Below are 64322 nucleotides of genomic sequence, written 5' to 3' on the forward strand. Positions count from 1 at the left end.
GGCTGGGCTGGGCTTAGAGTGGGCTGGGCTGGACTGGGCAGGCTTGGCTGGACTTGGTTAGGCTGAACTGGGCTGAGCTGGGCTGGGCAGGGCTAGGATGAACTGGGCTGAATTGAGCAGACTGGGAAGGTTGAGCTGGGCTGTGACTCAGCTGGGCAGGGCTGGGGAGGGCAGCATGGAATCAGAAAGCACGAGTGAGCAGAGTTTGGAAGCACCTTGAAAACTCGTATTTACCTAGTCAGCCGTGGCAGTAATTTGTGTAAAGACTGAATTCAAACCAGACAGCGTACACTGTGGGACCAGGACTGTGGCTTCTAGCCCACAACCATCCCCTAAGCAAGGAGCTACACTGGCAGGACAGGGGTCACCTGTCCAGGACCCAAGCTGTCATGATACCCTAATACCCTTGAGAAATCACCTAACTTCTCCAGGAGTGGGGGTATCATCCCCAGAGCCTCCCTGCACTAGAGCCGCGTCAGGCTAGTCCCTGGGGAGCATCCCAGTGCCTCCATCAGACTCAGCCCTCCCCGACCCTCCACATCTCACATGCCTGGAGAATGGTGGTATTAACAAGGGCCACACAGGTGAAGGAAGGAGGGACGACAGGTGGAGCCCTCAACCGGCCTCCCCGGCTGCTGGCTTCCCTCCCATGTACCTGCACGTTCTCGGCTGGGAAGCTTTGCTCTGACCGTTGGCGGAAGAGATATCCGCAGACCCCCTCTCAGTGGCCTGGGTCCAGGGCACCGCTGCATTCCTGTTGTGAGGGGTTCCCCTGTGGCCACTGTGAACCAAGGCTGTGGGGGAGGCTGCATGCCCCCGGGGCTGTATTTTTAGATGATCTCATTTCTTCACCACCTCTGGCTCTCACAGGGAAGGAGGAGGCCAGGGCTGCTCCAGGGCTGAAGCCACGCCATGACCTGGGGCCTCGGGTTCCAGCATCCCCGTCGCCAGCCCAGGGGAGCCCTCAGGGAGTCCTCCTTACCGCTCTGGGCACCGCTTTAACCACCAAAGGCTTCCCAACCACCACCGCAGATCCTGAAAGCCTTTGCTCACCAACCGGCATGTCTTTGTGATAGTCACTTTTCCCCGGTTGACAGATGAACACAAGGCCACTTGGGGACCTGTCAATGACCATTAGAGAAGTGAATACCATCAGGTCCTGCTCACACCCAGGCCCTGAGCTGGGGCCTCTATGCGCCCCCTGTGTCTCCAGCCCAGCCTCCACTGTCCCCCTGCAGTGCTTTCTGCTGTCTGTCCTGGTCCCTGGGGTCTGGGAGACCTCAGCCCTCCTGACGTGGCCAGTGTGGGCCTCCAGATCTGAAGCCTGGGAGGGGCATCACCTCTCTCCCTCCCCCACCAGGCCCTCCCTCCCCCACTCCCTTCCAAAGCAGACAGCGCTAAAAATACCCTTCTGTCCGTCCCCACGTGGTGCCCAGCCCAGCCCAGCCCAGCAGGCCATCCGTACCCCTGGCTGGCTGGGAAGTCCTATTCTCCGGCCTGAGTTCTCGGAGAACCAAGGGCCAACTGAGAGGTAGGGTCCCCGGGACTCTGGAGTGTGGACATCGGGGAATGGGAGGTGGGATTTGGGGCAGAGAGCAGCAGGGGAGGGTGGGATAGCCTGTCGGGGCATAGAGATCACAGGGCTGGGTGTTTGGACACAGACCCCTAATCCCAGTCAAGCTGGGCCCCTTGGGGTATGGTGAGGGCTCAGCCGGCACACTCCCCTCAGTGTCTTGGCTGGAGAGGTGGGCAACGGGGAGGCTGGGCCACCTCCTCCAGCGGCAGCCAGGACCCCAGGGTCTAGTCCCTAGGGGCAGCTGGCTTTAGGCCCTTTGTGTCCCGCCTGCTGAAGCCCTCCTCACTCCTGGCCTGGACAGGCACCAGGCTGAGGCTCTGAGGCTCTCCAGAAGCCCCCACCCCTTTCGTTCGGGACCACAGGGTGGCAGGTGTCAGTAAACGCAGCTGAGGCCCTGGGAGGAGGGGGGTGGAAACTCTGCCCACTGCCCCCGAGGCCATAGCGGCTGGCCACAGGGAACGCAGGAATGACGGGAATGTGAGGCCTGGGGGGCAGTGGCCAAGGGCTCGTCTTCTGGCCTCACTCAGCCAGAGGGCCTCCCTGGGAGGCAGAACGGATGCTGGCCAGGCCCCCGACCTGTCCCGTCCTCGCTGGGCTCCCTGGGTACTGCTGTGCTCTGTAGGCGCGCTGGGAGAGGGGGTGTAGGGAAGGGCCTCAGTTCCTGCCACCGACCCTGGCACCGGCACCGAAGTCAGCAGGGCCCTCCTTGCCCCTTGGCATCCACAGGTCACGGTTCTCTTTACAGACCTTAGTTATTCTGATCTTACTTATTTCACCAAGGGTTTTGGTCCCTGCGTGGGGCCGGTGTCCGTTTTCCTTCGCTTTGCTGGCTCTGCAAGGCGCCCCCTGGTGGACAGATGATGTCCCGGGGGCAGCTTTTTGAACCATTTAGGTAGGTAGCTCCAGGTGAAATCTGGGGCAACTTTCTTGGGGTAAAATGTCAGGAGTACATACAAGAATACGCACATAATTAAATAAGCCAGAAGTACCCTTGCTGAATCCGATGATATGCACATGGATTCGAAATCACTGCCCAGAGAGGTCTCCTTAGTCGTATTTGTCTTTACCAACATACACCCAGGGTCCTGTAACCTGGGACTCAGCACGTGGGACCTGAGCCTGGCTCACCCACTTCTAGCTGTGTGATCTTGGACAGGGGATGTGAGTCTCTCATGCTTGTGTTTCCCCACGTTTACGCAGACCCTGGGTGTCATGCAGCCCACGTGAGGAAGGCACGCCACCCTTGAGAAGCGGCCTAGACCCTGGGGAGCACTGTGACCACAGAGTCCTTTCCCCGCCAGCCTCTGGATCTGCAGTTGAGAAAACTGGCACCAAGGTCACCCAGCAAGGTCATGGCAGCCCGAGGCTCCATGTAACTGTGGACAGTGAGGACCGGTGGGGCAGGAAAACTTCCAAAGACCCTCATCACCCTCCCCAGCAAGGTCAGATTTGGAAACAGAGAAAGCCACTTGGAGTTGGGGGGGCCCCAGGGATAGGGGTCTGCTCTGCATAGCCCGGAACTGTGGAGGACGCTGGGTATGGTTTCTGTGCCGGTGTGGCCCTGCTCTGCTTACTTGGCTGGGGGTAGGTCTCTGGCCCTCTCTGAGCCTCAACCTTCTGACCATAAAATGGGTCTAATGCTAAGCCAACTGTGCAGGGCGACGGGGCTGAACAAGGCACTTGGCACATCTGTGATGCTTAGCCAGTGCTGGTGGAAGATGGAAAGGGCGGCCGGCTGGGATGGGTGACTCGGGCAAAAGAGCCATGCCCTGCCCTGGCTGACCCTGCCCTCTTCTGTCCCCAGGATCGCAGGCGGGGCCCAGCTCTTCTCTCCGTGGTGCGGGTGGCCATGGTGCGGAACGTGGACGATCTGGATTTCCACGTGCCGTCGCACGCACAGGACATGCTGGATGGCCTGCGGCGGCTGCGCTCACAGCCCAAGCTGGCCGATGTCACGCTTCTGGTGGGCGGCCGGGAGCTGCCCTGCCACCGAGGCCTCCTGGCACTCAGCAGCCCCTACTTCCATGCCATGTTCGCGGGCGACTTTGCTGAGAGTTTCTCGGCGCGTGTGGAGCTGCGGGACGTGGAGCCCAGTGTAGTGGGGCAGCTGGTGGACTTTGTGTACACAGGCCGGCTGACGGTCACGCAGGGCAATGTGGAGGCGCTGACCCGCACGGCCGCCCGCCTGCACTTCCCCGCCGTACAGAAGGTGTGCGGCCGCTACCTGCAGCAGCAGCTGGACGCCACCAACTGCCTGGGCATCTGTGAGTTTGGGGAGCAGCAGGGGCTATTGGGCGTGGCCGCCAAGGCCTGGGCCTTCCTGCGGGAGAACTTCGAGGCCGTGGCCCAGGAGGACGAGTTCCTGCAGCTGCCCCAGGACCGGCTGGTTGCCTGTCTGACCGGGGAGCTGCTGCAGGTACAGCCAGAGCAGAGCCGGTTGGAGGCCCTGCTGCGCTGGGTACGCCATGACCCGCAAGCCCGGGCTGTCCACCTCCCCGAGCTCCTCGGCTTGGTGCGCCTGGACGCCGTGCCCAGACCCTGTGTGCAGCAGCTGCTGGCCACCGAGCCGCTGATCCGGGAGTCGGAGGTGTGCCGCGTGGCCCTGTCGCAGGGCCACGATGAGGTGAGCAAGGGGCAAGGAGGGGAGCCCCGGAGACCCCAACCTGCATGGGGCTGGGGAGTACAGGGCACCTATTCCCCCGTGCCCCAAATCTCACAGCTCTCCCTGCCTTGGGCTGGTTACCTGTGAGGGCGTTCCTGTTCATCCCCAGGGCGCCGGTTATATCTCACACCCCAGATGTGAGGGGGAGGGGAACCCAGAAGTGACTGAATTCTCCCTGGTCAAAGCCCACAGCTTGGTGCAGACAAACCTGGAAACAGGCTTAAGGCCGTGTGAGAAAGGCCAAAGCTGGGCTGGGGGGATCCGGGGCAAGCTGGCCAGTCAGGGAGAACTCTCTGGAGGAGGTGGCACCTTGGCTGGGCCTTAGAGCAGGGCTAGGAGCTTGGCAGGAAGAGGGCCTGAGCCGAGAGTGCAGCAGGCCCCTTCCTGCCCCTTGGGGACAGGGTCGAGCGTTCACGGGCTGCGGTTTTCGGTTGGTGCCGCGATGAGAGGGACAGCTCCAGACACAGCGACAAACAGCCGAGGAGTCTGTCTGTGGCTAGACAGCCGGCTCGGGGCCCTGCTCTGGAGGAGCCCCCAGGAGCCAGGCCTGGGGACACAGCTGTAGCTCCGGCCAGGGTCATGCTGCAAGGGGACCAAGTGCGACCCACACTGTTGTCCGGCGCCACTGGGCACAGCAGGCCGTCCTGGTGCTGGCAGCTGCCTGCGGCCCTGTCCTGCCAGGCAATCACCTTGGAACTGGAGGTGCAGGCCTGCTGCAGGAGGGGCCAGAGACGTGGGGGAGCCCCAGGGGCCTGGGAGCTTGGAGCAGTTGGCCACTCACCAGCCAGGGTGGAACCCTGCTGGGATTTCCCGCCCAGCCAGGGTCATCCAAGTTTAGCACCCGCATGCTGGCGCAGGGGAGGAACTGGGGACAGAGTCAGGGTTGGCACCCAAAGATGGGTGCGGGGACGCCTCTGGAAGGCATGTGGGGACTGCATGCGGGGACTGCGGGGAGGGAGCAGCGCTCAGGTTTGGGTCACAAATGCACCTGCTGTCCCTTCTCTCCCTGTCCTGAGAATCTACCACCATGTCTGGCCCCACGCAACCATGGTGCACACACACACATGCTTACACACATGCTCACATTCCCCATGCGTGTGCACCAACACAGCTGCCCCACCAAAGTCCAGCCCCAGAAAACGCCTGCTAGCCCCCGGGGCCCCTTGCATGGGGAATAGAGGCACCGGCCCCTCTAACCCAGCCTTCCTCCCCCACAGGCACAGCTGGCCCTCCCTCAGAAGCTGGAGGAAGTTCTGGTGGTGGTGGGCGGGCGGGCCTTGGAGGAGGAGGAGGAGGGCGCCCAGGAGCCCACCCCTCACCCCAGGAACTTCGCCTTCTACAACAGCAAGGCCCGTGAGTAGCCCTGGCGCCGGCCCTGCAGCCCACGAGGCCCTCGTGTCCGCCGTGCAGGTGGAGGGACTGAGGGGCTCCAGGGAGAGGGCTGCAGGAGAGCCCCGAGACCAGCACAGGCAGCGGGGAGGCTGACAGCGGGGGCACGGTGGCCTCCTCACCCTCTAGCCACAGCCCCCAACTTTGGCCTTTTGGGGGTCCAGAGTCCAGGGTAAAGGGTGTTGCTGCCCAACCCACCCTGTGTCGGGGGACAGTCACTGGCTTGCATGCCCCGTGGAACCTTGGCCCCAGGGGGAGAATGAGGAGCTTGGAGCAGTGGCCCAGAGGGTAGGAACCCAAGGACTAGGTCAACTCAAACAGGGTTCTTTTTTTTTTTTTTTAAAGATTTTATTTTATTCATTTGACAGAGAGAGATCACAAGTAGGCAGAAAGGCAGAGAGAGAGGAGGAGGAAGCAGGCTCCCCGCTGAGCAGAGAGCCCGATGCGGGACTCGATCCCAGGACCCTGAGATCATGACCTGAGCCGAAGGCAGCGGCTTAACCCACTGAGCCACCCAGGCGCCCCTCAAACAGGGTTCTAATTCCAGCCTTTTAGCAGCTCACTTCACTGCCCTAAGCCGGTCCTCATCTGTGGAAAGGACTCCTCACGTAGTGAGGGCACGGACCTGACGGGCAGGGACGGGGCCTCTCCTGCCCAGGGCCCCATTACAGGGTTGCCCAGAAAATGGGGAGGAGTAGGAGGACAGCAGGATCTCTGGAGGGCTACACTGGCCCTGGAAAGCTCTTCTGAAGGCTCTAAGGAGCGTTGGCCGGTGTCCCAGGCCCACTGGGCCAGTCACCAGCCACCCCCATGACGTCATTGGCTGGCGGGCTCTAGGAAGCATGAGACCGGCTGTCCCAGGTCAGGGGCTGACGAGGGGATTTGGGGGCTGACGTCAGGAAATGAGCTCTGCTGGCTCCACCCGGGAACAGCTGTCCCTCCAGCCCCAAGGGGAGGACAGCGGGGGGCACAGTAGCAGGCCAAGACCTGGTGACCGCTTGGCCGTCCCCACCCTGGGGTGACACAGACATGAGTCAGGGGGACACGCAGTCCCTGCCCAGAGGGCAGGTGCCCAGCAAGACCGGAGTTCTGCGTGTCCTAAAGCCGGTTGTCAACAGTACACAGAATCTTCCCAGGGGACCTCCCAGAGGCCTGGGTCTTCCTCACAGCTTTCCACGAGCATCCAAAATGTGTCCGTTTGCTCACACACTCCCACGTTGACTCTCTCATTTTGAATTTTTCAAGCATTTTCTCATCACTTGTCTCAGTTTACCCTCATGTAGCTCCTTGAAGGTGGGCCCGAAGTGGGTGTACGCCTCTGTCCCTCCCCACTGTGGCAACAATCCCCAGGTCCGCTAACAGAGTAGCAGCCCCCTGACAAATACGGGTCATCCATGCTTCCCCCCGCCTCCGAGTGAGGTGGGAACTAGCCCCCTCGACAGAGGACAAGCTGAGGCTATGCGTCCCCAGGGCCCACAGTGGTGCATGAGAGCGGGGGTCTGGACTCGCCCCAGCTGCTGCAAGGCCCACATCTCCCCATGTCCCCTGCACACCCGTGGCGGCTCATGGCCCACTGGGTGCTCAGGGAGAAGAAAGGAATGATGGTTGAGGAACGAGTGAATGAATGATGTTCATGTTCTAACCCACCAGGGACCAGAGGTCAGGCCCGTTCACATACTACCCCGTGTCAGAGGTGGGACCCAACCCAGGGGCCCAGAGCCCGGGCCACCTCCCTGTACACCCCGGGTGCAGTCCTGTGTCCTGTTTGCATGCTGGGCTTCGGGGGGCCGTGTGGGGAGGTGGGAGCCCTGGGGAACCAGACCCGGCAGGGGCACGTGGAGCAACTGAGGTGTCCCCAAACCCCACCTCACCCCACGGCAGCCAGCCGAATCCCGCCCCGTGCTCCTCCCCAGGTGAGGGAATACCCCTGCTCGTGGGAAGAGGTGCTGGGGAGAGGGGAGGCAGCAGCAGCGAGCTCAGCCACGCTGACCCTCTGCCCCTCTCTCTCCTGGCCAGAGAGGTGGATGGCGCTCCCGGACTTCCCCGACTATCACAAATGGGGCTTCTCCCTCGCCGCGCTCAACAACACAGTCTATGTCACAGGTGGGTTCCCAGCAAGGCCTTCCAGGGAGCTGATGACTGTGAAGCCGTGAAGCCACCGAGAATCGGCTGTCCCCTCTAGCTCAGGCGGGACTCTTCTAGATGTTTCCATGAGTTGGAAACTAGGACATTTAAAATCCATAGGTCCACGTGTGGGTACAGGGAACCGGCCCGTGTTCTGTCCAACATGGAAAGCCAGGGGGGACTTGTTAGGCTCCCGCAGCCGGGGTCTCCCCCAAAGGAACTGTGTGGCAGGTGGGAGGGTCACCTGCTCATTTATATCCGGGAACTTGGAGGCTCGTACCCAATTTGGTTGAGGAAAACAGCTGTACCACGGGTAAAGATCTAAAACCATAGATCTTGTTCTCCTTGTTTACGGGGTAGGGAGGGACCTGTCCAAGTCACACAGCTAGGCTGTGCCACCTGCAGTCTCCCCCACCACCCAGCCCAGCATCTGGCACCATGGGGGCCTGGCATGGGGAGAAGAAGGAGAGAGGACCCTCGGTACCCAGCCCCCACTAGTCTGGAGACCCCAGGCTGAGGGGACAGGTCCTCTCCTACAGGTGGCTCCCGGGGCACGAAGACAGACACCTGGTCAACCACCCAGGCCTGGAGCTTCCCTCTGAAGGAGGCCACCTGGAAGCCAGTGGCCCCCATGCTGAAGGCCCGCACCAACCACGCCAGCGCGGCACTCAATGGGGAGATCTATGCCATCGGCGGTAAGGCCTCCCCCTCCCTCTGCCCCAAGCGGCCTCCTACTCATGGCAGCCCCTCACCACCTCTGGGCAGCCTGGGAGCCTCTCATTCGCGCAACAGTGTCTCCCCACCCCCATGTCCTCATCAGGGACCAGAGAGCCCCCCGGCCTCAGGGACCGCAGAGACATGCTCCCCCGTTCCTGCCCTCAGGAGCTCGCCATCTGGAGTAAACCAGCCCCACACCAGGGTGCCTGGATGTCCAGGGGTGAGGCTCAGGCATGAGCCTTTATAGCAAGCTCCAGCAAGGATTCTGAAAACAGAATGATGGTGGGGCGTGCTGGAGCCTTGAGCTTCCAGCAGAGATGAACACTCCCATCCCCAAAACAGGGAGCTCAGTCCTCTGCTCAGGGTCACCCCCTCTGTGGAGCCCCTGGGTTGAGGGGACCCACAATGGTTTCTCCTTTGCTGTCCCCTTTACTCCCGCCATGCCCCCAGCCAGAGCACAGAGGCCCACCTAATCCCCATTATGCCCCAGAGCTGTGGCAAGGGGTCACCCCCGGGACCCCTACGGTCAGTCAGATACTGAAAAACAAAATGACCGTGGCTGACCAAGAGTTCCCCAAAACCTCTGTGGGTGACAGATGGGCCTTGAGGCCACTGTTGAGTAACCCAGCTGTCCCAGCCAGCCCCTGCGCCCCCAGTGGCTACCAAGCCCAAGGCCAAGAGCAGAGAGCACACACAGGTCCTGAGCCCCAGGCAGGTGGGGGCCCCCGGCAAGCAGCCTGGACTCGAGTGTTCCCGGGTCCTGGTGCCCACACCCACACCACCTGACGTGGTGGCCTTGGGCAAGCAGCCTTGCCTCCGCTCCCCGGCTGTGGAAGGGGCTAAGTCACAAGCCTCGCAAGGCCATGCCTTCCTTCCCTCACCTTCCTCTCCCCTCCGGGGAAGCCCTCGGCTGCCCCTGCAAAGCCCCCAGTCCTGCGCTTCCGGGGCCCTTCCCTCGTCCCTGGCCCCCGGCAGCCCTGACCTCCCCCACTCCGACAGGCACCACCCTGGACATGGTGGAGGTGGAGAGCTATGACCCCTACACGGACGCCTGGACCCCCGTCCGCCCTGCCCTCAAGTATGTCAGCAACTTCTCCGCGGCTGGCTGCGGGGGCCGGCTGTACCTGGTGGGCTCCAGCGCCTGCAAGTACAATGCCCTGGCTCTCCAGTGTTACAACCCTGTCACAGGTGGGCGGCGCAGGGCCTGGGGGGTGGGGTGTCGGGACAGGGAGCAGGCAGCCACAGGTCTCTTCCAAAGGGCCCTGTCACAGGTGGATGAGGCAGTCCCCAGGGGAATGGGGACTAGGGGCTGTGTGGCAGGTGACAGGGAGCCCACCTCCGGGTCCCGAAGCTGCCGGCTGCGGCATCTGCCTAGAACCTGCCCCACGGGCCAGGAGCAGGGCCCGGACCTGCAAGCCTTGGTGGGCGCTGGCTTAGGCTCCAGTCCCCAGGCCAGAGTTGGGCTCCAGGGGGTCTCCCGTGTCGCCCCCTCTCTCCCCTCTCATCCTCCGGACAGTGCAGGTGATCACAGAACCCATTTTTGCAGGGTGGGTGTGAGAGTCCCATGGGAGACTGACAGTACCCAGGGTCAGATGGGGCCCCTAGTCACCTGACCCGGCCAGTGGGCGCGGAAGAGGCAGAGGCCCCCAGGTGAAGGTGGGCCCGGCGTGTTGTCCCCCCGCAGATGTGTGGAGCGTGATCGCCTCGCCCTTCCTCCCCAAGTACCTGTCCTCTCCGCGCTGTGCCGCACTGCAGGGAGCCCTCTACCTGGTCGGTGACAACACCAAGAAGGTCTACGTGTACGACCCTGGGGCCAACCTGTGGCAGAAGGTGAGCCTCGGGCTCTGCCAACCCAGGACCCCTGACACTGCGGAGAGCCAGCCTGGGGACGGCGGGGCCTGGGGCTGTTACCGCAATGGAAGGACGGATGAGGCCCGGAGCCCCTGTGGAGACAGGAGAGCCAAGGCCCGGGGGCTCCTAGTCACCATGGGTGCTCTGTCCCTGGCCCGGGGTGGTCTGTTCTTCTCTGGGGCAAAACCAGGCTCAGCCTAGGGAGCGTTCAGGGGCAGCCTGATGTGGGCCAAGCCCCGGAGGGAGGGCACCTCCTACCCGAGGGGGTGACCAAGCAAGGGAGAGGAGCCCTTGGCTGTGGGTGGGGTGGGAGCGGCCCACATCTTGGTGCTCCATTTCTCTCCTTGCTACGGAGAGAGCAGATGCTGGGCATCTCAGGCCCGAGCCTTTCTGTGTGTTCCTTCTGGAGAGAGGAGGGATGGTGCCCAGTGCCCATGGCAGTGGCCTCAGCACTAGCCAGACACCCTGGGTCTGCCTCACCTGCCCTAAGATTCTCAATTCCTGGAGGCCCGAGAGGGCAGCCTGCTTCCTGCACTCACCCGGCCCGGGGCGGCTGGCCCACAGTGGGACCTCGCCATCCTGCCGCCTGCAGCTGTCCCCCGGTGTCAGTGCCCAGCTGACGGGAGGCCCCATTACCCTGCAGTGAGACAGGTGCTGCGTGGGTCCTGCCAGGATGCCACTTTCTCTCGGGGCCTCCCAGCTGGGCCAGAGCCAGGCCTCTGCCGGGACCATGCCGCTGCTCGGGGGCCTCCCGGCCACAAAGGGCTCCACTTGGGCCTCCAGGCCTCCTCGGGGCTGGTTGCCCCTGACTGTCTGCACATGCAGGCCACAGACAGGCCTCTTCCTTCCCACACACTCTGGGCTCTTCCAGAAGGGTCCACCTCTCTTCTGGCCTCTGGCTCCCACCTCACAGCCCCAGCCCAGGCCATGGGCGGAGGCAGGAGGTACAGGGGCAAAGTGAGGTTCCCCATGGCACGAGCGGCTTCTGGTGTGTGTGTGTCTGTGTGTCTGTGTGTGTGTCTGTCTGTCAGAGCTGAGGTCACATCTGTCCCCTCCAAGAGAACAACCAAGAATCAGAGGCCCAGCCCAGAACTTGCCCCGGGGAGCAGCTCCAGGCTTGGGCTTCCATGTCCCCAGCCCCATCTGACACCCCAACTCCACATATGGCCAAATTGGGGCCCAGGAGAGCAAGGAGCCTGGACACATCATCCTGGGAGATGTGAGCTGGAGAGGAGAGCACTAAAGGGACAGTCTGAAGGGCCCCGGGGGAGAGGGTCACAGGGAGCCAGGGTGAGGTCCCAGGGAGCAGGACCAGGTGCTGGCTGTCCTCTCTGCATGTCCCCTGTGCCCTGCCCCATGAGGTTCCCTTGGCCATTGCCACTACCCCCCCCATGGGCCCCTGACCACTGCCCCCCCCAACAGGTGCAGTCCCTGCACAGTCTGCATGAGAACGGCGCGCTGGTGCCACTAGGTGACGCACTGTATGTGACCGGCGGTCGCTGGCAGGGCATGGATGGCGACTACCTCGTGGAGATGGAGGCCTACGACCGGGGGCGTGATGCTTGGACCCGCCATGGCTCCCTGCCCCGCCTCTGGCTCTACCACGGGGCCTCGACCGTCTTTCTGGACGTGTCCAAGTGGACCCAGCCCTTCAGCCCGGCCCAGGAGCACTGAGCAGCTCCTCGTCCCATGGGGCCGGGCCCGGCTGCACCCTGACCCTGAGGGACAGCCCCCTCTGGGGTTGGGCTTCCTTGTCCACTAAGTGCTGGTCTCGGGCCACCGGGGACATCAGAGGACATAGCCTCAGTCCCCGCAGCCACCGCACTAACTGCACAAAGTGGCAGCAAGGGCTTGGACTCCCACCACCTGCACGGCAGGGAGAAGCTGCTCTCCTGCCCTTGGCGGGTCTGAGGCCTGAGACTCAGGAGCCGAGGGGTCCAGGAGATGCAGTGTGGCCGCCCCCAGCCGTGTGTCCTACCTGTGGCTTTGGGAGGTGTTGTACAAGGGAGGAGTGGTCCAGGAAACTGCAACCCAGAGCAAAGGTCCTGGGGTGGGTTGGCCCCGGGCTACTGTGAGCCCGCTTCTGCCTGGCCCACAGCTGTGTGTCCACATCTGGCAGTTGCCCCTCTCTGGCCCCATGTCCATCACACACCGGGAAGGGAGGAGCAGGGCGTGGGGTCAGGAGAGAGGGTCCGCTGCCCATGTGGGGGTTGAGGGGAGAGAGGGTGAGTGAAGTCTTCCCAGGGAGGTGAGCAGGAAGGTGTGTTCTCTGGCCAGGATCACCCCTGTTTCTCGGGGTCATTTGATCCAATGCAAGAATGAGAGTCCCAGCAGCAGGCCCATGAAGGGAGAGGTGGGGGTCCTACAGGGATTTCTGACAACACCTCTTGGGCAGGTTGATGTCTTGCTCTCAGGTGGCCTCCTAAGCGAGGGTAGCAATGCCCCCATGGGCTCCCCCACGAGCACACAGTATGACTCAGGGTGCTTCAGGGCTGCCTTTGCGCCCCCAGATTCTGCCTGGGGTCCCATGGAAAACTGGTGCCAACACTCCCCACCCTGGTCCTTCTCACTGGTCCTTGATGAGGTATCCCACTGAAGGACTCACACTGGTGCTAAGGGGTCCTCCCCTTTTTCTGTGAGCTTCATGGAGGCACACAGGGCTGTAAGTTGCGGAGGTCCTAGGTCCAACCTGATTCCGGCTCTGGCACTGACCGTCTGACACCTCAGGAGCTCCCACCTCCCTCTGGACTGAGTTTCCTCTCCTCGAAGCCTCTTCCTTGAAACCCCCAGGGGACCAGAGAGGCCTCTGGCATCCCTGGGCTCCAAGGAGGGAATCCTGGAGTCCCTCCACATCCACCTTGCTCCCAGATCTGAAGCCTCATGCCCATTTCCCGTGGAAGAATAGAATTTGCACCTCAAGGGTTAGACAGAGTAGGGCGTCCTGGGGGTCTGCTTCCAAAGAAGCACGAGCCCCAGATCTGAGGCCGTCTAGTCAGCTGGGGGAGTGGACGGACGTGAAGATGACGGTTTCTGGGATCCCTGAATCTTTCCATACGGAAATCTCCTGCAATGTTTTCCAGTTATTGAAGCTACTCAGCCAAACACTTTTAAAACAAAGACTCAACGTGTCCATGGACTTCTTTTTATCACAAATGGGTTGGAAGGGGGGTATTCTAGAATAAGACCGGCTTCTGTTCCTGCACAGCATGGGGGGCAATGGTGGGGAGCTCGTGTTTGGGGTGGGGGAAGCTCAGCCCACTCCAGGGCCTGGTCCTCAATATTTGGGTGCCAGATCCCCTCATCTGATCTGCTGAGCCACCCCCATTCATTGGCTCAGGCCAGTTGTGTCCTTCAGGGTCCTGGGAGGAAACAGATGACCCCTGAAATAGAGTAACAGAAGGCAGTGTAACAAAGGGCTACTTCCGAGGTGTGGGCAGGTAGGGGGAGTCCAGGGAGGGAGGGCTGAAGAGGCCTCCAGGGGGGGCACCTAGCAACAGTGGGGGAGCTGTCACCAGCCCTCCACCCCTCTGCATGGGAAGGAGAGGACGCAGCCTCCAGACAGAGAGCCGGAGGGAGAGGGTGCCAAGGATCTGGGGCCTTTGCTGAAGGAACACAGCCTGGGCCACTATCACCAAAATCTACCCTCTTACATTAAAACGGAGAGGTGAGCTAGTCTGGTTTTTTAAGTGAATTAATTGAAAGCATGGAAACAATGAGCAGAGCATAAGGCAAGAGATGCTATGGGTAGACGTGAGAAAGGACCCTTCCCCCCCCTGAAAGCTGAGCTTGCCCACAGACCTGTCCAGGATGCTCGTGGCTTATTTTCGGCTCCTGCCCCATGCCTGGTACGCAGCAGGAATGAGTCACTCTTCACTGCATGAGCTACTGACCCCAAGCTTCGAAGGCCTGACCAGTGACCTTGGGCAAGTCCCAAGATCTCAGGCTCAGTTTCCTCATCTGTGCAATGGGAATGATCACAGGATTTGAGATTTAGATGATGTCATGTGTTTGGAAGGTTCCAGTAAGCAGCAAAGATCGCCTGCCTGGTCATGGAGAGGCCACACAAAGACTGACGCCAGGCTCCCACTGTTTTCGGGGGCAAAGGGAGCTTTTATTCCCATGACTTCATCAGCAGAGGTTCTTCCTCTGGAGGAAAAGAGAAGAGTGGGAACAGCTCGAGTACAGCAGGCTGATGGGAAGCCAGGGCTAGGCCATGACATGAGGGCCCAAGAATGAGGATTAAGTTTCATCCGGGCATGAGGGCGCATGGGGGAGGACACCTCGGGCTTCGTCAGGTCCCCTTCTGCGGCCACTCATTCAGTACTTCCACCCTGGGATCCAGGACCTCAGCCCCAGATGCGGACCTCGCTCTGACCCCGGGGCAGCTGCTGCAGGGGGACAAGCCGTTGGGTGCCATCGGAACCTGGTTTCTGCTGGTCCTTGACCTGTGTGATTCTTGCCTAAGCCCCGCCCTCCTCTGAGTGGTTTTCATTTTTGAAATGGGACCCCAGAAACACGCAAGGTCCTGGCCCTCTGTGCTCTCTGGCCCCGGAGCCAGGCTGTGTAATCACCTCGGGACCGTGTGACGGGAGCCTGTACCAGCACCAGAACCGATTTGATTTGGGTCTGCCAGCAGGGCCCATGACATCACTAGGATTGTCCGCTGTTTGGGAAAATAGCCGTTTTTCACATGGCAACAGCTCCTGTCCTCAAAGCTGGTGTCTTGCGGGCTGGGGCCCCCCACTGTGAGATGGAAATGAAGTCACACGAACATCTGAGGATCACATGCCCCAAACTGGATCCTTCCGTTCCCAGAAGGCCGAAAGGTGACAGCATGGCCAAAGGGGACAAAGCCCGAGCTTCACCTCTCCACAGCATAAGTTGGGCTGAATGGTATCGGAACCTGAGAGCTGTACGCACTACGTCCCTGCAGACAGAGTCCAGGCCAGCCGCCCAGAAGCAGGGCATCCAAGCAGCCCGGCCTCCATGCTGAGGCTCTTGGCTTTGCCTGCTCACACCTCATTTATGAATGGGATCCCAGACCGAGCCTCAGAGCCGACAGCCATCATGCCCACTCTATAGACCAGGAAACTGAGTCTTGGAGAAATGAACACCTCCTCCAAAGCCAGATGTGACCTTTGCTCCAAATGGCCAAGCCAGAGCCAGGTTTGCTAAGCAGACCCATGGCTGGGTCAGTCTGTCCTGTGATCCAGTCATGCTCTGCCTGGAGCCTCTGTCTTCACATCAGTCTGAGGGCAGCCCTCCATGACATGGGGCTGATAGCCTAGGTCAGGGACCTTCGCCACTTAGGCAGCCTAGAAGGCAAGCCGGCCTCACTCATGGCCCTACCCAATGCCCATCGTGACCTCAGCTCGCCCTAGAGCAGGCCTGGAGCCACGTGTGCATTGATCTCAGTTCTCAGGCAAGGAAACCAGAAGAAAACTCTGTGGAGCTCTGACACAAACTGACCACCATCAGCTGGGAAGCAGAGTCAGGGCTTGCAAGTGGCCCCCAAGAGAAGTCTGTCCTTCCCGCTGCAGGGCTGCCCCTGGGACGGTCCACCTACCAACCAAGGTTGGACTGCTCTGTGGGTGAGCCTGCTGGGTTCAAGAGTGGCCAGTCACATGCATTTTCTTGGCCCTCCCTCCCAGCAAGGCCCCCACAGAAAATCCCATGCCTATGGGATACCGGCTTGTCTAAGGGAAAGGACAGGGCCACATTTCCAAGAACCTTCAAGATCATCATGTAGCTCATATTTCTCATCATCTAGAACAGGAAGGACCATAATGGGCAAGACATGTGGTTGGGAAGATGGGATCATGCCCAGTGGGCAAGAAGGCCTGGCCCTGGCCCCAAACCCGGGCTGGGTGTCCCTGTGTAAGCCACCTGCCTTGTGGGACTAGTCCATGTGGTCTCAGTGTGGTCGGTGGAAAGAAGATGAGGGGCTGGGTGTGGACGTGCGTTTTCAGAAACATGAAATGACCAATCTCAAGTTGCCTCTCCCTGGGCCAGGAGCTTCTCTCTACCAGCAGATTGGGAGACAGAACACGCCCCACACTTGGCCTCCTATGGTCCCAGATAAAGTCTTCCTGAAAAAAGGAAACTGAACAAAACTGTAGTAGTTCACACCGAGGCCCATGTCCCAGCACAAACATGTCACTACAAAGTTCCACACACCCAGCTTCCTAACAGACTTTCCTTGAGGGACAAGAAATGAGAATCCACCCAAGAAATCCTTAATTCTTTGATGGCTTTAAAACAGCCTCAACCAATTTGATTCCCTATTAGTGACAAAACGGTTGAATGTTTGCAGATAGAAGAAGTTCATGTATTTTGTTGAGTGCATCTCACATAAGCCAGCATTTACCAAATATCTTCTTGGGGATCTGCAGTTTCTCTAGAAATTTCAAAGTTTTCATTCTACTGATAATTAAAAAAATTTTTTTTTCAAAATACAGACAGAACTTCTTTGTTCCAGTCTTAATCTGTCTCTGAAGGATACCCCACAGAACACACAGACCCCTTGGGGGACAGACTCTCAAAGTAGGCCCGGTATTTTGTTTGTTTAAACACCCCCCCAAAAAAACCCCAATTCGATCACCATATTCACCTCCTACAGGAAAAGAGGCAGAGTCACAGAACAAGGAACACCTAATACGAGGTTTTTTCTAAAGCATGAAATATTTCCTCTGAACCCCCCCCATCGGGTACAGGAAGCCAGACCCTGAAACAGGGCAGGAGTTGGGGGTGCTCCTGGCTAGGGATTACCCCCCCCACACACACACACACATACACACACCCCGGCTAGGGAGGGCACCACTTACTTTCAGTTCCCTACATCGCGAAATAGGCCTGGGTGAGGCCTCCCCTCTTCTGAAGAGGAGGAAGTCATCTTCTGATGTGGGTGGCGGGCCTCGGAAGGTGCGTCCCTGAGCTGCGCCTTCTCCCACTCTTGAACAAAGTACACAGTGTGCCCACCAGGTGTGGGCACTTTGATGCTACCCTCACACCTTCTGCCAGAGTCAGAGAGGCCGTGGACAGGGAATAGAACAAAGCAGCCCAGAGTCGAGGGGTAGTCTGGCTCTTTTCAGAGAGGAGCCTGGGTGCATGCCTGCAGGGTCTTTTCCCTCTACTCTAGCTGGACAGTGGGCTGGACCTTAGGTTCTAGTCCCCCACCTGGCCAGGTCACCACAGGGCTCAGTCCTCCAAGCCTGGGCTGTAGTTCAACCACTTCGGTGCAGGGTGACTGTCCCAGAGTGTGGATTCTTCCGGTGCACAGGGATGGGGAAGGACAGCCCACTCTGAGTTGTGGGCACCCCAACCATGGAGAGAAAGCAGCCCTGGAAGGGAGGGGGCCCCCACATGGGAAAGAGGCACTGGGGAGGGGCTTTGAGTGTCTTCCTGCTCCCACATACTAAACCTGTGTTGGCAAGGCCTGGACCTCACAGGGTGCCACCAGGATAAACCTCCTAGTTCCTACAGGCCTCAGAGCGGAACAGATGGAGGAAGGGCTGCCCCCAGGTTCAGAGGAGGGAGGAGACCCGGCTCCCTGGAGAGAAAAGGGTGTCAGGAGGGCAGAGGGTCCAGGACCAGGTGAATGGGCACCCTGGCTCTCCTGAGAACCTGACAACGCAAAGGGAGGGGATCTGGGGCCTGGAGATGGAGCCCAGACCTGCTGAACAGGACTGGGTGCTCTAGCCAATGTGACAGAGTACCGGCCCCGGCCTGGTAGTCCCCTGTACCCCCACTCTACCGCATGTCCCTCTTTCCTACTCTGCGCCCCATCCTGTAGGCCTCACTCGCTCCACGCCCAATCCTCTGCAGCGCCCCCTCCCTCCCCACTTTCTGCCTCTGCGCACCTCCCACAGCCAGACACACACACACATGCACGCATATATACACGTACACACACAGGAAGACATATGCATGAGCGTGTGATCACACAACCAGGCAGATGCGCGCATACCTATACGTACACAGGCAGACATATGCACATGTGCGAGCACACACACAGACACACGCACATATGTACACGTACACACAGGCAAAATACATGCACACACACGGAGGCAGACACACATGCGTGCATGTGTACACATACACACAGGCAGATGCATAAGTGTGCACACACACAGGCAGACACGCGCACATATGTACATGTACACACACAGGCAGACATATGCGTGCACACACACAGAGAGGCAGACACATGCACTTGTGTACACGTACACAGGCAGACATATGCATAAGCGTGTGATCACACACACAGGCAGACACGCGCGCATACGTGTACGTACACAGGCAGACTTACGCACACGTGCGTGCACACACACAGACACACGCACACATGTACACGTACACACATAGAGGAAGACACGCGTGCATAATACACGTACACCCACAGGCAGGCATACGCGCGCGCGCGCATGAGCACGTGCCCCGGCAGCCGCTGCAGTTCGCGCCGACGCCGGCAGAGGGCGGACAGTCGTGACGCGCGGCCGGCGAGGCGGGGGATTCAAGCGCGTTATAAGGCGCCGAGCGGGAGAGAGATCCCCAGACGCCGCGTTCCGAGCCCAGAGGGACCCGCCGCCCGCATGGCCCCCGCCCGCCGCCCCGCCGGGACGCGCCTGCTGCTCGTCTGTGCCGGCCTGCTGGCCGCCGCCGCCGGCCTCCGCTCCTCGGAGCCCGGCGAGCCCGTGGACGGCCGCAACCGCCCGGAGCCGGGCCTCGGAAACGAGCTGCCCGCGGGCCCCGGGGAGAGCCGCACAGGGCCGCCCGCCCGCACGCTGGTAAGAGCGCCCTGGACGCCCCGGGCCTCAGTTTCCCCAGCCCAAGCCCGCGCCTCCCTGGGGTCCGGATGCTCTAAGGGCGGAGGGAGGCGCGGCATCGCGGGCAGGGACCTGGGCTGACCTGGGGGCCTTCCCTTCCGAAGCGGGGACAGAAGCACTTGTCTTGCGGGGCAGGGGAAGACTCAGGGCGCTGCCCCTCTGCGCAGCCAGTTGGCCTTGCCCTGGCGCTCTGGGGATGGCTCCGGGGCATCGGAGCACCTGTGGCCAGGCCAGGGGCGGGGGCGGGAGAGGGGGGCGGCGCAGAGGGAAGTTGGGAAGTGAGTAAAATGTGAATAACTTGATTCTCATGAAATTGGAAGGAACTTGTTTGTGAGGCCACCCTCCCTCCAGACTATTAGGCAAAGTTCTGTCCCAGAAACAAACCCCCAAAAGTGCCTCTCTTTGGGTATGGGGAGCAAGGGGTCCTGTGACGTGTGACCATGAAAGGGTAATTTTTCGTTCTGCTCCGTACCCCCCCCCCCCGTGAGGGTGGTGCAGAGTGGTCAGGCTGGGGGAAGAGGGGGTCCAGGGGCTTCCAAGGAGGCTCAGTGCCGGTGGGACCTCTCAGAAAGGGAGGGGAGAGAGCTGTCAGAGGAGATGCTCAGGGGCCCTGCGGGCACAGCTGGGCTTCAGCGGACACTTGGAGCCACGAAGACCAAGGACACCTCCTTTGAAGAGGGGGAAGGTAGCAGCCAGCCCTGTGGGCTCCCTGGGAGGAGCCCCTCCCAAGTCCTCCTCCCCACCCCAGGAGTCGGGGAAGGCAAACCCCACCCAGGCAACTGGCCACACCTTCTGGAGGAGGGAGATGTTAGGAGAGTCCCCAGGAGGCAAGGGGCCTTCTGTGCTTCTAGAAAGGATTCTGGCCTTGGACTGTCTTTGGAGGACGGTGTGGTAGCAGAGGTTCCCCACCTCCCGAGAGCCCCTCAAGACTGGGGATTTCGGTGGGGCCAGGACTGCTGCCCAGCACCCACCCACACTGTCACAGGCTTGTCTGGCTGGGGTCCCCGGCTGACATGGCTCCAGCCTGTTTCCGCTCCCCCCAGACCAAACTGGGGTCCAAGTCCAGCTGGGGGGGGCTGGTCAGCTTGGCACGCCCATCCAGACCATGTGGAATACTGCCGGCATATGGCCCTGCCGAAGGCTGAGTGAGGCCGTCAAGTGGACTCCAGTCCTGTGTCCACAGTGAGCAACCAGCAAGACAGCACATGGTAGGGCCCAGCAGCCAGCAGGTTGTGGGGTGGCCCTGGGCACTCTGAGGCTTTTCTCTGTCCAACCCCAGGCTCCTCTGATGTGGAGGGCTCTGTCCTCCTCCAATTCTCCCGTAGCACACTGGCTCCCGAGGGCAGGCACCTGGCCCTGCAGAGCAGCCAGGAGACCCCTGGCTCTGTCTCCTAAGGAAGGTTCCAGCCAGCTCGAAAACCCTGGGTCCTTCTATCAGCTGCCTGCGAGGTGCTTGTGACCTCATCTAAGCCCTCCAGCTGATTTCCTTCCCAGCTGGAGGCCTTTTTTGGGGCCCAGACTGCTGGAGGCCCACTAAGTAATGGGCCAAAGGCCTCTCTGCTTGGAAGGGACCTCCTGGAATTCTCCGTGTCAGGACTGGTTAGAATGCAGCGTGGGGGAGAATGGATTCGGAAACCTTCGCCACCCTTGTCTAAGAGGTCCCAAGGAAGCTGACTGACTCAATGCAAACGTAGCAGAGGTAGTCCACCAGCCCCCCAACTGTCTCGTAGGGTAAGCTGTGGGTACCCCGAGGGCCGAAGTGGGCATCCCCCGAACGTCAGAGGGGGCCACCCAGAGGGTCCCAATGATCACAGTTGTCTCTTCCCTGGCACTTGTGAGTCTGGTGGTCCCTTCCTGCTGCTGAGTCTCCCAAGGAGGCTTGTTCACTGCAGCTCCTACAGACAGAGACCGCCAGAGGCCTGGTGGCCCATGTGCCAGGGTTCTGGCTTCTCAGGGGCTCCAGAGCTCTGCACTCCATCTTCCTGCACTCACAAAGTCGTCTACTCACACAACGCCCAGGCAGTGGTGTAGCCTGGTCATCCTCCATGTGTCACAAGGGAGGGAAGCATGGAGGGAGAGCTGTGCTGACTTGGAGGGCACCACTGTTGACAAGGACAGGGCCCTGAGCGACACTGTTGACAAGGACAGGGGCTCGGTGACGTCTGGACAAATTCCATGTATTTGGCGGGCAGCCACTGGGGAAGGCGAACCAACCTGGGGGCTGTGTTCCAGGAGCCCACCGCTGAGGGGGCACGTAGCTTTGACCCCAGGGATGCCTGGATGCTCTTTATCAGGCAGAGCGAAAAAGGCGTCAATGGCAAGAGGGGAAGCAGAGGCAAGGCCAGGAAGCTGAAGGTGAGTACAAGAGCCCCAGCTCTGTGTGTGTGTGTATGGGTGGGTGGGTGGGTGGGTGTGTATTTCCAGGGCAGGGGATGGTGAGCAAGGGGCCTTCCCCTGCAGGGCTTCCCTGTACCCCCAGCCCACCACCATCACCCCCTTGCACCCCTCACCAGCCCCACTGGTGCACCCTGGGCCTTGCCAGTGAGGACAGACCTTCTTCCCCTTTGGCCTGGGGTCAGAGAGTGTAGGAAGTGCCAAGCTGGGGGGCCCAGGCAACCCTGAGTTTGAGGTCTGTTCTGATCATTTTTCTAGGCAGGCCCATCCGTTACCATCCCCACCCCAGCCCCCGCTTCTCCTCCCTCTGCATCCTAGCAAGGGAGGCCTGGGCTGGCCTGGCAGGGCAGTAAGGGACCGAACTGAAGGGACTGCAGTCAGGCTGGAGTGACAGACATACCAGCTGGTTTCCAGGAGATGGGGAGCCCAGGGACCCTGGCTGTTGTAGGGTTCCCACTGTCATTCAACCTAGCCAGAAGCCTGATACCTGGTCCTCATGGCTACCTGTTCCCTGGGGTGGGGAGCTCTGGGCCACGGCTGTGTTGCTCACAAACTGGGTTCGGGCTTTCTGCCCCTCCCCCCTTAACAAGGGCTGGCATCACCCTATTCCAGCTCGGCCCCAACACTGGAGCACAAGGCTCTGAGCCTGACACAGGCAGGTCGCTGGGCTGTCACCATGACCTCGCCTCACTGCCACCCCTTGGAGCCACCTGGCCCCACCCCCGGCTAAGCTGGGGCTCCCTTGTGCCCTTCCTTGCAGGGGACTGACTTGCTCCTGTGTTGGGATCCCATCCCAGCAGAGGGTAGACTCCCTGAGGGTCCCAGGTCCCGACATGGGGCCAGGCACAGAGAACCCACGGACGTTGGCTAACCTCCCTCCTCTATCCAGGGACCCCTCTGTGTCCCCATGTGGTGCTCTTGCTTGCTGGGAGCCCCACCTCCCAGGGGCCCCACCGACCCAGTCAGTCCTGGGCCTCCAGCACAATGCAGTCCTCACACTCAGGGCCAGTGGCTTTTAAAGTGGAGCCTTGCTGCCTTCTCGGGGAGTCTGAGGCCCAGGAGCTGACCTCAATCCCACAGGTCAAAGCAGGATCCCTGTTTGCCTGCTTCTTAGTTGCAAGAGCTTGCAGACGGTGCCCACTGTCCCCCACCTCTCTGCTAGCCTCACTGATGAAGTTCCTTATTCCTTTTCAGCTTGGTCTGCCGGGACCCCCAGGTCCCCCTGGTCCCCAGGGCCCCCCTGGCCCCATCATCCCACCTGAGGTACTGCTGAAGGAGTTCCAGCTGCTGCTGAGAGGTAGGGGCAGTGCCCCTGTGCAGGTGGCTGGAGGAGGGGTTCCTGGAGGAGCCAAGATAGTTAGATGTCCCCATGTTGGCCAGGATTCAAGGAGGCCCCTCCTCCGTGCTGGGCTCAAGAGCCCACAGTGGATGCGGGTGAGGCCAAGGGGCAGGGGCAGGTGTTGGCAGGAGTGTGGTAAGGTGGGGGCTTCGCAGAGAAGGTGGACTGGCCATTGGGTGTTCAGTGGGTGCTTGGGGACCAGGACTCACTGCTCCTCTGGGAGTCCGGTGAGCCCAGCCAAGGCCAGGACACGTGTACCCAACCTCCACCAAGTGAGGATCGTCAGGGAGGGATCAGAGGTCCTTAACTTTGCGAAGTGCTTCTCAGATCACAAAGAGACCATGGGGATTTCAGACGCACCCCAGGTGACATGGACCCCCACAACGGAGACCCCAGCTTCTTCCCCTGGATCCCCTGTGTCCCTGCCTGTGTCTGTGGCAGTCTCAGTGGTCTCAAGAGCCCCCACGGGTTTGGGGGGTGGTGGAGGCAGGAAGGATTGTGTAGTGGGCAGCACAGGTGCAGCCCAGGCTGTGGCCGCTGAGCTGGAGGCAGCAGAGGGAGGGCAAGCACAGCTGAAGTGTCCTGTCCAGGAGATGACACTGTGCGAGGCCAGCTGCCCAGCCATGGCTCATTATATTTACTAGAGTTTGCTTTATCATGGGAACTCTTAGAGCCTTTCCCCCCTTCCACGAACTGTTTATTTAAATACACGAGCTTTGGAGACTGAAGGATCTCCATGTTATTTCCAGCAACGCGGCCATACTTACTAACTTACACCCAGCTTCCTTGCAAAAGTGAGCGGGCTGCTTATTGTACCACATTCTGGGTACAGTAATACTGTAAGCAGAGAAAACAGCAGCATGAGGGGGACAAGCGGGTGGAGTGGCAAGAGGAGGCAGGAGAACCAGGGCACTGGGCCCCAAGCTCCCTGGTAGCCAAAGCTTGAAGGGAAGCAGGAGCCGCAGCGGGCTCAGGAAGCCCCAGTTGGTCGGGTGCCTGGCAGCAGGATCCCAGGGTTCCAGAAGGCGGGTTCCCATCAAGAGGCAGGGGAGGGCAGGGGCGCAGCCACTGCTCGCTCTGTGCCAGGTGCAGTGCGGCAGCGTGAGCGCATGGAGCCCGAGCCCTGCACGCATGGCCCCCCCGAGGGCACAGCCACCATCGGGGAGGACGAGGAGGCGGCGGGGGACGCAAGCGTGCTGGCGCTGGTGGCCGCACCGCTGGCCCCGGGTCCATGGGCGCCGCGCGTTGAGGCTGCCTTCCACGGCCGCCTGCGCCGGGACGCATCGGTGGAGCGGCGCGCACTGCACGAGCTCGGCGGCTACTACCTGGTGAGTCTGGGCCGGAGGGCGGGGGGCGGGGCGCGGGCAGGGGGCGGCGGGTGGGCCCTGGCTGACCTCTGTGCGTCCCGCAGCCCGACGCCCAGGGCGCCTTCCGCCGCGGCCCTGGCCTGAACCTGACCAGCGGCCAGTACACGGCGCCGGTCGCTGGCTTTTACGCGCTCGCCGCCACGCTGCACGCCGGTGAGGTCTGGGGCGGTGGGGGGTCCGCCCCAGAGTGTGTGGGCCCCCGCGGGCCGTGACCACCTGCCTTCCTCCCCCTGCAGCGCTCACAGAGCAGCCCAGGCGGGGGCCGCCGCGCCCCCGGGACCGCCTGCGCCTCCTCATCTGCATCCAGTCCCGGTGCCAGCGCAACGCGTGAGTGGGCGCTGGGGCAGAGTGGGGACCCCGGCGCCAGACCCGCCCCCACGTGGCCCCCTCCTGCGCTGCGTCAGGACACGCCCCGTCCTCCATCACCTCCTCCCTAGTTTCCCAGTCAGTGCTTGGGTATCCAACGGACCTTCCCTTTCCAGTAAGGCGGGGAGTGGGGGGTTTGTGTGTGTTCCTGTTCTTAACCCAAACTTTCCTAGCCTCCTGGCTCCCCTCACCCCTGCAGGGGGCTGACTCTCTGTCGCTGGGAGGCCCACAGGCTCCTCCTCGGAGAGGCCTTTCCTGACCACTGCAGCCACGACCCCCCTCCTGGTGGTGGGCTCCCTGAAAATCTCCAGTACCCCCAGCAGAGCCCAGGCACAGAGCAGGCACCCCACAACAGCTGTAGAAGGGAATGAAGTTCAAACTTTGTACTCTGCATTCGGAAGGAAGCCTTCAGGGATTGGCCTGAACCCACCTTTGAATGTCAGCTGCTGCCCACCTGGCCCTGCTCCAGCTCCTGGCCTGGGCCCCAGTTTGCCTTTCCTGACACCCATAGACCCCCTTTGGCCCTGTGGACACTCTCCTGACTCCTCTGGAGGACCCCGTTCAGATACTACCCTCCACCAGAAGACCTGGCCAAGACAGCTGTAGCACTGCCCTCAGCTGGGCCCATGTTGGTTGCCGGGGTGATCAGTGGGTGAGGTTGGTGGGGCCTGGGGGATGAGGGCTGATCCTCTTTCTGTTTCACCACAGCTCCCTGGAGGCCGTCATGGGTCTGGAGGGCAGCAGTGAGCTCTTCACCATCTCGGTCAATGGCGTTCTGTACCTGCAGGTGCGTGGGGCAGGCTTGGGCACGACTTGGGGGGGTGACCAGGAAGAAAGGGGGTGTTAGTGGGGGCTCCAGGTCTCTGGGAGCAGTGCCAGCAAACTCCAGGCCTGGGAGAGGGTGCCTCCCCCGGGTTCAGGTGAAGTGGGGCCACCTCCAGGTCCCTTTCCCCAGGGGCCACGTGGTCCACCTGGGGTCCTTAGAGGCACAGCCCATGCTCGGCTGCTCAGGCTGTAGTCCTCAGACCTGCCCATCATCCCGCACTGAGGGTGGGCAAGCGCTCCGTGTAAGCAGGAGGGAGCGGATGTGGGCTCCACGCCCTCAGGCTGCCATCCCAACACCCTGGGTCTGTGGAGACTGTGAGAGGCAGGAGGTCTACTTTCTGCACAGAACCATACCTGACCATCTCTTTCTGGCATTGGGGGGCCTTTGGCAAGTGGTTGAGGAACTGATGTAAAGGAGGGATTTATTAAACAAGAAAACACCTAAGTGCAGACCTATGGAATCTCACCTGGCCCTTCCCTGGCACTGTGCCAGGCCCCATTCTAAGCTCTTTGCAGAAATTATCTAATTATCAGTGCTTTGAGGTCTGTAGTCCTATTTTTTGTCTATTCACTTTTTAAAGAAAACGTTACTGAAGTGTAGCTGACATGCAGTGATTCCACTGTTTCAAAAGAAGGGAACTAAGGCACAGAGAGGTTAAGTCACGTGCTCAAGCGGAATCGGAGGCCAGGCTGCCTGAGCCAGCCGGCTGTGGTTACTAGAAGGCATTCGAGGGTCTGGTCCCCAGTACTGCTGGGGCCACGTGGCCCACCTGGGGTCCTAAGAGGCAGAAGGTGGGCGGGCCCCCCAATTCTGCCCTTCTAGGGAAGTGTGCCCGGGGCTGTGCGGGCCACCCCCGGATAAGGCAGGCTGGAGTACCGGGCCCAGGTAGGCTCTGTTAAGCAGCTTTAGGCCAGGCTGAGGGGAAGGGCCCCCCTCACCCCAGTCTAGAGAAGCACGTGCCACAGAGAAACCTGTTTTGCGTCTGGAACATCTTGCTGACCCTGAGAGCCCTGCGGGGCCAAGTGGCATGGGCGGTGGCGTGCTCACCTGGGGGGCGCACCCGCAGGCTGGCAGAGCCCAGGCTGACCCTGCTCTTCCCTGCAGACGGGGCAGTATGCCTCGGTCTTCCTGGACAATGCCAGCGGCTCCTCCCTCACCGTGCGCAGCGGCTCCCACTTCAGCGCTGTCCTCCTTGGCGTGTGAGCGGACACACCAGGCCCTTCCTCTTGCCCAGTGAGCGGAAGCAGGGTCCAGTCTCTGGGCGGTGTTCGGTGGCAAGGCCACACGCAAGACGAGGCTCCCTGGAGCCGCCCGCACTGCCCCTGTAGGTCAACCCAAAAGTGGCCAACTACCGGCAGCCTAGGGAGGGGACATGCAGACGGGGAGCCACAGAACCAGAAGCGATCTCAGGATGCGGTCTTTCAAAAGGAGAAGAGCCCTATTGGGCTGTTGCTTAGCCAATGTTTCTAGTGGGGCTCAGTGCCCAGGAGGACTTGCTCTGTTCCTCGCTACAGACTGGTTCCCCTTCTGGCCTATGAGGCAGCTTGCCCAGACAGCCTCAGCCTCTTCGCCTTGGCCCGGCCCCCACCTTTTCCATCTTTCCAGTGTTCTTGTGGACTGCTGGATGCCAGCAGGGAGGGGAAAGGCTGGTCACCTGCCTGGGTGCCCTGCACAGGATCTGAGGGCTTTCCAGGGACAGCATGCTGGCCAGCGCAGCAGCCTCCACACTGCTCCCCTCGTCTCCACCTGGGGCTTCCTGGTCCCCACCTGCCCTTCCCCAATGGTGCCTTTGGCCTGAATTTCCTGCAGTGACCACAGGACTCAAGAGTCTCACAGCCCCTTGGCCCAGAAGCCCCGGGCGCCAGAGCAACACTGGAAAGGGGCTAATGGGGGACAGTGAGAGTCTGCCATGCTTAAGTTCACCTTGCAGATGGCCTTTGTAGAGCGCCCTGCACTGCTCCTATTAGACAGGTGCCTCTTCCCAGCCCCTATGAGGTTCTGACCGCTGGGATCCACCCACCAAATGAAAGACCTAGAATATCTCTGCAGATTAGAGATGAGCAGGCCCTGCCCATTCATCTGAACAGACAAAGCAGAGGCCTCCCATGAGCCAACAGCTCCCGCTGCCCACCTGTGGTCCCATGAGCACCAGCCAGCTCTGCAGTTCTTCCAAGCATCTTCCCCACCTGGGGACACATGTGGCCCTGAGCTCAGGCGGAGAACAAACAGACCGAGAGAGGATGCCCAGAAAGCTGGTCTTGGCTCCCTAAGACCTGGGTCCCAAGTCCACCGTGATGCTAAAGCAGTGATGGGACCTGTGGGGGAACATGGGCATCTGTGTGCAGGTTTCTTCCAAGGTGTAGGGACCCCTACCCAACCTCCACGTGGCTGCAGGGATCTGGTACCACAGGATGTGATCAGGCCTGAAGAGAAGAGGGCAGTGGCCGCAGTCACCTGGACTATCCAGATGGCCTCAGAAGCGGGTGACCACACCCAGGTCTGATGGACCCCCAGGGTCCTCAGTTTCCATCTCCACTAAGAACCCACTCCCCCCTCCTTCCTGGCTGTGGGGGAGCCCAGACACCCTACACGCAGAGCAGCCCCACATGGTGCCCTTGGCAGGCCCAGCAGGATTCTCAGTAGGGACGGTACCCGCCCTACCAGGAAGCGCTGGCCCACGTCCTGCCTCCCCTCGCAGTCTGATAAGAGCTGGGGGCCACGCCCTTCCCTGGATTTCCTTCTGCACCTAGCGGGCACAGATCCTTCAGACATTTTTTCCTTAAAAAAGCCACAGATCTTTCCTTTTCTTAACCTAAGTGTATTATACCACAATTTGTTGAAATATTTATTGTGTAATATTGCCAGATGGAATGTATTTATATATATAACTGACTGGATGAGATGTTCTTCAGAATTCTCGTGCTATGTGACTATCCAGAGTTATAAAGACAAAGGGCAGACCTTAAAATAAGACCTTCATCACTTCGCCCAGGTCCACTGGGAATGGCGAGCAGTGGACTCGGGGAGGGGAGGTGGAAGGTGACCCCCCCATCCCAGCACAGGGGGCTGGGGCTGGACCACATGAAGACAGTGGTGGAGTGGGGGTTTGTCAGGGAAGCCTCCGCTGAACCTGCCCCCAGCTCTGGGGCAGTGGCGTTCGCGGAGTTAGTGGTGCCTGGTTTGCCGTGGGGAGATGCAGACTGAATCAGCTGTCCTATTTTCCAGCTCTGGGATGCTGGGAGCCTGCCTTCAGTGGTGCACCCTGCTCCCCCGTACGACATCAGGGATGGAACCCGCGCCCTACTCTCCGGGGAAGGGTGTGCTGGCAGCGGGGACTCGGGCTCTGGAGCTAAAGGGGTGATAAGGCATGCTCTGGGATGGGTGGGGGCACAAGCATTTGCCTAGAAGCATCCAGGCAAGATCTGAGAAACTTACATCATCCTGAGGCAAACCCTACAGAGGCCTCAGGGCCGTGTTACTGAAATACAAATGACAGCGATGGGGTGACCTGTTTCACACAAGGAATCGAGAAGCACTTTATTCTTATGAATGGGCTAGTTAAGCATTTGTTAACATTTTTACCATAAGGATCCCTTTCAAGTGTCTCCGCAAAGCCCAACTTCAGCCCAGCGCGGGGCCCAGTGGATGCACATACCTTCCTCAAAGTGGAAGCTGGACTTCAGGGGCCGATCCAAACGGCAGCCTGACCACTCAAGGCAGGACACTGCCCACTCCCCTGCATCTATTACCAATGGAATCAGAAAGAAGCCAAACTCCATGCCATTCCGGGAGGGCCTACCCGATGCACACCACTCCAGAAAGCAGTAACTTCCCACCCAGTCTTCCCCGCAGCAAAGCCTCACATCCTGCCCCGTGAGGTTTATGTAGCTTCCTCTTGCTCTGACAGCCTGTCTAGGTGGGTTCCTACCTCTCTCTCCTCCTGTAAATGTCACTTCCCCAACCAGGGTCATTTCAAGGGCGAGAGAGCACAGGGAATGTGCTAGGAACTATGAAACGTGGCACACTGAGCAGCTAGTGGGTCACTATCATGGGCCAATCCAAGAAGCCGACGACAGTTTAATAAGGAAAGACCCAGAGTGTATCCAAAAGCAAACACAACATTTGAAGGGTCAAGAATTGCTCAAAATGTAATAAAATAAAACACTTAGAAAAAAAAAAAGAAACCTTTATTTACAACCACGGGAGTCCCACAGGAGTACACGAGACACACGGAATGTGCACACACACACGATGAACCTGCAAGGTCACCGCCATGCCGCCCAGCCCCGCCGGCCCTCACGGGGACCCTATCCGCACCACCATCACGGTGACGTTGTCCGCCGAGCCCCGCTGCACCGCTTTGCTGGCCAGCCGGTTGCAGGCGGCTTCATAGCGGGCGTCCATGGTGGGTTTCCCTTCCCGGCTCTGGATCTTCTCATCCTAGTGGGCAGGAGAGGGGGCACCACTGAGCGGATATCCCTGTCACACCCTCAGGGCCTCTCCACGAGGAGTTGCTGCTCCCCAGCTGCCATCAGGGCAGGCACTGGGTCCCTGCGGTGGGGAGCTCTGGGTGACCCAGTGCCCCAGGGGACAACTTCGTCTCCACACCCCCAGTGCAGCTCCCACAGCTCCCAGTCGCTGGGGAGCTCTCTCACCTCCAGGCAGGACAGGATGAAGTTCACCGCTTCTTCTGGCGTGAAGACCTTGAAGAGGCCATCACAGGCCAACAGAATGAACCTAAAACATGGAGGAAGCAGAAATGGGCTGTGGCAGCAAACTACAAAATAGCCTGACAGTGGAGGTAAATACGTGTCCAGCACTCAAAGGCTAGGGCATTTGCTTTTTTGAGTGAGCGAACGAGAGTGACGTGAGTGGGAGCAAGAGTAGGAGAGGGGGAGACTCTCACCAGACTCCATGCTGAGCAGAGCCCCATGTAGGGCTCAATCCCATGACCCTGAGATCATGACCTGAGCTGTAATCAAGCCAGTGACCCAGCCAGGAATTTTTTAAAAAAACAATTTAACTTTTATGACACGGAAGTTGAAACCACTTAAAAATATTTATAGCTAGGGAAAAAACAAAAACAAAAAAACCATAAAACAGGTGCCTGAGTGGCTCAGTCAGTTGAGCGTCTGACTCTTGATTTCAGCTCAGGTTTTGATCTCAGGGTTGTGAGTTCAAGTCCCATATTGGGCTCCATGTTGGGAGAGGAACCTACTTAAAAAAAAAAAAAAATACAACTGGGGTATTATCCATCAGAATTGAGACTACCCTCCTGATCACCAATAATATGATTACGGTTTAACCCAAACACCAGGTGTTGCACTTTCTTAAATGAATTTAAGGAAAATCGTGGAGTAAAATATGTGTTATGGCAAATACACACACTTCCTATCACCACACGACAGTGCAGACCTACACAGAAGGGCGTCGTGAATGCTCTGTGAGAGTCCAAGACCACAGAGAGAACACTCAGCTATCTCCACTGTCTGAACCAGGATGAGCTCTCTTCAGAGCCCCTCCCTGGGACTCCCATGGGAGCTCCTTGAACAACGGAGGAATGATGTGAGCTTCCCCACAGCGCAGAAGCAGAATCCTCATTCTTTGCTCATCTAACCCAAGGTCCTGGTCTTCCTCCTCTGATGGGAGCCCAGCAGGCACGCTCCCGCCCCCTCCAGTTGGCTGACAGACGCTGAGCGACCTGTCCCACAAACCCAGGACTATAACCCAGAGCAGGGGTGCTAGCACAGTGCATACAACAGGGGGCCTGGGGCACAGTTCAGACAATCAGAGGGGCTGGTGGAAGTGTCCCAAGGCCCTAAGGTTGATAAGAGCACAGCAGCCACCACACAGGCAGAGACAGGAGTAGAGACCAGGAGAGGCCCAGTAGGCAGGGCCATGGGGAGGCCCCCTCACATGGCATAGGGAGCAGGGCCAGTAGGCCTCCTCGCCGAGGGCTTCCCCAGGCTGTGGATGGGCAGGATACCATCTCAGCAGGCAGCTGGGCACGGCCCCCTCATTCTCCACCTAGCCCAGCTCTACTTCAGTACCACCCCTGATTCTCCAGCAAGCACACACCAGACTCAGGACCCTTCCCAACCCTTTCCCAGAGCACCTTGCTATGGTTCCTCCATCACTCTCCATGACTGGCATCTGCCCGGCCGTGTGTCCCACCATCCTCCTGTAAGGGCTCTGCGGGTCTTCCCTCTGCTGGAGAGCCCTTCTTCCTCCAACCAGAATGTGCCCCACGTCTCCCAGAGCACCCCAGACATGCGGTGCCGGAATCACTCACTCGTATGTACTCTCGTGGACCAGACTGGGGGGCCCATGAGAGCAGAAATGACAGTCTGTCCACCCTCACCTGCCAGGCCCATCCCCACCTGCTCCAGGTTCAAGAAGAGACCCAAGAGCCCGTGCCCAGGCCCTGTGCCTTTGCTGTGCTACTGTTACCTGTCATTGGGGGTCAGCTGGCAGCGTCTGATGTCCGGCACAGAAGTGACCCCGCAGCGCTTGTACTGTCCATCCCCGATGGAGCGGGACACCTCCAGCACACCCAGGACACGACCGTCCCTGAGAGGAGGGAAACACAAAGACTCCATCTGACAGATCACGGGTACATGGAACTTTCCAGCGCATCGTCTAAGCAGAAGGAAAGATGGAGCCTGCGGGGTCCGCATTATTAACCAGCACTGCGTCTCTCAGCCTCCACACAGATGTATCTACACGGTCCGTGCCCAATCTTCGCTGGTCTGGCGCCTCAGCCTGGCGGCACCCTGACGGAACAGCCCACAGCCCAACCTGACCTGCCGACAGCCCAGCTGGACTTGATGGTACTGAGTTGGGACCTGGCTTTATTTTCCTGTTGTGTTTTTATCCCAAAGCTCCTTCAGGTAATTTGAGCACGCAACCAAAACTAAGAGCAGCTGGAATAGGAAGATTATTGTTCATTTATACCTAATCAGACTTGGAAAACACCTGAAAGTGATGAGTTCCAGGTTCTGACGCAGCTTTTCTTCACATGAGCTACGGACAGGATTTAAACCGGATTAACTGTAGCATTCTGCACAGTGTTCCACTTTCACCCATTCTATTTCTAAATGAGGCATCCGGAGATTGGAGGGCGCCCTCTAAATGGGGTGCCTGTCATCAGAGTTCTAGGAGCGGGGCAAACAGCCCGGCTCAGGGGCCCTGGGAACCATTCTGGTGGGGCCTCCGGCAGCAGCAAGCTCACAAGCCCCCAGACCATCGTGTGCTCCCAGAGGAGAAGGCAAACAATGAGGCACGGGAGCGCCCAGTAAACCCCAGTGCTGTAGGCAGAGGTCTGTGGGGGTTCTCCCACGGACGAGAACTCTGGAAGGCGAGGCGGATGAGTGCGCACGGCCAGAAACCCCCCACTGGCCTGGGCTGCCGTGTAGCTGCCAGCACATCACTGCAGCTACAAAGTCACCTTCCCTGTGGGCACAGCTGTCACCACAGACCTGCTGGCACCTATGGGCAGCCGAGCACTCTTCTCGAGCACGATCCCTGAACTGAACAGTGAAAGTGGCCAAAGGTACAGCAGCAGGGCAGAAGCAGCACTGGGCACAAGCACCGTGAGAATCCAATGGAGGGTTTCTTCAGTGACCAAGTGATAAGGCACCAGGTGTGGACCCCCCACGCAAGTCACCAAGCTGGCTTGTTTTACCTAGATTGAGTGGCAGGTCCCAAAGACCTGTTCATGCCGCCAAGCCCAGAGAGAGAACAGAAGCAACCCTGAGCCACACTACAGAAGCTGCTGCTTGCCTTCCTGCTTCCCAGGCAGAGTCCCATCCGAGCGGGCCTCATGCTCCCCACCCTGCTGGAGGGACAGGGGAGAGCAGGAGCCCAGGGAATTGTGGACCCAGAAACCAGCCGTCTGTACTTCAGAACACGACGGCACGAGCTGACCGCGCTGAGTCCTTCAGGCCTGGCTCCCAGCAGAAGGGAAATGCAACGCAAGTCACTTCAATGACCCATGAAAGAATGCAGGCAAATGGGACATGCCACACCCATGCCACAAGGCCCACCATGCCTCAAGGAAGTGGGAGGCTGAGGTAAGCTGAGCACAGACCAGATGATGCTGGGTTCAAACTAGGGAACAGGGATCTAGACAAGGCAGGAGAGAAGCCAGCCACCACAGTCCCTCTTTCCTGCGATGTGGTGTCTAACCTTCACATGGGCTGGCCTCACATATGCACACAAAGCATGCAGGGCAAAATGTTACTGATTCTAGGCAGTTGATAATGAACTGTTCTATTATTTTAAAATTTTTTCCAAAATCTTTCAAACGAATGTTTTAAAAATATAAGTGGGAGGGTGTGGTGGAAAAGACCCAGCCGGCCAGTCCTGACCTCTGGGGAGGGATGAACCAGAGCCCAACACTGCTGCTCGGAGCCTCCCTCCCCTCCTGGCCATGAGGGGCCCACATGAAGCCATGCTGTCTAAGCACATCTTTAAGGCACGCAAACCTGCTCTTGATTCTGTACAGACCAGGAGACAAAATAACTGCCAGCCATAGGACTGTCAATGTCAAAATCTCTCCATGGAGGTCAGGCAAAAGCAGAATTTTAAGGTTCTAAGAAACTTCTGGACAAAGTCTAAGAGCTCTGACTGGCCCCCAGAGAGGCCTGAACCAGCCAGCACCCAGCTCAGGCAGTCACAACTGACGACAGGGAAGAATTGCCCTTCCAAAGACAAGCAACTACTGTCTTACGCAGGTGCCTTACTGGTCTCTTGTCCCAACAGAACAGAACATCCTCATGGTCAAACTGTAAAATGAACCAAGGGACGCTCTGACCAGACTCCTAGCACAGTGTCCTTGAAGTGGAATTTTCCCGCAGTTCAGGGAAGACACCAACCTCTACCAGCTACCTCGGAGACACAGCAGATCTAGGCCAGGACAAGCATGCGGTGGTCAGAGATGGGTAGAGGTGAAATGGAGCTGTGGACAGAGCTGGCCAGTCGGGGCCGTCCAGCCGGAGATGCTCAGCATGTGCTACAAACACCCACTGTCCTCACCCCTTCAGACTGCCTCTCTGGAGAATTCCCCTAAAACTGTAGCTTATTCAGGTGTGACAAATGATAGCATTTATGAAAGTCCCTAGGCACAGAGAAAACACTACAGATGGAGAATTTGAATCTGAGGCAGGCCTCTTCTTCTGTGAACACAGGGAGCCATGTTTCCGGTACCCTCTTTTGCTCCCAGTTGAACAGAATGTGAAATCATGAAATATCCATTCCTCTGCTTCCCCAAGTTAGACCTCGGACAGCCTCATCTCCCTATAGTTAATGTTACATGGAAGGTTCTACCCTTGGAAGTCCCTGGCCATTTCCACAGGGTACAGCCCTCCCCCTGGGAGCACCCGCCAGTGCCTGTCACCTGACATTTCCTCCAGCCTTCTGTATTCTCATTCGTTCTTCGTACTGTGTGGGATTATGCTCCTTGCTGAGGCTTAAGGCTGCATGCTTTTGACTCTCCTCATTAAAACGACACAGGATTGCCTGGGAACGTAGAGATTATGACAGTCAGGAAACTTAAAGTTACCAGGGGAAGACAAAGCTTAACAGCCGAGTTTCAGAGTCCACTTCCTGCTGAAAAACAGGACTTTAGAAGCTCAAGCAGCAAAGGAGCGTCCCAGCAGCCAGGGAGAGAAGCCCTGCCTGGCATCTCAAGTCCGGTCCCAGCCCAGCCGGCCAAGCACCATGCCCCCTCCATGGGCTGTCTTCTCGCCTGTGACACAGAAGGGAGGCACCTGCCGAGGATCAAAGGCCCTCCAGGTGGAATTGGTCCATCAATCCACGGGAGGCAGAGATGGGGAGGGGGTGACCACATGTGCCTCCGTGTGCCCCACGGCCACGTCTGCCTCACTTGGTGACTTCTGGGAAAACCCCAGTCCTACAGAGGAGGACAATGAGGCCAAGAGAATAGGTATCATGCCTATAGTCACAGAGCAGAGCCAGGAACACAGCCAGCACAGCAATGTGGATCTGACTCTAAAGTCTTTTTTTTTTTTTGGCTGATTTTACATGTTACTTGTTGTTTAGCCTAAATACAACATACGCACTGGGACCGTTTACTAGAAAATCACCAGAATATAAACCCAACTCGCACAGGGACTGCCTGTGAGGTTTGCTGCTGCACCCCCGGTGCCTAGCATTTATGTACCAGTCACTCTAGGGGATGGGGTGGGTCAGGTCAGCAGATGCCGCTAGAGTGGGAGGGGTCACTCCGTCCCTGTGGCTACTGATGGAGTACCAGGCTTGCCACAAAGGGCCAAGGAAATGACTGTCAGGTTCTGAAGGGGGGCCAGGCAGTGGGAGCCTGGCTGCAGGGTGTTGCCCTCCACCCTGAAGTCACTCTCCACAACTGGGGCTGACACACGGGTGTCACAGTGGGAAACAACGGAGTTTTCTTTTCTTCCAAGTGGCCAAGGCTCTGGACAAATGGAATATCACCTAGCACTTATCTAACTAGTTTTTACTTTTCCTGAAATCACAATGATTTGGGGAGGCAAGGGCTCCTGTCTGAGGTCAGAGAAACACAGCTGGGAAATATTTAAGCGACTGGCACGCCGCTGGCCCACAGCACCACAGAGACAGAGTGTATGCACGCTGTGCGGGCGTGTGCCTAGAGCGTGGCTGCTGTGGAGTCTGCAAAGGCCCCAGCAGCAGCCCCACAGCAGGCCCACAGCATGACAGACTTCTCCCCAGTCAGCACATCCGTCCCACCACACACGCACTGGCCGAGGGGCGCTGGCACAGGACACCCGGCTAGCCACGTACCCGGCTATCTCCAAGGTTGGCGATGTACAGAATGTTGTCTACGGCCAGAACGCACGTGGCAGTGGAGCCATCCTTCCAGGCAGGCTTCCTGTAGGGACACACGTCACAAGTATGGCCACCTCCAACAGGCTGGCAGCTTGGAGATGCACTTCAGAGCTGAATGGTCAGTGTCATTTACACTTCAACATGGAAGCTGCTGGATAACTTTCTTTTTTACTGTTTCAGGGTCAGTCAGCAGTACAAGAGCTTACTCAGTGCGAGGAATTTTTCAGACAGCAAGCACCAATACTTCAGAAGACCTAAACTGTGTTTAAGGAAAACCACACACAAGCACACCCCACTCACACATCTTTACGTGGTCACACTTACTGGCTTGAAGCTTGTTTAAGGAACTCTTCATCAGTATGCTTAAAAGTGTCCAAAAGGCATCTCTTCACGGTTTTCTCTACACTGATTACATCTCCTATTACAGAACGAACAAGATGACAAACTCTCAGGAAGAAGAAATTCTCCCCCTGCTGTCGTTTTGTTTTTGTACTGTGACCAAGAACATCTCTGCTTCCCCACCTCTGAGACAGGGTCATTTGAGTTTGGTCTACCATCTCCTGAGCGTGAAGGCAAGATATATACCCACACGCAAACTCTCCATGCAAGGTGCCATCAGACACTCTCTGCGACCACCACCTGCTCACCTCAGAGCCCACACGCCTCTGGCCCCACCTTCATAGAGCCACTAAGAACTGTCCAATGCCGCCCATCTTCCTCATTTACACAAACACACACCAAGAGGGACCCAAACCGATCCACTTTTCAGTCCCACCTTTAGGAAACTTCCGGATTAAGTTCTGATGCAAATTCTGTGCAGCAAATTTTGAGGCTCGAATTCCTCCGTGTCCATCAAAAACAGCAAAATATGAAACCCGGGTACTGGAAGAATGAACTGATGGTTACCGAGATTTTCACAAAGACTGCTCCTCACCACTAAGGCACTAAATGTTTTTATTTGTTTTTAACATTTTATTTATTTACAAGAGAAGAGTGCATGTGTGCAGGGGAAGGGGCAGAGGCAGAGGGAAAAGCAGGCTCCCCGCTGAGCAGGAAGCCCGACATGGGGCTCGATCCCAGGACCCTGAGATCACAACCTGAGCCGAAGGCAGATGTTTAATGACTGAGCCACCCAAGTGCCCCAAGGCCTCTAAATCTTTCTCAAACAGTCAGCATTCACAAGACAGAGGATGTCCCCTGGTAAGACACCACACTGTCCCAAGTGACTAAAAAGGACACAGCACTAATGGGAACAAATGTTGAAATAATTTTGATGGGTTTTTTTTTTTTTTTTTTTTTTTTTAGTTTATTGATTTAATGGGGCTCAAACTCACGACCCTGAGACCCAGAGTCTCACACTCCACCGAATGAGCCAGCCAGGAGCCCCAAGTTTTCAACTTTTAATTTAAAACACCATGAAAATTAGGGTGCCTAGCTGGCTCAGTCCAAAGAGTGTATGACTCTGGTCTCACAGTTGTGGGCTTGAACCTGACATTGGGGACAGAAATTACTTAAAAATAATAAAAAAGGAGTTGGAAGACTCACATTTTTTTTTTAAACATTTGTTAAAAAATTTTTTAACAAAAAATAAATGTTTTTTAAATATCAGGCTCTCTTAACCGATCTTTCACTGAAGAATAAACTTTTTTCTATTTAAATCAGATTTAGTTTGAAATGCTAACATACTTGATAAAACAGTTACTAATCCAAGACAATGAGAAACAACTAAGAGAACAGAGGGTAATTCCAGAATTACTGCTCAGACTGACCCAACATCTAATTCTTGAGGCCCATCTTACTGCTTTTATCCTATCCCTATTCCTCTTCCAAATTTTGCCAGAAAACATGCATATATCGAACAAATGCCATTAGTGACTTGAACTGTTTTGAGAAGGAAAAATGAAAACACCTATGAGAAACGGCATTTACCGTGCAAAACTGCTTTTTAAACATGTTCCGAGTTCCTTTTGAACGGAGGCATCCTGGGCCATGAAAACACAACTTCATCGGGTTCTTAACCCTGAACCCTTCTCTTAGGCATGGTACTTGCTCAGTAATGTTTGGTGATCCCAATGAGGTCCACTCCCCTGGGGCTCTCCAAGTCCCTTTCCTGGCTGCAGAAGTTAACTCCAAGCACACTCCAGGTGAGCAAGGGCGGCTGGACAACTGTGAGCGGACGTACGTATACAGTCACCTTGGCCCATGAGCGGATGCTTTGCAGGGACCTCACTTCCTTGCCCAGACAAAAGCCACCAGCAGCCATGGCTCTAGCACACTGCCCGTTAAGGACCAACTGGTGTCAGTAAATATAACACACAGATGATATGATGACGGAAACCTGATGGGGCACAGACTATGTAACCAACTGTACATGTCAGTATCATGCATGTTCATTTAAATCGATAGGACACACCTTGATGTCCCACCTTCTGATGGCTTTCCTCCATGCCTAAGAACTTATCCAAAGGGGCAGGAAAATTCTCCCTGCTTTTCTTCTCCCTGATGCCATTTCTGTTTTTTGTTCTCTTTTTGGGCCCCATTACGTTAGCTCTCCTTGGTTCCCGTGTGTGCTGTGATTAGCAGCTTCCCACTCTGCCTCCTGGCTCAGAGAGTCAGAGTCTCTCTGCTGGAAGCTCCTTAGATACTGAGGAAGAGGCCACACCCCAATGACCCACAACATGGAGGCTCCTTTCCCTTTCACTTCAGCAGGAGTCATACTTGGGGCTGTACAGTTCTCTGCTGCAGGGCTGTCCTGTGCACTGTGGGCTGTTCGGCCGCATCCCACTGCCCCCCTGCCACCAGATACCAGTCACACAGCCCTCCGTGTGACACCCAAAAATGTCAGGGAGGGGCAGTACTGTGCGAAACCAACCCCAGCTGAGAGCCACTGACCCCAAACCAAGTAGTCCCGGCGACAAGCCATTCTTTCCAGTAAACAGAAATTGAACACAGTCCAAACCCCCATCAGACAGGGACCTCTGTGTCCCCCAGGCCTGTTGGAGCACGGACACTCACATGAGGGACGACGGGGGCCTACACTCCTCTGTGATGTCGTTCAGGATGACATGGGCGTCCTGCATCTCCTCCCGCTCGCCCTTCCGCTCAGCCACATAGCCTTTCAAACCGAAGATCACTGAGGAGGCTGAGAAGGGAGAACAAAAAGCCAATACAAAACTGTGCTCTTCCCACCAGAAGCCCTAGTCCCAGAGCAAGTGAGAGGGAACTCTGGCTGTTTTACTCAGTGACATCCTAGCTGTGCACACAGAGCAGCTATATTCTCAAGCCATCTGTGTCCCCAGCTGCACGCCTGTAACTGCAACCAGACCAATGCAGGATGAGGACAGTCTTGCAAGGGCTCTGCTGTGAATAGCAGGCAGACGATGGCACATTAGTATCAACGGTTCCAGCTAAGGCCATCAGACCTTAGTATCAGAGCAAGGAAGGTGTGGTCATCCTGAACTGTGGCAAGGAATTACGCAGAAATCTAGTCGTGTCAGGAATTAATGAGGGCAGAAAATTCCAATTTTAGGGAAATGCCAGTAAGCAGAGTTTATCCCAAATGCCCTGTGGGATATCTGAAAATACCGATTTCCATGCCTGAGACTGGTAAAGAACTTGCCCAAATGCTAAGACGGCTGCTTCTCCTCTACCTGAGGACGAGGAGGAAGAAAGAGCCCAGCAGAGGCACAGCAGCCTATCTATATTTGATGGCGAGCCTGGAAGAAGCCGTTTGCGGACACTGCAGGGCCCCGTAAATATTAAAGTGAACACTTTTTGCAGAGCCGTTGCTGGCAGGCACTGTGCCTTTGCGGCTAAGGCAGCCACAAGCTCGCTCAAGGCCTTGTCCTTATGCACACTAGACAGTCTCTCGCACAGCTGCCAGGCCTGCGTGCCTGTGGCTTTCACCCGGCATCTCTGGGGCAGGGGATGAATTGTGCTGGTAACTGAGCACCCACAGCTACCTCTCTCTGATGGAACCTCTCACTTCTCTACTCTGACAAGTCACAAAGCTGAGGATGAATTCCAACTGCTTTTTCCAGCCTCAGGCTCTCTCCTGGTATGCTGCCTACTAAACTCATCACCGACCTCGGGGCACTCATCAGCAGGCTGGGAGCAAAGACAGGGTCAGGGAGAAGGTGGTGGTCAGTAAGCCAACTGTTCACTAGAGAAGGTAAAGTCAAGTCCACCTGGTGTTTCCACCCTTGAACAAATGTGGGTTTCATGTCTGACCAAAGGGAGGGTCACACACAAATGGGGAAAGCAGCAGAGGCAAAAGTAAACTTGGGAGGTCCATCTGCAAAGAGGGAACCCTACTGGCTTCTTAAGTATAGACACAAAAAGGAAGCAGCATAAATGGGAAAGCGGAACTCGGGTTTGCTCTGGGTTGTTTTAAAATAGGAAGGCTAATACATTTGTTTTCAAGCTGTGTGAAAACCTTTACAAACTTTCTTTTCCACAAGCTCTTCACTGCCATTCCTCTCTCCTTCGGAGGCTTTTCTCTTTGCTCCTTTCTCTTCGCTCTTTACCATCTGGGACATTGCAGTGTCGAGAGGACCTGGACACAAGGAAAAGCCAGAGAGAGACACAGCTGTAGGTGGGCAGGAAAGTCCCCAGCAGCCAGCCACAAGCCCCCCTTCCCTACCCCCTGAGAGACAACATGACACAGTGACACAGTGTAGGAGCCTGGGCAGAGAGGCAGGCGCAGGGCTCTAGGCTGCTACCTTGAGGGGTGGGGCAGTGTGCCTGGGGCACCAATGGGGGAAGCACAGGTCACGACCAAGGTCTTGCTCAGACCCACTGTAAGCGGACTGGTCATGGAGGATTCTCAGTGGTAAACCCAGAGCCCATGGCCTGGGGCTATGGCACCCACACGTCTCAGACCTCAGGCTCTTACTTATCAAGAAGGAAGTTCCCAAAATCTGCCAAGTGACACACCTTCAGGAAGTCAAAAGAGTAGTAAGTGCCAGAAGAGGGTTAACAGGAGGCAAACATCCGGCTTCAGGAATTGCTAGTATCATGAGAGGCAAAATAGGATTGCAGAGGCCGTTCATGGGTATGGAGGGATGAACCGTGCTCAAAGCCAATGCTAAGAGCGCTTTGGGAGGAGAAAAGTCTCATTTCAAGTCCCAGTCCTGCCACTCACGGAGGTGTGCCTCCGGGCAAGATACTTCACCTTCCGGCCTCAGTTTCTTCATCTGTGACCCAGGGAGAATACTGTCATCTTGGAAGGTGGCTTTAAAACCGATGGGGACGAGGCATGTAAAGCATTTATCATGGTGCCTGGTTCACCACGTATCCCATGAACGGCAGCCATGGTCCTAATAAGGGGCTCTCTATATTCTCCGCATCTCAGTATGAAAGCAGGCAACCGTTACTCAACTACCATGTGCTAGACATTTTTGGGCTCTGAAGAAAAAGGGAAGAAAATGTCCCTGCCCTCAAGAAGAGTCAATTACTTGCAAAAGGACGGATGTCTGCAACAACCTAACACGTGTGTCCTTTCCCACATAATGGGGCATACTAATGGAGAAGATTTCACGAATGTTTCCAACACGCTTGCCCCAGAGGTCTGTCTGGTAGCCTGCTGTCACGTACTGCTTGCTCCAGCCTTCCCAGTGTGGACGGACAACAATCTTCCTCTCTTCTAACTTGCAAAACAGAGACATTTTTACAGTTTTGCTGTTGACTCCTGACTGAATCACAGTGAAGTCAGAGAATATGGTCTGTGTATGAAATCAGTTTCTTTACTGGGGCTTACTTTATGGCCAAAATGTAGCTGATTTTTGTAAATGTGACTATGTCTTCTCAAAAAACCCAATACATTGGATGCAAGGTTAGATTCTGTATCCGAAAAAATCAAGCCTGTTACTAATGGTGCTAAAATCTTCTAAATTGTTCCTAGTTGACTGTCTTTTGCCCTATGAAGAACTAAGACATAGCTATAGTAAATTTCTTTCTTTTATTAAATCTGTTAAGAACCCTGCTGGCACATATTAACTTTCATTATAAGAATACTATTTAGGACACCTGGGTGGCTCAGTCATTTAAGTGCCTGCCTTTGGCTCAGGTCTTGATCTCAGCATCCTGGCATTGAGCCCTGCCTGCTTCCCCCCTCTGCTCCTCCCTCTGCTCCCGCATGCTGTCTCCCAAATAAACAGAATCTTAAAAAAAAAAAATACTGGGGCGCCTGGGTGGCCCAGTGGGTTAAGGCCTCTGCCTTCAGTTCAGGTCATGGTCTCAGGGTCCTGGAATAGAGCCCCAAATTGGGATCTCTGCTCAGCAGGGAGCCTGCTTCCCCCCCGCCTCTGCCTGCCTCTCTGCCTGCTTGTGATCTCTGTCTGTCAAATAAATAAATAAAAATCTTAAAAAGAAAGAAAGAATACTGTCTTTATTGGGAAGGTTTTGGGCTTAATTGTGTGAGACTGTTGTACAATTTTAGCATGGGCCCACAGGCCTGAAGACCTGAGAATTCTTGTGTATGATTGTTATAATAACTTTTTCTAAATATAGGAACTATACTAATTTAATCCATACATTCTAGAATTAATCCTGATTTTTATGTAATGAATTAGTAACACAAAAAGGTCTACTTAAAAAGCAGCAAGTGTTCCACTTGATGACGTAAGGAAGGTTCTTACACCAGAAGATAACTGCATAGGAAACCAGACAGCCTGCATCCCCAACTGCAGGGCCTGTGCCCCCGGCCCTGCCCCGACCTGGGGGAATTCCCTGTGAGAAGCGCTCAGTGAGTACATGGAATAACAGGTTCGTCGTGGTGACAAGCAACAGGAATCTGCTCTGTTCTTCCCTCTCCCTAACTGGGACGTAAAGAGGAAAACATATTTATAGGAGTGCGTGCAACCAGTGTTAACAGGCTTGACAAAAATGAACTCAGCTCAATAAAGAGATTCTTGAGAACTGTAAGGACGGACTGAAAATAATCAACTAAAGTCTTGAATTTCAAGAAATTCCTGCATGTGGTCTGTACCAGTCACTAAACCAGTGTCATTCAGATTTCATTTTCTTAAGATCAAAGTCTTTTTAATACAAGTACCATAAAAGAGAAGACCGTCTGTATTTACAGGTTCAGGGATATTGTAAGTTTTTTAACTCTTTCATATGTCAGATACTTCTGCTGAATATATCTGAGTCTGTCAGGAACAGACAGAGGCAGAGGCAAACTCTTGAGATAATTGTTTTTTGTTAATAACAAAGTTCAAAGTAAATGACTAAATTCTTAATTCTTAAAGTTATTTGCAACAGGTTGAACCCCAAGTAAAAAATAATCACCAAAAAGTGATGTAGTATATAATCTTCTCGCTTCCACCTGATGCTGCCTATGTATTTTTTATTTTAATAAATCTTATGCCATACTTAATATAATCCTAAACCCTGTTAAAATCTATTAATAAGTACATCTTACATAAGAATAATTTTTTTGTGTATTACTCCCACTGACACATCAAACTTCTTCCCAACCACTTACCTGAATCGCCACTGCTGGCTGGTGGAAGATCATCAAAAAGCAAAGGTCCCCCAGACCCTGAAACACAGCAGAACACTCAGTGAGCCCACAGAACCCGGGTGAGGCTCAAGTTTCAGAACCCATCCCACCAGGACACCTATGCAGGTCATTGAAATAAACTCAAAACCTCTCGTGTCAATCCAGTGGCAACTCATACTTCGGTAAGTAATGTCTCGAACCTATTTTATTTTAAGGTCCTCTCAATTCAAAGGAAACAAATATCTGCCGGAAAGAGTTAAACCTTATTTCAGCTAGTAAAATAAACACTCAAATGAACCAGAGAAAACTGCTCAACATTTTTACGCAGTTCCTCAGGGCCAGCAACTAGCGGATTTTTCTGCCTTACCTGATGCCATGGATTCAAAACTTAAGACAGTCCAACACCTAAAACATCTGTGTGTTGAAAATGGGGGAAAGGGACAAAGATTCAGACAACTACAACCCCAGGATGACACGTTGACACACACCTGGGAGAGCCTGAAGACTGTACCTGAGTCAGTACTGCTGGCCGGAGGGAGGTCATCAAAAAGCAGAGGTCCCCTCTGAGCTTCTTTGCCTACAACACAGAGCGCCTGCTTAGACAGCATCCAGTCATCGGCCAGGACGGTGGGTTCAGAGGGGGAGGCCTTCTGAGAGGTCTGCTATTAAAACTCAAACCTTCTCCTCCTCACTGGACCAAATTCTACAGAGTATTTTCTCAGCAGCTACTTAACAAAGACATTTGCTTCCAACAGTTACAGTCAACATAAAGGCAATGAAAGATGACCCAACGGGCATCTGAAGGGCCACTGGGTATCCTGAGGAAAACAAGTATTTTTCTCAATAATTTCATTCCCGTAAGCACCAAACATTGAAAAACCTTTTTAAGAAAATGAATCCTGGGAAGAAAAACACTGGTTCTAGAACAAGAAAACAATTACATGGTCCTTCCAGATAAAAGGTCAAGACAGGCATGCCTGGAGGGCTCAGTGGGTTAAAGCCTCTATCTTCGGGTCCTGGGATTGAGCCCCACGTCAGGTCTCTGCTCAGCAGGGCGCCTGCTTCCCCCCACCCCCGCCTGCCTCTCTGCCTACTTGTGATCTCTGCCTGTCAAATAAATAAATAAAATGTTTAAAAAAAAAAAAAAAAGAAAAAGGTCAAAGACAGAGGGATTGCTATCTGACCAAAGATCTGTGGTCTTAGAAAGTCCGATTTCAACAGCATTCTGAAGCACCCACCCACTAGAATCTTAAACAACGCTCAGAGGTAAAAGGCTGATGGAAGCAAATCTGTGTGGACTTGGCATCCCCACACAGTGCCCACTTAATTACTACGTATAGAGAAAATGAGGAATTTCAGACACTCCAACCTAAACTCAGAAGAAAGCCAGGGAAATTATTTAAATCTAAAAACCTGAAGATTTATACACCAAGAGGACTGGTCTTAAATGTTTTTTACTCAATTATCCCTTTCCACATAAAATTTAACCACTCCTTATTCTCCAGCTTTCCCAAAAATTTCTGTTTAAGCTATTAAATACAGGAACTGATACATAGAAAATGGGAGAAACAAAGGGCTGAAGATTTAGGCATGCACACTCCGATCCTATGAAGTTTGTCCCACCTCACCTTCCTCTGAGTTCAAGTACAGAAACATCCTCATTTAAAAACCAGCTCAACTGTATGCTCCAAAAGCCCCGGCTACATCAACCCTCTGCCTCTAAGTAGAAATGAGCTGGATAGCAATTCTACTTTTTTAAAAACAGATTTTATTTGTTTACTTACTCATGTGAGAGCAAGAGAAAGCGCACAAGCACAGAGCAGTGGGAGGAACAGAGGGAGAAGGACAAGCAGACAGTGCTGAGCGTGGAGCCCCACACAGGCCAATCTCACGACCCTGAGACCATGACCTGAGAGGCGAAATCAAGAGTCAGACATTTAACCGACTGAGCCACCCAGGTGCCCCCAAGTCTGCTCTTTTAAAAACAAAAATTTAGGGCGCCTGGGTGGCTCAGTGGTTAAGCCGCTGCCTTCGGCTCAGGTCATGATCTCAGGGTCCTGGGATCGAGTCCCGCATCGGGCTCTCTGCTCGGCGGGGAGCCTGCTTCCTCCTCTCTCTCTCTCTGCCTGCCTCTCTGCCTACTTGTGATTTCTCTCTGTCAAATAAATAAATAAAACCTTAAAAAAAAAAAAACTGATAAACCTTTAAAAAAAAAAAAATTTAGGGGCACCTGTGAAGCTCAGTCAGTTAAGGATTTGAACCCTGATCTTAGTTTAGGTTTTGATCTCAGGGTCCTGAGTTCAAGCCCTACACTGGGCTTCACACTGGGCGGGCAGCCTACTTAAGAAAATAAATAATAAAAACAAAGTAAAAGCAAAAATTTAATTTAGAATTTAGAAACTCCAAGGAAAGAAATTTCTTCAGGAGTTATTGGGTCAAATGTATCTTAAATACCTTACAAATTCCTGATTTAACAAAAAGCAACTCTTCTGCTTTATACCCTAATCAAATGGGAAATGTCTACTCCATTAACTTACACTGTTATCACTCAGGATTCCAAATAGACTAAGTAACTGCCAATACTTTCGTTTTTCTCACAAGTGACATAAACACTCTACAGGAGGTATTCAAACAGGAGCATCACAAGGACATTAAATGGCATTTTTTTTTTAAAGATTTTATTTATTTATTTGACAGACAGAGATCACAAGCAGGCAGAGAGAGAGGAGGAAGCAGGCTCCCTGCTGAGCAGAGAGCCCTATGCGGGGCTCGATCCCAGGACCCTGAGATCATGACCCGAGCCGAAGGCAGCGGCTTAACCCACTGAGCCACCCAGGCGCCCCTTAAATGGCATTTAGAACAACCATTCACTCACTCTGTTATCCTCCTACGAGAAGCCCTAATATTCTAGCAGGGCACTTCCAAGAGGAATCCAAGCCAAGCTGGGTCTAACCATCAAATGCCCATTCTCAGAACCGTATGGGATGATGAAGAGCAAGGACACTATTTCAGTGGGGCCCGAGAGTCAGGCATCTTGGGGAGAGAGAACATTACAGGGAGGAGGCCAACCTGAACAGCCACCAACCCTTGGGTCAGGTCAGATTTAATTTCCAAATTAAACCACCCACCTCAATCAAGTCTCTCCACTGCCAGTGTCCAGTGAGGAAGTCGTCCTTCCCAGGGAAGACATTTTCAGTTGCTGCACGCATTCGTCATCATAGGGCTTCCAGCCTGGCCTCTGTCCTTTGGCTACACTCAGAATAGTGCCCCGATCTGAGCACTGTCCCCAGATAGGGGCCCACCTCTTCATGCCAAATGAATGAACCTCCCCATTCCTTCTTTCACACTCTGGAATACTGTAAGTGCTATTTCAATTAAACACAACGGGATCGTCTCATTTTCGTTGGTCACAACTGAGAACGGCTCTTAGGAATAATGAACATTTACAGCCTGCCGGGCATGATTCCGGTCATCTCTACCTGTTTCCAAAGCACTCATTCCTTCCAACGGTTTGATGAGGTGAGTACTGTTACTGTAGTTCCGTACTGATAAGGAGACTGAGGCAATCCGGTGAAACTGAGGGACAGCCAGTGAGGAATGGACAGTCAAATCCAGGCTTCCTGGTTTCCATCCATGCCCCTACAAGGTGCCAGACAGCCTCCACATACCATTCATTGAACCCTGACAACCATACGTCGATAATCCCAAGGTTCTTGATCTCTGGAATACTTTTTGCATCACTGAAAGGATCTCTTAGAATAGCCTGTATTTGGATTCTTAAAAAATAAATAAATAAATAAAAATCTGGCACCTGGCTGGTTCGGTCAGTACAGGATGCAACTCTTGATCTCGGGATTTTGAGTTCTAGCCCCACATTGTGTGTACAGATTACTTAAAAATCTTTTTTTTTTTTTTTTAAGATTTTATTTATTTGACAGAGATCTAAAGTAGGCAGAGAGGCAGGTGGGGTGGGGGGGGGAAGCAGGCTCCCTGCTGAGCAGAGAGCCCAATGCGGGCTCAATCCCAGAACCCTGATATGATGACCTGAGCCAAAAACAGAGACTATAACCCACTGAGCCACTCAGGCGCCCCTAAAAATAAAATCTTAAAAATATGTATCTGTAGGTGATAGACCCTATAATGGAAATGTCTGAATGGCCAGAACCTAACATTCTATTTTGGATAAACAGTAATCCAAAGTATTTGGGTCAGCAATAATTAGACGAAGTGTAACTAGGACCCAAAACTTTGGAGGAAGGTCCCCTGAATTCTAAATATAAGACCCGAATAAAGAATAAAACAAGACTGAAGACCATTTTTCATTACAGTTAAGGTCATCTCGGTTTGTTTTGTTCTGTTCGGAGTTCTCCATATTCTGAAGCTAAGTCTACTGAAAGTTATATACTGTGCTGAGAAAAATACTCTTGGGTTGATTATATTCACTTTGGCTAAAGGCTGCTATGTACAAATCACATATTTTGCCAAAATGTTCTTTATACCTGAATTTTCCAACTACAAAAGCAATGTACCGCCTCCAAATACCACAGAGGCTTTAGAAAAAGCTCCCCTTCCCCACCATAGTTGAGTGGGTATGTTCTACCTTCTCCTAAACTGATGCACTTGTGTACATGCATTTTACTCTTTAAGACGCAGAAGCACACTATACATAACACTCTCCTTATACCCTTATTCATGTGAGCCCTCCGGGAACATTCCAGGCCAGCACGTCTGGGTCTAATTACTCCTCCCAACAGCTATGTTCTGATCTGCGTGGGAGGCACCACCAGACACTAGTCCAGTCCCCTTACTGATGAGCACGCAGGCTGATTCCAGTTTCTCACATGACAATAATGCCACGGTAAACAACTTTACGTATATATCCCTACTTAATCTGCTAGACTGCTAGGTCAAAGCATATAAATGGTTTAAATCTAATAGATGTCCAAAACTATTTCCAAAAAGTGGTGGGAATGTCTACCCCCAACACACTTTATGAGAATGTCTACTTCTCTCCATCCTCACCACAATGATGCCCATTTTTAATCTGCTGGGTAAAAACATGGTGCATCACTGATTTGCTACTCCTTTCCTCAGTGACTTAGGAAGCTAAGCACTGGTTTTAACTGACTGGTCATTTGCATTTCTTCTTCCATAAACTTCCAGTATACATATAGCTTTTGACAATTTCAAATGGGCTACCTGTCTTTTTCTTACTGATGTGTTTGAGCCTTTCATTTATTAGGGATCATTTGTATGTGTACGAAATCATTTTTTTTAAAGACTTTACCTACTTAGGGGTACCTGGGCGGCTCAGTCAGCTAAGCAGCTGCATTGGTCTCAGGTCATGATCTCAGGATCCTGGGATTGAGCCCGTTGGGGATTCCTGCTCAGCAGGGTGTCTGCTTCTCCCTCAGCTTCTCCCCCCTGCTCATTCTTTCTCAAAAAAGAAGAAGAAGGTTCACATCCCTCAGAGCTACTAAAAAATTACAGATAATTTAAAAAATTATTTACTTATTTGAGAGAAAAAGAAGGATAAACAGACTCCTGCTGAGCAGGGAGCCCAATGTGGGGCTCTATCCCTGGACCCTGGGATCTCGACCTGAGCTGAAGGCAGATACCTAACCTACTGAGCCACTCAGATGCCCCTATGAAATTATTTTGTTTGTCTTTTGCTTTATGGTATTTTGTCCTGCAGAAACTTTAATTTTTACATAGTTAAAATCCATTTTAATTTCTTATGAGTTTTTTCTTGCTTACTCCTGAAATTTTACAATTAGTGTTTTTTTCTAGTATCTTAAACTTTATTTTCTATTTAGATCTCCAGGGTTTTTTTGGAAAGAGGTATTTTGAAGATGGCCTACCCTGCAGTAGTTGCTTAGTTCTGAGAGCTGAAAAGCAGTTTTAAAGTACGGTGGTGTAGCAACCAAGTAAGTGAAAGAACCACCCTATAAAACTGAAACCAACTTACTATCAAAGTAACCTTAAAGGACACCTTTAACTTATCAAGCATAAGCTGTTGATCTTAAAGACATCAAGGTAGCACTTTTAGGGAGTGTGACAGAGCAGAGAGTTTTCATTCCTGTCTGAAATGGGCATACTTCCTCGTTTAAGTCAACTCTCAACATACAAAAACTTGATTCCCTCAGCAATCAAATCTATAAATGCTGGCGTGAAAGCTACTCATTTAGCACAAAATCTGAAAACATTTAATGCATTCCTTTTACATTTCTGTTCAGACCATAAAAATCCAGAGGCTTGGAGGCAAGAACATTAGATGGAATGTTTATTTTTTTTTAATATTTTATTTATTTATTTGACAGAGAGAGAGAGATCACAAGTAGGTAGAGAGGCAGGCAGAGAGAGAGGGGGGAAGCAGGCTCCCTGCTGACCAGAGAGCCTGATGCGGGGCTCCATCCCAGGACCCTGAGATCATGACCTGAGCCGAAGGCAGAGGCTTAACCCACTGAGCCACCCAGGTGCCCCTAGATGGAATGTTTAAAACAAAAACCAAAGAACAAAATATACTTGATGTAATCTGAGCAGTATGAAAGTTCCTCCCTTTAGACACTCACAAAATCCAGTTCAGAGTGCATTTTTTCCTTTTATTTTTTTTAATTTATTTTTTAAAGATTTTATTTATTTATTTGTGAGAGAGAGCTAAAGAGTGAGCACAGGAAGGCGTAATGGCAGGCAGAGGCAGAGGGAGAAGCAGGCTTCCCCGCCAAGCAAGGAGCCGATGTGGGACTCGATCCCAAGATGCTGGAATCATGACCTGAGCCGAAGGCAGCCGCTTAACCAACTGAGCCACCCAGGTGTCCCCATTTTTTCCTTTTAAATAGCTGTTAAAGTTAACAGCTCATATACTAACATCTAAGCACTAGCATCTACTAAGCATTGACCATGTGCAGCACGTACGCTAAGCACCGAGCATGTAGTAGTATTGTGTAGCGCCAAGCATGCAGTACTGTGTGGCACTGAGCTTGTAGAACTCCGTAGCACTGAACATGTAATATTCTGTAGCACCGAGCATGGAGTACTCTGTGGCACTGAGCATGCAGTACTCTGTAGCAACAAGCATGTAGTACTCTGTAGCACCGAGCATATAGTACTGTGCAGCAACAAGCACGCAGTACTCCGTAGCACCAAGCATGCAGTACTCTATAACACATGTACTAACAGTAGGAGGCAGCAGTCCTACTTTACAGATGCGGGAAGAGTCACAGAAGGCAGTTAGTGGATCTCAAGGCAGTTTGATTACATGTCCAAAACCACTCCTCTCTGAGACTGTGAAAATGACTAGGACTTTAGTACTCACAACATGAGCACCTGTACATCATGTGTGAGGGTCATAATGGTGCAGTTTTGCTCATCTTTCCAACCACTTTATGAAACCAAAAAATAAGGAAAACCTTATTTTCCTTTCATTTGTTCCATTTTTAATTTTATCAACCAGTATCATCAACTTTCTGAAACAAAGTATGGCTTAACCTAGTTTTTCAAAAATCAGGGTTTTTTTCACAAGATTGTGAAATCATTCTGTTTTTGTTCAAACGATTTTTTTAACCTGTTAAATATCATCTTGTCGGTATTAACTAACTGCGCGTCAAAATAACCTGGGATCCCAGCTCTGTCACTCACTTTAGTACTTATCCCGCTCAGCTTCCCATCATCTACTAATTCAGAAAGCACGCCTTCTTTGTTTTTAAAGCTATTTAAAAACAAACAAACAAACAAACGCTCAGTCAAGCAGGGCCTGTGATGGCCTCAGTGCCCATCCCAGGAGCAGTTCACTAATCCACTTTCCAGGGAATAGGGTTTTAAACATTGTGCAGTCCCTCTGCTGCCCTGGCATCTCACGCAGGGCTGGAGATGCCCTCCCCACTCACTGTTTTCAGTGATAGGCTGCCAAGTACCAACTTGTAAGAGTTAGGAGCTGTCAGATTTTGCATCATATAAAGGGTGGCTTCTCCTAAGCAGACAAATTAATTTCTGATAAAAAGTTATGGAGATCTTACTTCTTTAAATGATAGGCTTACATGCACATCTGCAAATCCAAACTCTGCCCCAAACATACTCAGAGAAAGAAAGTATACTCCATCAACACGGTTAAAAAAAAAGACGGTGTTCACAAAGCCAGAGTTTCCACCTACAGGCAAAACAATTTTAGCCACAACTAGAACAATTTAGAAAGTGAATGGCTCACAGACAATTATTCAGATGTTTCTGTACCATCAGAGTGGTGAGCGGGGATAGAGTAACTACCATTACTGGGAATAATGGCCCCAAAAGCCTGGCGAGGCTGTTCACACCTGACAAGCAGAATCCAGGCCCCGTGCAACGCTCCTGCAATCCAGAGGGCTTAACAACCCCACCACACGGTTTCCGGGCCTAGAATCTCTGCACAGCACACCGGGCCTAGAATCTCTGCACAGCACAAGTCTACCCATCGTCGGAGGCCCAATTCCAGCACCGCCTCCTTCCCCACTCTTCCTGGACAGACTGCAAACACTCCTCCAGGCGCTCCGTGTTTCCCACAGTCCTTAACTTTTGCCAGTTTTAATTATAACCACTTGCATTTAGACGTCAGCTCTTTGAAAGCAAAGGCCGGATCTTGTTCCCCTTCTGGTTCCGTCCAACACTGGCTTCCAAACCCACGATCTCCAGGCTCCTGCGGAGCGGGCCAGTCGAGATCCCCCCGGGACTGAATAACACACATCCAGGGCCCTACCTTTGAGGCTTTCCGATCTCGTGGGCGGACGGGAGCCTGGAAACCTGAACTTGCTTTTAAACTTTTCCAGGTCGTCTGCCGCCGAGATGGGCTCAGAACTGCGGGCCTGCTGGGCAGCGTCCGCTGGAAGTCGAGCGTGGGCAAGTGCCAGGAAGTCCCGCACAGTGAAACCCGCAGCGAGCGCAGCGCACTGGGCACACCGGCTAACAAAGGCCTGGTCCCAGGCTGCTCGCGCGTGGGCTCCACGCACCCGCCCAGGCCCGGCGCCCAGCGGACCCGCGCACCTGCGCTAGAGCTCCCCCTCAGGGGGCCGCGGACGCGAGAGAGAACTACTGCGAAAAGTTAAAATGCTAAAACCGCAGAGGACAAGCCCTCCCCTCGGGCCTCAGACACGAAGGATGACGCCGGCGGGGGCCGCGACGCCGGGGTAAGCACAAAGCCGCCTGCAGCCCCGCGGCCGTCCCGCCCGCGGGGACTGCGGCGGGGGGCGACCGGAAGGCCGCGGGGCGCGGAGCCGGACCGCGCGCGAGGGCGCCGGGGCTCGGGAGCGGGACTGGGCCGAGCCGGCCGTCCTCCGCCGCCGCACGTGCGGGCCGCACACAAAAGGACGCGGCCGCCTAGGGCCCGCGGCCCGCTCCCAAGCCCGGCCTCCCCCGTGCGCGGCAGACAGGACGGAGGCCCGCCGGCCGGGCCCCGGGCAGGCCGCGCTCGCCCCCGCTCCGCCCCGCCGCCCGCCTCAGGCGCCGCGGGCCTCCAGGCCGCCGCCGCCTGTCCTCCCCTCCCGGCCGGGGCGGCCACCCGCTTACCGACAGCCGGGCGCGGCGAGCGCTCGGGCTCCGGCAGGTCCCCGAACAGGTCCATGGCCAAGGCTGGGCGGCGGCAGCGGCGGCGGTGGCAGTCGCGCAGCCCGCGGGCGGCGGCACGGCTGCGGCGACGGCGGCGGCGGCAGCGGGGCGGTGGCAGCCGGGCGCCGTCAATCACCCGAAGGCGGGCCCGACACCCCACCAATCGGCGCGCGGCGTGGCCCGGCTGCCCCAGAGTCCTGCGCGCTAGCGGGTAGGGCGGCGCGCGTGCGCGCAGGGTGTCTTCGCCTGGGTGGGCGGAGGCGATGCCGCGGCCGCCACGTTCCCTGCAGGCGGAGGGGCCGGCCCTTATTGCCCTCGCTTGGCCGCGCGTCCTGTTTCTAGAAGGCGGGTGGGAAAGAAACTGTCGGAGCTCAGTGGCAGCGTAGCGGGCCCTGATGTCCCGGAAGGCTTTCGGTCCCTTCGTCCTCACACGGGTTCGGCAGGCCCGCGTCTTGGCCCGCTGTGGACACAGAGAAGCCGAGGCGGCCCCGGAAAACACAGGGTGCAGGGCGCTTCCCAACCGTGCCGGCTGGTGGCGGGCGGGAAAGAGGGCGCTTCCACGAGGTGCCCCGAGGAACAGCGGGTGAGCCTGCCGGCTGGGCACACAGCAAGGCCTTGGCGTCCTCCTGCTGAATGGACGCAGTTCGAGGGAACGTGGACATCTGCCTTCGACAGACGATTTAAAGGAGGCCGTGCTTATCGTGTCTGAACACACACAAAATGTTGGAGCGCAGTCCAAGCCACGAGTGACCGGACGTCCCTCAGTCCTGCCCAGTACGAGTGAATCTTGTCCGGGTCTCCCGCCTTTTAGATAGGTTTGACGAAGGCATCCCCACCGGGAATTCCTGACACCCAATCCACAGCAAAGCTCTGCATCCTTAGTGTTCCGCAAAACTGCCGGCCGCAAACCCTGTCTCCTGGGGACTTTCCGGAATCCCCCTAGCTAGGTGTCCCAGGGCAGTGGTCTCCCTCAGTGCTGCCCCTGAGTAAGAAACCCAGCTTGTTTCCCCTGCAGATGTGTTTCTGGTTAGGTCTGGTGTGGGGACTCTGCAGGGCCCAGCAAGCCTCCATGCCTCTCTTCGGTACCACAGGTCACTCACCAGTGTGTGAAACCTCACTGCTCTCTTCTTACCCTTCAGAGAGGACCTGCCTCCTCCTCCCTCACAGCAGAAATACTCTGACAATACTCACAGTCTCCTGTTCCCTTTGCCACCCCTGCGCAGGGCAGCTGACCCCAACCCAGCTTGACCTCACCACATCTCCAGAGCAGCTCCCACTAAGACCTTCTCTGACTTCCTACTCTGTTGCTAAATGGAAATGACCTTTGCAGTTATCTTCCATGACTCCCAGCGGTACTAACACTGGTGGCCTCTTTCCCTTTGGCTTGTGAGACACCTCACTCTCCTGGTTTTATTCCTGTTCTCTGGTGGCTCTGTCTCTGCTTCCTTCGCAGGCCCAACACCTTCTGCCTGGCTATGAGGGATGGAATTCTTTAAGACTAGATCCTGGGTCTTCTTCATTCTGTACTTCCTCCCTGGACAATTTCCTCCACACTTGGCCTTGAATTACTGTTCATCTGAACATGGGTTATTAATTTATATTTCATACCAGCTCCAGATCATGAGTTCAAATGAGTACCAGAGAATGGTTCAGTAAGTAGCAGAGAATGGTTCCAGTTGGGACATGTTGAATTTGAGGCACTTTTGCCTTTTGGTTCAAATATGTATGAAAGAATGATACCTCTTGCATGTCTCAAAAATGCCTCAAATTCAGCGTGTCCCAGCTGGAACCATTCTCTTCCTGCTCCCACCTCCTTCAGTCTGTTCTCCTTCCTGGGCTGACACAGACCTGTGCTCTTATCACAGAACCCCTCTATGGAAGATAGCCTCTGAGTGGCCCCCATGATCTCCATCTCCTAGGATTCAACCCTTGTGTGGTCCCCTTCCCTTGAGTGTGACCAACACCATGACTTACTCTGGCCAACAGAGTCTAGCAAAAGTGTCAAGACACATGTGATTATGTGGATGTGATTCTTTGACACAGGTCTGTGACACCCATCCTGCTTGGGGATCCTCCCTCCCTTGCTGGCTCTGAAGAAGCAAGCTACCATGTTGTGGAGAGAATCACAGTGAGGAACTGAGGATGACTTCCAGGTGATAGTCAGCAAGAAGCTAAGGCCTTCATCCCAAGACCCCACAAGGAGACAAATGCCACCAACAGCCATCTGAGCTTAGAAGCCAACTTAGAAGCCTTCCTAGTTGAGCCTCAGATGAAAGCCCAGCCCTGGCCAACACCTGACTGCAGCCTTGCAGAAGACCCAGACTCCCAACCCGACAAGATGGGTGTGGCTTTAAGCTGCTTAGTTTGCAGTAATTTGTTAGGCAGCACTAGCTACCTGATACAACCTCCATCACCAAGCCCCTTCATTCCTCAGATTTCAGCTGAGTCCTCCATTCCTCAGGAAAACCTTTCCAGAGTGCCCTAAGCATGATCCCACTTTGCACCTCTCTGTCAGAGGATTTGTCCACATCACAGTCTTACAGGTATTTATGTAAGTGTTTCATTCATGAGCTGTATCTCCCATCAGATTGTAAGCCATTGGAGGTCAGGAACCACATCTTGGTATTACACATAACTGTACTCCCAGCACCTGGCACTTAATAGGTGCTCACATATATTGGTTGGATGAATAAATGAAGGAATATGTCCATTTTTGAAGCTCAGAGTGGGTGACACAAGCCTTCCTACTTCAGGATTGTCAAGAAGGTTGGAACCGAGAGTGGTGCCTCTTGCAAGCTTGCTCAGGACTGCCCAAACTAAATTATTTTGCTATTTAAAAAAATCCCAATTTCTGATTTTAAGAATGTAAACTGTCTAGAGACAAGGGAAATATCTGTTGTTCCAGGACATTATCAGCAGCCTGCATGGCAGACGGTATTTTCCAAAGTTTGCTGTGACAGTATCTCCTATCCCTCATGCTCTTCTAAAATGTATCCTGCCCCCTTCCATCAGGGATAGGCTCTGAGTCTTCTCCCCTTGAAGCTGCATGAACTGTAACTGCTCGGCTGTCAGAGAAGGAAAGAGGTGCCACTATCTGATCTCCAAGGCTAGGTCATGAAAGGCCATGCAGCTTCTGCCCACTTCTTTGGAGACACTTGCTGGGGAGTTGGTCACAACCAAGGGGTCCCGCTGCTCTGAGGCTGCCATGCTGGAGAAGCCCCATGTAGGCACAGCCCTCCACAATGCGGGCCAAGCTCCCAGCCCAGAGCCAGCGCTGGCTGCCAGCCTTGTTGGGTGAGTCATCAAGGATATCCATCCCAGTGGAACTCTCAGATGACTCCTGCCCCAGCCAACATCTGACTGGCCTCGTGAGAGACCTCGAGCAAGGACTGCCCAGCTGCGCCCTTCAAGAATTCCTTACCCCCAGAATGACAAGCAAAAGTGATTCTTAAGCTGCTAAGTTTGGGGGTAGTTTGTTACAGAGCAATAATAACTGGAAGAGCTTGTGGTCCAGAGTGGAATATTGACACCTCAAACATAAGATCCTGTTCATGGGCCAAGGCAGCAGGCAGTTGGGAGTGCAGGAGGAGAATGAAGAAAATGACAACTGTACTGTTTTTCAGGCAGCGGGAAGGATTTTATTGCAACTCTGGTGTGGGAAAGTGTGCATAAATGTCGAAAAGGCTTCACCCTGTGCAAAAGTAATTCACTTTGCTATATTTATTATGAAGAAGGAGCAGAAAACTGAGAACACTGGGAGCCTGTTTGGGGCCAGGTGCTAGTTAGGCACTTGGCATGTGTTAATTAGATATAATCTCTTAATAGCCTTTGGAGGAAAGTACTATAGCCTGTTGGATACGTCTTCGGGGGTGGAGGGGTGGTCTCCTTATGTCTTCAGGTGAGAAACATGAGCACTTGATACAATAACCACCTAAGGCTGGGGTTAGAAGAGTCAGGAGGGAACAGGACTGGTAATTCTCAAACGTCATACAGGACCAAGACTGGACAATCCTCAAAATACAAGGACGCGTGTACACAGGCGTCCAAGTGCATGTGTGGAGTGCACAGCAATGGTGAAAGGGCTGTGAGGGGGGCTGGACTGGAGAGCTTCTCTCTGAGGCTTTTTTTTTTTTTTTAAGATTTTATTTATTTATTTGACAGACAGAGATCACAAGTAGGCAGAGAGAAGGAGGAAGCAGGCTCCCTGCTGAGCAGAGAGCCCGATGCGGGACTCAATCCCAGGGCCCTGAGATCATGACCTGAGCCGAAGGCAGCGGCTTAATCCACTGAGCCACCCAGGCGCCCCCTCTCTGGAGCTTTTAAAGTCAGGTGTGAATGTTAGGTTCATCTTGGGTAGAGGGCAGTACACAATGGCATGCATGTGGGGCCGCCACATCTCTGTAATGGATGGAGAGGGGTCGGGTAGGTGGGTAGGACTTAAGGTCCCAACCTAACTTAGGGTCATTTCACAAGGGTTCCTAAATGCTAAACGGGTGAGTTTAACTCAGTGGGAGAGCCATAGACCCTTTCATGGTTAGAAAAATTTCAGTGTCCTGAAAAGCCAATGGATGGATTCATGCTCTATTTGACCCTCTGATCACAATCTGTAGCCGTTTCCTGGAATGATAGAGCCAGCTATTGTCATGGCGGAAAGAAACCCTCTGGGGGTTGTAATCCTTAGATCCTGGAGTCCCACCCACCTCACATTAGAAGGGAAATGTGGCCCACTCTGAGCCCCCTTTTCATTGGATTGGCTTCCCTTTATCTAAACACTGACACCCCCAGGGTGTGGTCCTAGACCCTCTTTTGTCTTTAATTTATTTGCTTCCAAAATCATCTTTTTTAGTTCTCTGGCTTTAAATACACCTGCATTCTGATGACACATCTGTACATAACTCTGGTCTTGACCTCCTCTCAGAACTGTACCTACATATATCCCCACTTGGATATCCAGTAGGCATCTCAAATTATGCCATTTATAGTATATGCCAAATACAACTCCTGTCCTCTCCCCAAAACCTGTTCAACCTCATCTTTGTCAGATCATCATTTACCCAATGGCTCCTGCCAAAACTTGGGCATCAGCCTTGATTCCTACCTTCCTTCATCCCATATATACAATTCAGGGGTAAATCTTGCCTGTTCTACTTCCAAAACTCTTCCACATCCCATTTCTGTCACTGTGATCCCAGAGCAAGCCCCATTACAGGCAGACCTCATTTTACTGTACTTGGCTCTACAGACACTGGGCTTCACAGACACTGCAATTGTTACAAATGGAAGTTTTGTGGCAATCCAGTGTCGAACAAGTCTATTGGCGCCATTTTTCCAATAGCATTTGCTCACTTTGGGTCTCTGTGTCGCATTTTGGTAATTCTTGTAATATTTCAAACTTGTTCATTATATTCGTTATGGTGATCTGTGATCAGTGATCTTTGATGTTACTACTGTAATTGTCTTGGGACCCCACAAACGGTGCGCATATAAGACAACAGACAACCAATCAATGTCGTGTGTGTCCTGATTGCTCCACCCACCAGCCATTCCCATCTCTCTCCCTCTCCTGGGGCCTGTGTCCCTGAGACACAACAGTATGGAAATTAGGTCAGTTAATAACCCTACAATGGCCTCTAAGTGCGCAAGTGAAAGGAAGAGGCACGTGTCTGTCACTTTCGATCAATAGCTACAAATGATGACAATGAGGAAGGCACTTCGAAACTGGCTAGGCCTTTGGTACCAAATGGTTGTGAATGCAAAAGATGAATTCTTGGGGAAATTAAAAGGGCCACTCCAGTGAACACACGATGAGAAGAAAGCAAAACAGCCTTATTGCTGATGTGGACAGTTTTCCTGGTCCAGATAGAAGATCCACACTTCCTCAAGCCGAAGCCCCACCCAGAGCAAAGCCCTGACTCTCTTCCATTCTGTGAAGGCTGAGAGAGGAGGTGGAGCTGCAGGAGAGAAGCCAGAAGCTGGCAGAGGCTGGTGCAGGAGGTTTAAGGAAAGAAGTCAGTCGTCTCCATAATATACCAGTGCAAGGTGAAGCAGCAGGTTGTCCAGACCTAGTGAGATGAGGAGTGAACATAGCTACACTAAACGACGGATTTCCCCCGTAGACGGAGCAGCCTTATGGTGGAAGAAGTTATTTAGGACTTTGGCAGCTAGAGAGAGGTCAGTGCTTGGCTTCAAAGCTTCAAGGGACAGGCTGCCTCTCTCATGAGGGGCTCACGCGGCTGCTGACTTTAAGTTCAAGCCGGTGCTCATCCAAAATTCTGAAAATCCTGGGGCCCTTCACAATTAAGGGAGATCTAGTCTGCTTGTGCTCTATAAATATGAAAGCACATCTGTGTACAACATCGTTTGCTGAATATTTTAAGCCCACTGTTGAGACCTACCACTCATTTTTTTTTTAAGATTTTATTTATTTATTTGACAGAGAGAAATCACAAGTAGATAAAGAGGCAGGCAGAGAGAGAGAGAGGGAAGCAGGCTCCCCGCCGAGCAGAGAGCCCAACGTGGGACTCGATCCCAGGACCCTGAGATCATGACCTGAGCCGAAGGCAGCGGCTTAACCCACTGAGCCACCCAGGCGCCCCCCTACCACTCATTTAAAAAAAAAAAAAAAAGACTCCTTTCAAAATACTACTGCTCACTGACCCTGTCCTGGGTCATGGAAGAGCTCTGATGGAGATGGACGAGATGAGTGTTGTTTTCACGCCTGCAAACACAACATCCCTCCTGCAGCCCGTGGATTCAAGGAGTCATTTTGACTTTCAAGTCTTATTATTTAAGAAGTACATTTCACAAGGCTCAGCAGTCAAAGTGATTCCTCCAATGGATCTGGGTAAAGTAAACTGAAAACCATCTGGAAAGAATCCACCATCCTAGAAACCATTAAGAACAGTTGTGACTCATGAGAAGAGGTCACAATAGCAACATTAATAAGAGTCTGGACGATTCCAGCCCTGGTGGATGACGTGGAGGGTTCAAGTCTTCTGTGGAGGACATCACTGCAGAGGGGCTGCAAACAGCAGGAGAACCGGAATTCCCAGTGGATCCTGCAGATGGGACGGAATCGCAGCAATCTTGTGGTTGAACCTGAGGGAGGAGGCGTCGCTTCCTGGGGCCAAGCGAATAAAGTGGTTTCCCGAGTCAGAATCTAGTCCTGGTGACAATGCTGTGAAGACCATTGAAGAGACACCAGAGGGTTTAGGATATGATCTTCGTTTAGGCATTAAAGCAGCAGCAGGAAGTTCTCCTGGGGGTGAAATGCCATCAAACAGCATCACGTTCAACAGAGAAATTGAGAAAGGAAGTCAATCAATGGGCAAATCATTGTCTTACTTTAGCAACTTGCCACAGACACCCCAGCCATCAGCAGCCACCACCCTGATCCATCAGCAGCCACGGACATCATGGTGAGCCCCTCCTCCAGCGAAAGGACTGCAACTCACTGAGAGCTCAGATGACGGGCAGCATTTTTTTAGCAGGAAAATACATTTTAAGTATGTATATTTTTTAGACATAATACTATTGCCCATCTGACAGACTACAGTGCCATGTAAACATAACTTTTAAATGCACTGTAAACCAGTAAGTTCACTTGACTTTACCACAATATTGGATTTATTGTAGTGTTCTGGAACTGAACCCCCATATTTCTGAGGCATGTCGACATTTCTAGACAAATGAGACTGCCTCCTCCCTATTAGACTCTTGCCCTCCTACAGCTGATTTTCCACAAAGGGAAAGAGATCATTTTAAACATAACTTGGCCTATTGCCTCCCCTGCTTTAAGTCTCTCAATTGCTTCCCATTTGCTTGGTATGAATCCAGAGTCCCTGCTATGCTTATGGGGCCCTCCATCAGCTCCCCACCTCTTTCCTTCACCCTCATGAGTTCCATCCCTTGACTGTGGCGCTGCCTCTGGGCTCCTTTCTTTCTCCAGGACACAGCAGGCTTGTTGGAACTCAAGCCTGGGTCCTTGCCATTCCCTTTGATTAGAACAACTTCCTCCCACTCTGAAGTGGCTGATCAGCCCCCAAAGTCAGCTCAAAGGTCACTTCCTCAAAAGGCTTTTCTGGGCCCCATCTCAGATGCTGAGGTAAGCAATCCATATCTTATTTATGAATATATTTGACTTTTCACAAATGAGATTTGCCCTAACATTTTCTGAGAATTTTTAACCAGGGAAGTAAATTTACTAGGAAGCTTTTATACTTTATTCACATAAGACAGTGAAAAATATTTTTCACTTTTTTTTATAAAAAATATTTTTACTACTTTATTTCCATGGGGTATAAAATTTTCTGCAGCTTGTAATGATTGATTTCTTTGACTTTTTTAAGTAAACTTCTTTTACTGAAATAAAACCGTATTTACAAGCAAGTACACAAATCCTAAGTGTACAGCTTGATGAATTTTCACAAAGGACATACGTCCACTAACTAGGGCCCAGATCACAAAGCAGCATATTTCATGCATCCCAGAAGCCACTTCCTGTCACCAGCCCCCAGGGTCAACACTGTGCTCCAGATTCACGTTTCCCAGGTTTGAACGTCACTTAAATGGAATCATACAGTATGTGCTCTTCCAATGCTGCCTCTTTCGCTCAGCACCATGTTGGTGAGACTCCTCTGAACTGTTAGCGGTCACACCTGACCTCGTCCCTGCAGAGTGAGTCCCTTTTGGTGCAGCGCCGCTCACAAAAGCAGTTCCGCCTTTAGGAACGGCTGAGCCTTGTCCATGAAAACGATGTACCATGATCCCCTGGTCTGTGTTTTCTAGGGCGGGTTCATAGTGCCGAGGGTGATCCTCTCTACTCTGGAAGTGACCCCAGTATTGCGATGTCTGGAGGCCCGGGGGCCGCTGGAGGAGGAGAGACAGAGCGGTGGGTGGTAGGTTGTGGCCCTCCATGACCCCACTCTCCGGGTCCCCATGTCCTGTGTGATCCCCTCCCCTGGGGTACAGGCTGCTCCTGACAGACAGAAGCCACTCCTGAAATGAGGCTACAGAAAATGTCGCCTTCTCCTCATCCACCCTCTCTGGCTGCCCCCAGAGGGAAGCAGCCTGCCGCCTGCTGGGCATGGAGAGCTGAGGGAGGCCTCCAGCCAGAAAGCAGGACAGGACGAGGTCCTCAGTTGGACAGCCCAGGAGGAGCTGAACCCTGCCACCCACCATGGAGGAAGCCTGTGTGTGGATCTGGTCTGTGTGGAGCCTCTGACAAGGACCTGGCTGACACCCCAACGGTGGCCTCAGACATATGCCAAAGGTGGAAGCCCCAGATGAAGCTGCACCTAGTTCCTGATGCCTGGACGCCAGGGTGTAGCATGTGCTGGTTTTAGGCTGCTGACCTGTGGGGTGACTTGTTACATGGCAACAGGTAACTCTCTGCTCATCCACTTCTATGGTTTTCCTTCTACAGGGTACAGAGTCCCTGTCCGGCTCCTGCTACCCCTGGCTTGGCCTACCCTCCCTGCTCGGGCTTTGGCTCCTAGAGCTCAGGGAGGGTGAGCAGCATGGCTGGACTGCAGGGCCGCCGACCATCCCAGTCCCCACTGACTGCCAGGAAGCTTCTCCCTGGGAAGCTGCTGGAGAGGGAGCTCACATGGGCATGAGGCCATGTGAGAAGAGGAGAAGAGGGGAGAAGCAGAATGAAGCCCCAGCAGGTGCGCTCCCTCTCCAGCAGGAGCACTCCCTCTCCAGGATACCCTCCCAGGGGAGGCCCGTGTGCTTCAACTTCCTGGTTCCTGCCCTCCTCCCCCTTCTCCCTTCTCCACCCTCCGGTGTCATTTCAGGGACCAGAGATAGTCACAGGAAATTCTCGAATCAAATTCAGGACCATGGTGACCTCTGGGGTCTAAAGGTAATTTGTCCTCCTCTGCTTAACCTCCTACCTTCCCCTGTCAAGAACTTGCCTGTCCTACAGGGCTCACATGCCACCTCCTCTAGGAAGCCTTCCTTCAGGATCCTGCCGGTGGAAGGTCATGTCACATTTTCCTCCACACTCCAACCCTATTTATTGTTCTTCTCTCATGGCCTTTGTTTCTTATACATTAATAATCAGGAAATATCTGTATCCCCTGAAATTACATTATCCTTAACACAGAGGCCCTGCTGCTCTGGGCAGTGGGACTTCCTGCTGGAACTATTCATGGTTACAAGGGCACAGGCTGTCCCCCAGGATGTGTTCTCAGCTTCTCTAGAGTTGTGCATGCTCCCTGCCCGCCCCCACCCAGCCTGTGCCAGGGAGGTCAGTTCAGGGCCCAGCAGAGGACAGGTGCAATGGGGGAGGGCAGAGACGAGGGGAGCAAAGCAAGAAGAAGAAAACAAAGTAGAGACAAAGAGGGAATTCTAACCAAGACCCGTGCATGTTTTGCACCCACAAAATTCAATATCCTTCCCTTAAAAAAACTTTTCCTCACAGTTGTAAACTGGTGAAATAGGGACGTCTACTACTAATGAGAGTGCAGGAAACAGCCCCCTCCTCCACTGAAGGTGGGAGTGTAAGGCAAAACAGGCTTTCAGGGCAGCGATCGGACACGTACACATTTTCAATGACATGCCATCTTAATTCTAGAAATGTATGGCACATGCTGCAAACTACACAGGCTGTTCACTGAGTATTGGTCTTGGAAAAGCGTGGAAACCCTCTCTACACCCTGGGTGAGGCCATCGTGCATGGGGAGCCTCTGTGGGCAGCAACGTGATGGGTCAGGTGGGCCCCACGAGGGAGGGGCTTGTCCTCCTCACCACGGTGTCCCTGGTGCTGAGGAAAGAGCATGGCACATCGCAGGTGCACGGGCTACACTGCTGAATCAATGGTCCCATTGGGTTCAAAAAGTTGCAGAATAGTACATACAAAATGGTCCCATTTGCAGAAAAATAAATTTATCCTAGATATCTACGCTTGAGATGCATGGAAAGCATCAAAAAGGCCACCCAGGAAGTGGTTAACTGTG

The 64322-nt window shown here is 54.3% G+C and overlaps 3 protein-coding genes across 4 annotated transcripts; 2 read left to right on the top strand and 1 right to left on the bottom strand.

Annotated features, from left to right (window-relative positions):
* The first annotated feature begins 3425 nt into the window (after nucleotides 1-3425).
* Nucleotides 3426-11993, top strand: KLHL30 (kelch like family member 30). The gene is made up of 7 exons (XM_059392732.1): nucleotides 3426-4199; nucleotides 5456-5591; nucleotides 7644-7730; nucleotides 8291-8446; nucleotides 9468-9656; nucleotides 10153-10298; nucleotides 11742-11993. The coding sequence occupies exons 1-7, from the start codon at nucleotides 3426-3428 to the stop codon at nucleotides 11991-11993; spliced, it is 1740 nt and encodes a 579-aa protein (XP_059248715.1).
* A 6920-nt stretch (nucleotides 11994-18913) lies between these two features.
* Nucleotides 18914-28387, top strand: ERFE (erythroferrone). Its single transcript, XM_059393826.1, has 8 exons — nucleotides 18914-19108; nucleotides 21380-21502; nucleotides 22736-22838; nucleotides 23967-24208; nucleotides 24292-24400; nucleotides 24484-24574; nucleotides 25322-25400; nucleotides 26544-28387. The coding sequence occupies exons 1-8, from the start codon at nucleotides 18914-18916 to the stop codon at nucleotides 26640-26642; spliced, it is 1041 nt and encodes a 346-aa protein (XP_059249809.1). The 3' UTR covers nucleotides 26643-28387.
* Nucleotides 28388-29608: 1221 nt separating this feature from the next.
* On the bottom strand, nucleotides 29609-53443 carry ILKAP (ILK associated serine/threonine phosphatase). 2 transcript variants are annotated; one of them, XM_059393824.1, is made up of 12 exons: nucleotides 53323-53443; nucleotides 44300-44365; nucleotides 43771-43827; nucleotides 40720-40839; nucleotides 39300-39426; nucleotides 37060-37166; nucleotides 36609-36702; nucleotides 36240-36327; nucleotides 34837-34958; nucleotides 31890-32009; nucleotides 30095-30176; nucleotides 29609-29879 (listed from the first exon to the last, which is right to left on the bottom strand). In XM_059393824.1, the coding sequence occupies exons 1-12, from the start codon at nucleotides 53375-53377 to the stop codon at nucleotides 29736-29738; spliced, it is 1182 nt and encodes a 393-aa protein (XP_059249807.1). In that variant the 5' UTR covers nucleotides 53378-53443; the 3' UTR covers nucleotides 29609-29735. The 2 variants fall into 2 exon arrangements, with proteins under 2 accessions (XP_059249807.1, XP_059249808.1); XM_059393825.1 differs by lacking the exon at nucleotides 44300-44365.
* Between the last annotated feature and the right edge of the window lie 10879 nt (nucleotides 53444-64322).

The sequence above is a fragment of the Mustela nigripes genome, chromosome 3 (genome assembly GCF_022355385.1).
Source record: "Mustela nigripes isolate SB6536 chromosome 3, MUSNIG.SB6536, whole genome shotgun sequence".
In the NCBI taxonomy this organism is placed as follows: Eukaryota; Metazoa; Chordata; class Mammalia; order Carnivora; family Mustelidae; genus Mustela; species Mustela nigripes.

What these genes read in the sequence shown, in the direction of transcription:
- KLHL30 (XM_059392732.1), top strand. Translation starts at nt 3,426, where the DNA reads ATGGTGCGGAACGTGGACGATCTGGATTTCCACGTGCCGTCGCACGCA. An exon ending in TGTCGCAGGGCCACGATGAG is followed by an intron (nt 4,200 to 5,455) that starts GTGAGCAAGGGG and finishes CCTCCCCCACAG; the next exon opens with GCACAGCTGGCCCTCCCTCA. An exon ending in CAACACAGTCTATGTCACAG is followed by an intron (nt 7,731 to 8,290) that starts GTGGGTTCCCAG and finishes CCTCTCCTACAG; the next exon opens with GTGGCTCCCGGGGCACGAAG.
- ERFE (XM_059393826.1), top strand. Translation starts at nt 18,914, where the DNA reads ATGGCCCCCGCCCGCCGCCCCGCCGGGACGCGCCTGCTGCTCGTCTGT. An exon ending in GGCCGCCCGCCCGCACGCTG is followed by an intron (nt 19,109 to 21,379) that starts GTAAGAGCGCCC and finishes GCTGTGTTCCAG; the next exon opens with GAGCCCACCGCTGAGGGGGC. An exon ending in GTTCCAGCTGCTGCTGAGAG is followed by an intron (nt 22,839 to 23,966) that starts GTAGGGGCAGTG and finishes GCTCTGTGCCAG; the next exon opens with GTGCAGTGCGGCAGCGTGAG.
- ILKAP (XM_059393824.1), bottom strand. Translation starts at nt 53,377, where the DNA reads ATGGACCTGTTCGGGGACCTGCCGGAGCCCGAGCGCTCGCCGCGCCCG. An exon ending in AGGCCCCCGTCGTCCCTCAT is followed by an intron (nt 37,167 to 39,299) that starts GTGAGTGTCCGT and finishes TCATTCTTCCAG; the next exon opens with TACCCGGGTTTCATATTTTG. An exon ending in TCATCCTGTCCTGCCTGGAG is followed by an intron (nt 29,880 to 30,094) that starts GTGAGAGAGCTC and finishes CCTGCCCACTAG; the next exon opens with GATGAGAAGATCCAGAGCCG.